Here is a 60,948-nt window from a genome sequence, read left to right as displayed (position 1 = left end):
TGTTACCCACTCTGGAGTGCAATGGCGCGATCTGGGCTCACCGCAACCTCCGCCTCCTGGGTTCAATCAATTCTCCTGCCTCAGCCTCCCGAGTAGCTGGAATTACAGGCGTGAGCTACCGCGCCCACTTGATTTTGGTTTTTTTTTTTTTTTTTTTTTTTGAGACGGAGTTTTGCTCTTGTTTACCCAGGCTGGAGTGCAATGGCGCGATCTCGGCTCACTGCAACCTCCGCCTCCTGGGTTCAGGCAATTCTCCTGCCTCAGCCTCCTGAGTAGCTGGGATTACAGGCACGCGCCACCATGCCCAGCTAATTTTTTTTTTGTATTAGTAGAGACGGGGTTTCACCATGTTGACCAGGATGGTCTCGAGACGGAATTTCGCTCTTGTTCCCCCTCCCACAGCCACTGCTATCCTAAGGGAAGAGCCAGCAAGCCTCCATTCTACTAGAATTTAAGGAGTTTTGTTTTTGTTTTTTAGACAGTCTCACCTTGTTGCCCAGGCTAGAGTGCTATGGTGCAATCTCAGCTTACTGCAGCCTTGACCTCCTGGGCTCCAGTGATGCTCCCACCTCAGCCTACCTAGTAGCTGGGACTACAGGCATGGGCCACCATTCAGGAAAATTTTTGTGTTTTCTGTAGAGTCTGGGTTTTGCCATGTTGCCCAGGCTGGTTTCAAACCCCTGGGCTCAAGGGATCCCCTCACCTTGGCTTCCCAAAGTGCTGGGATTATAGTTGGGAGCCACTGCGCCCAGCAAGAGGTTATTTTTTTGTGACTCGAGAGATCCTCCTGCTGTGCTTGGGATCCCAGGTGCCTGAGTCTCAAAGAAGATACATGGCATCCTCCTTCCTCTTGCCAGTTAAGGGAATGGGATCAAGGGAAGGAAAGTTAACATTCACTAAATGCCGACCACAGCAGGCTAAGTACTGTGCTGGATGCTTTATATTTTTTATCTTACACAGTATACAGTCAGCCAGGGGACGCTGTAGGATACACAAGCACAAACCCCACCAGGCTGAACTGCATGCCACTCGCAGCCTTGTTATTCTGAGTTGGTGCTTGAGGCACGCACAAGTCTGGGGAGCCCTCAACTAACTGAGATGGGTAGCCGAGATCACCTGCTGGACTAGGACTAGAAAGGAGGCAAAAGACAGGCCAGGTGCAGTGGCTCACACCTGTAATCCCAGTGCTTTGAGAGGCTGAGGCAGGCGGATAACCTGAGGTCAAGAGTTCAAGACCATCCTGGCCAACATGGTGAAACCCCGCTGCTGCTAAAAATACAAAAATTAGCCGGACGTGGTGGCACTTGCCTGTAATCCCAGCTACTCTGGAGGCTGAGGCACGAGGATTGCTTGAGCCCGGGAGGCAGCAGTTTCAGTTAGTGGAGATGGCACCATTGCACCCCACCCTGGATGACAAGAGCAAGACTCTGTCTCATAAAAGAAAAAAGAGGAGGCAAAAGAGTCCGGAATCAAGAGTAAGAGGGAGGCGGGTGGGATCTGTCCCCGTACTCTTTCTTCTTTTTTTTTTTTTGAGACCGAGTTTTGCTCTTGTTACCCAGGCTGGAGTGCAGTGGTGCGATATCGGCTCACCACAATCTCTGCCTCCTGGGTTCAAGCAATTCTCCTGCCTCAGCCTCCCGACTAGCTGGGACTACAGGCGTGCGCCACCACGCCCAGCTAATTTTTTTGTATTTTTAGTAGAGACGGGGTTTCACCATGTTGACCAGGATGGTCTCGATCTCTTGACCTCGTGATCCACCCGCCTCGGCCTCCCAAAGTGCTGGGATTATAGGCGTGAGCCACCGCGCCCGTCCCCCATACTCTTTCATACTCCTAGTTACAACCACCCTTCCTTCCCAGCAACAGCCGCCACTAGGAAGGAGAAGGAAAAGCCATTTAGCAACTGGGTCACAGCCTGGAATAACCTCATCCCTTTTTTCTAAGGGCCTTTAAAAAGGACACTGCCAGCTGCGGTGGCTTTACAAAGGGCACTGTGAGCCGCGGTGGCTCACGCCTGTAATCCTAGCACTTTGGGAGGCTGAGGCGGGCAGATCTCAAGGTCAGGAGTTCCAGACCAGCCTGGCCAACATAGTTAAATCCCATCTCCTCTACTAAAAATACAAAAAATTAGCTGGGCGTGGTGGCAGGCACCTGTAATACCAGCTCCTTGGGAGGCTAAGGCAAGAGAATTGCTTGAATCTGTGAGGCAGAGGTTGGAATGAGCCAAGATTGTGCCATTGCACTCCAGCTTCGGTGACAGTGTGAGACTCCATCTCAAAAAATGACACTGTCCAGGCACGGTGGCTCATGCCTGTAATCCCAGCACTTTGGGACGCCAAGGAGGGCAGATCACCTGAGGTCGGGAGTTTGAGACCAGCCTGACCAACATGGAGAAAACCCATCTCTACTAAAATACCAAATTAGCTGGGCGTGGTGGCGCATGTCTGTAATCCCAGCTGCTTGGGAGGCTGACGCAGGAGAATCACTTGAACCCGGGAGGCAGAGGTTGTGGTGACCCGAGGTCGTACTCCAGCCTGGGCAACAAGGGAGAAACTCCATTTCTAAATAAACAAACATAAAAAGGACACGGCCAGGCACCGTGGCTCATGCCTGTAATCTCAGCACTTCAGGAGGCCAAGGTGAGTGGATCACCAGGTCAGGAGTTCGAGAGCAGTCTGACCAATATGGTGAAGCCCCGTCTCTACTAAAAATACAAAAATTAGTCTGGCGTGGTGGCAGGCGGCTATAGTCCTAGCTACTTGGGAGGCCGAGGTAGGAGAATCACTTGAACCCAGGAGGTAGAGGTTGCAGTGAGCCAAGACTGTGCCATTGCACTCAAGCCTGGGCAACAGAGCGAGACTCTGTCTCAAATAAATAAATAGGACACTAATAGCCAGACATGGTGGCTCCACCATAATCCCAGCATTTTGGGAAGGTTAAGGAAGAGAATCACTTGAGCCCCAGAGTTCATGACCAGTCTGGGCAATATAGGGAGAACTCCATCTCTTAAGAAAAATTAGCTGGGTGTGGTGGCACATACCACTGGTCTCAGCTACTCAGGAGGCTGAGGTGGGAAGATTACTTGTGCCTGGGAGGTCAAGACTGCAGTGAGCCAAGTGAGCCATAATCACACTCCAGCCTGGGTGACAAAGCAAGACTCTGTCTTAAAAAAAATAAAATAAAAAGGTACTCTCCCTCTCTCTCATTAAACCACTTTTTTTTTTTTTTTTGAGATGTAGTTTTTCTCTTGTCACCCAGACTAGAGTGCAATGGCGTGATCTTGGCTCACTGCAATCTCCACCTCCTGGGTTCAGGTGATTCTCCTGCCTCAGCCTCCCAAGTAGCTGGGATTACAAGCGCCCACCATCACTCCCAGCTAATTTTTTGTATTTTTTATTAAATATGGGGTTTCTCCATGTTGGTCAGGCTGGTCTTGAACTCCTGACCTCAGGTGATCCACCCGCCTTAGCCTCCCAAAGTGCTGGGATTTCAGGCATGAGCCGCATCTGGCCTCATTTAGCCACTTTTACTGAGCACTAACGTTGGATGGCTGGGTGGAATGGGAGACAGAAAGAAGCATGTGATCTCGGGCCTCACCCGCATCTGCAGCGTATGAAATAGAAATCTAGAGACCCACTGGTCGAGACCAGTCATGGAGAAGGTCAGCCCTGTTCCCTTAGTCCCCAGGGCGCCCCCCCAGATGTGAGGGTCCCATAGGATGTAGTTTGAAAAACACAAACAGTGCAAGAGGGGCCAGGAGGCATCTGAAGTTTTGGTCAAACTGGAAACCAGCCTATGCCAGGTGGGTGATTCTGGTCCTGACCCAGCCTTCTCTTGCCCCTGAGATTCTCCTTGTAGGAGCAGAGGCAGCATTTTTTTTTTTTTTTTTTACCATCTGTCTTCAAAGTGGGGTCACCTTGATTGTTGGACCAGGTCACAACCACCACCTGGCCTTAAAAGAGGATCATATTTGTTTGGGGATGTCTCCTTGGCTGTGGTCTCTGCCCCAGGAGGGGAAAGTAGGCATTAGGATTCAATAAATGTATTAAGCGGCAACTAGGACCTTCCTGCTCTGCGACTGTTCTTTGGCCCCTCTAGCAGTTCTCACATTTTTAGATCAGCCCTCCCAGGGTCAGCAGGACAGGCAGCCCTGAAGGTGAAGGGCCTGGTGGCATCTGTCACCTGGCTGAGGGGCCATCAGATTAACTATTGTGCTCCCAATGATCTCCTAGGAGCTTTGCCTGACAAGGGGGATCTGATGCATGACCCAGCCATGGACGAGGAGCTGGAACGGCTGTTAAGTGTCAAGTGGGAAGATGCTGCCCCCTTGTGGGGGGCCAGACGGGTCGGACCCGTCTGTGCCCCATCTGGGGCCAAGAGCACTTGTCTATAACATCCTGCATTGGCCAGGGAAGGGTGTGGGAGCCAGCAAAGCCCTGAGATGTCCCTCCCTCTGAGTCTTTTGGGGGCTGCATCCCAGAGGTTCCCGTAGTCTTTAGAGTGAGCATGGAGGTCCTGCTCTCTGGACAGGAGGACTCTCGCTGCCCTCCAGGCTTCTTCCCTTCTTCAGGCTGGCCCAGGTCCCGAGCCTGGTCAACTCCGTCACAGCCAGTCCAGAGGCCAGTTGCCTACCTTCCCAGACCCCTCCCCGGGTTGGCTCCCCCTGGAGACCCCTCCATCATTCCCGAAAAGTGGACGGAGAGAGTGATGGCTCCACCGAAGAGACAGATGAGTCGGAGACTTGAGGAGTCTGAAGGGTCCTGCCTACAGCACCCTGTACCTGCTCCCACCCAGCCTCCTCTCCAGCACTTTGCCGTGCTGCCTTCTGTTGCTGACAAGGCGAATAACAGCCCCAAGACCAGCCAGAGGGGCTTTGATGAGCAGCCCAGCCAGTGGCCCAGAAGGTGAACCGCCTGCTCTCCCTGGCCCTGTCAGCCTGTGAACTCCACTCAAGCCCTAGGCTGACAGACTGTGCTGAAGCCACCTTTTCACTAGGAGGGGGACTCGGCCATAGCCTGTTAGTCCTGCTATCCTCTTAAGAGCAGTCTCTTCTGAGCCAGCCTCTGCCAGTCCCCTGATAAGGTTCATCTCTTTACAGCCACTCCATTAAGGGGAGAACCCACATAGCCACGCAGGGCCTTGCACCATCAAGGGTGACACCTGCAACACAAGTACCAGGAGGACATGGCTGCTGTGGCCTTCTACTGGAGAACAGCCACTAGCCTTGGTAGGACGGAGAAGGGTGGGCAAGGCAATTTCACTTGCAAAAACTGCTTCAAGTCCCCTTTGTGTCTAATAGCTAAACGTGAAATGAATGAAGTCCCTCATGTCTGCTAAGTTGTGAGTCTAAAGCTCCCAGGCTAGGGGGAGAAGGGAAAGGGGGAGTTTGGATTTTTGGTGCTTTTCTGGCAGGACTAGGAGGTAGGGGCCAGTGGCCCACTCTGGCGTGGGACCTGCCTCAGATAATGGGCAGAGGGGCCTAGCTTCTCCCAAGAGCAGCCTTCCAGAGGAGACGTGCTCACAGCTGGAACGGCCTTTAGGAAACAAGTTCAGAGGGTTCAAGGCCAGGTTCCCATAACTTTGAAAACTGTGGCCACAAAGGGTTAATACTGCACAGGCTTTGAGCCAGAGTTTCAGTCAACACTTGCCAAGCACCTGCTTGGGGTTAGGGCAGTGGCACGCACCTGTGAAAGACACAAGCCTGGGGTAGACACATCCCAGCCAGGACGGGAGGCAGGTAAGGACAAGTGGTCTTCAACTTCTTTGGATTGAGGTCTGGGGGCAGGCGGGGGAGGGCAGAAAGCCAAACCCACCCAGAGGCCCAAGCAGAACAGGGCTGCCTCCTCTGAAGGGGGATGTCACCAATGTGTAGGCATACACATTGCCCTGGCCTCATCCCTACCCAGAATGGATCATTACAGCAACTGCCTCCCAAACCCCTGCAGGGCTGAGGCCAGGAATGAGCATTGCAGCCCCTAAGAAGCTCCAGGGTGTGGTGGCTCATTGCCTGTAATCCCAGCACTTTGGGAGGCCAAGGTGGGCCGACTGCTTGAGCCTAGGAGTTCAAGCTCACCCTGGGCAACATACAGAGACCCTATCTCTACAAAACAAAAAAGTACCAAGGCATGGTAGCTTGCACCTGTAGTCCCAGTTACTTGGGAGGCTGAGGTGGGAGGATCACTTGACCCCAGGAGGTTGAGGCTGCACTGAGCCATGATCAAGCCACTGCACTCCAGCCTGAGTGACAGAATGAGACCCTTTCTTAAAAAAAAAGCTCAGGCTGTGTGATGAGCTCTCTAGGCCCACAGTGACCTACAGCCCGTAAGAGACGGTTCTCAAATCCTGGTGTCCTCAGACTGATCAACCTATTGACAATGCACATTACAAAGCTGTATGAGTCCCAAACCTGCACTCTGCAAATCCCTGGCTTAGGATTTCAGACTGTAGGTTTCCTTCTACCCATCCTTTCTAATCATCATCCATTTCCCAGCCCAGTGGTCTGTAACTACCGTAAGAGCTCTTCAGGTGGCAGAGACGTTTCAGAATCCCTGAGGGAAAGGAGTGGCCAAGCTAAGGGTTTACACACATATACACCTTTTCTTCCTGAATTTAAAGGGTCCCATTAAAGTCTGTGTTTATGTATGTACATAAATACTTTTTTTTTTTTTTTTTTTGAGAGTCTCACTTTGTCACCCAGGCTGGTGTGCAGTGGCATTATCTGGGCTCACTGCAACCTCCGCCTTCCAGGTTCAAGCGACTCTCATGCTTCAGCCTCCCAAGTAGCTGGGATTACAGGGGTGTGCCACCATGCCTGGCTGATTTTTGTACTTTTAGTAGAAACAGGGTTTCACTATGTTGGCCAGGCTGGTTTTGAATTCCTGGCCTCAAGGGATCCACCTGCCTTGCCCCCCAAAGTGCTGGGATGACAGGCATGAGCCATCATACCCAGCCTTAAATAAGCTCCACTGAACCCCATCCCCAGTCAAGCCTACTGCTGTGACAAGGGGTATGACTGCTGAGGTTGCTTGCCCGCCCCCAGCCAGTGAGTTAAAGGGCCAACTAATGCCAGCTCTTTCCTCTGCATGCCACAGGGTGGTGAGGTTAAGGCCGGACCTCACGGCAGCACAGAGCCAAGGAGCCAGGGGCCTTTGGCTTTCAGAGAAGAGAGAAGCAGGAGACCCTGGAGAGAGTGCCCTCAGCTTCGGTACTGATGCCCTACCATTACCAGTGGGAGCCCCAAGAGTGAGGCCAGGGGCCAGCCCTGTGCAGGGAGGCAGGATCCAGATGACACTGCTTCACTCAGACCAACAGGGAGCCAGGGCCTGCAGGGGCTTTATTTTGACACCACTTCGTTTCAATACAAACAGTCCAGAAAGAAAGTCATGTCCCTTTGGGGGTGGGGCAAGGGGGAAGAGTGGTCTATGTTGCTTGGGAGCCCAACCTACAACCCAAAGGTGGGGGCTGGGCCGAGACTGCCAGCGCAGCAGGGGAAGATGACACCAAGAATGGCACAGTGCATGGCTCAGCTCCCAGAGGGCGAGGCCCGCAAGCTCTCACTGGCGGGTGCTGTCCAGGCCCCCAAGCCCAGAATGATGCAGAGGAAGGAGCTGAGCCCCAGGAGCCTGCCTCTGCCCCTCACACCATCTGCTTCCCTGGCCAGCATCAGCTCACAGCATCCAGAGTTGACACACAGCAGACCAGACCCTCAGTGGCCACCAACCAGGGGAAGAAGGGACACAGAATGTCACAGAGGGTCCTGTGGCCCACAGTAGATGGTACAGAAGGACCCTGAGACTCCTGGAAGTCATCTTCCAAGTGCTTACTGTAGAAAGTGGTGGTGAGACGGGAAACCACTCAGGCCTCCAATCTGATCCTGAATGAAACCTTTAGGTATCAGGTAAAGTTCCCAGCCCTTAGTAAAGCCCAGACAAAGGTCCTTCCCCTCCCTCACCCTCTCCTGGCACCCAGAAGAGGCCACTGACAGCAGCAGCAACAAGTCCGCAGCCTCTTTCCCCAGAGGATGGGTCTACAGTGAACTCCTTCCAGGCCTCCCCCGGTTCTGGAGGATGGAGGCCCAAGCCCTTGAGCTAGAAGAACCCTAGAGCCAGCAAAACCTTCTACCTTCCACTTTCCCTACTTGTGGAAAGGCTGGACCCAGAATAAGCCATCCTGGGGGAACCCCTCTCCCAGTGTGGCAGGACAAGTGAGCAGCAGCTGTCGGGGCAGGACAGAAGGACAAGAGGCGAACACACGGTTTGTGTGTGGGGGGAAGAAGGGGCTCAGTCCACAGGCAGAGGACAAGGGCCGGTACTGACCATTCCCCTCACAGGTGGCCTCAAAGGCTACCCCACGCACACACCACACATACAAAGTAACAAATCCTCCCCAGCTTTCACAAGGCAAGCATCCACGACCTGGGATCTGTGGAGTTCTTGCTACTGTCACCACCGTACGCCTGAGTCACAGAGCTTGGATCAGTAGGAACCGTAGCGATCCTGGGGGTGAGGGAAGAGAATGAAACAACGTCAGAGGCTCTAAATTCCAGCAGCTTCCCAGCAAACCACTGCCCCAGCACGCACCCACGGCAAGTCTGCGGAGGTCCACGGTGAGAGCTGGGGCAGGGGCCACTCAGGCACCCAGCAAGGGAGAAGCCCTGCCTGACCTCAGAGAAGCTGGGAAGGGAAGAGAAAGAGTGGAACAGAACGAGGCTGGGGAAGAGCATGACAGACGCAGCAGCATCCTGGAGAGGCCTGGCCCTGGCGTGGAGCTGAAAGGAAGGAAGCTGCCCTCCAAGAAAAGAAAATGCCTCTCTCTAGACTCTTATTTTTTTTTGAGACAGAGTTTCACTCTTGTTGCCCAGGCTGGAGTGCAGTGGTCTCATCTTGGCTCACTGCAACCTCCACCTACGGGTTCAAGCAATTCTGCCTCAGCCTCCCGAGTAGCTGCGATTTCAGGTGCTCGCCACCACGCCCAGCTCATTTTGTATTTTTAGTAGAGATGGGATTTTCCCATGTTGTCAGGCTGGTCTCGCATTCCTGACCTCAGGTGATCCACCCATCTCAGCCTCCCGGTGCTGGGATTACAGGCGTGAGCCACTGCTCTCCTCCGAAAATGCTCTAAGGCTGAGAGGGGCTGAGCAGTAGTAATGTCTCCATGTGGTGGCGAAGGGTGAACCTCCCAGCACTCCTCATTAGGCCCCACCCCAGCCTCACCTGCAAGGAATTCATCACACCATTGGCCAGCACAGCCATTTTCCCAGCCACAGACTTGACACCGTGCTTAAACTGGGCAATGTCCACTGTAGGCAGCACGTTCCCCAGAGATACACTTCCTGTAAAAGCAAGGGCAGGGTGACCCCAAGCCCAGCAGCAAGCTCTTCCCAGTCACAGGAGGGCTCTCCCACTCTGCTCCCAGGCCTCGTTTGGTGCCTGCCACCCCACCGGGGCCCTACCTGCTCCGTGAGCTCCATCCATGTCCCCAAAGAGGTCTGAAGAGCTGATGGCACTGCTGCCTGAGAGCTGCTGCAGCCGAGACCTAGCCTCATACTGTGGTAAGGAAAAGGCCAGGCCTGGGGATCTTGGGGCCGAGAACCCAAGGACTCACACAGGCCAGGCCTGGTGCTATAAAGCCTAAAGCAGAGGCAGGGAGAAAGCTCATGCTTCTGCCCGCTGCCTCGGCCCCAGGGCAGACAACCCCACCTACCTCAGCATCCACCTCCCGCCCAAAGAACATGTCAGATGAGCTGGCTTTGGCTCCTGCGAATTTCTGACGCGCCTCACTAGACTCAAGGCCTGTGCTCCGGCTCTCCACCTCCCTCCGGTTTGTGGCCCTGAAGGGAAGATGGGGAACAGTTCAGGCCCCTCTCGTTACCATCAGGGGAGGCAGAGGACAGAGATCAGAGGAAGCTCCAGTGGCCTTTTGGAGACGGGTTACCGGATCCCATTCTGTCTGTGGCTCTGTGACTTGGGCCCTCTCCCCTGGTGAGAAGCCTCCCTTCTCCACACTGAGGCCAAGACCCAGAGAGCATAGAAACCTGCACTAGGCGGGGTGGACCACGGTCTGCAGTGGCCTAGGCTCCTGCCTCACAGCACTACAGCTTCACCAGCATTCAAGAGCCCACACAGCTGCCGCTACCTTATGCCTAGTGATGACTTGCCTGGTGCTACAATGAGCATGTGTCGGTCTGCCTGGCTTTAAACCACTCGTCATAACTATGACTAGCAAACTGCCCCCTTTACTCTCAAAAGCATCCTGGTGTGAAAAGGGAGATGGTCACTCTCATCTAGCGCTGACTTTGTGGACACTGGGCCAGGTATTTCCAGAGACCCTGTGAAGTAGTTACGTTCTCCTTTTATAAGTAGGTAACTCGCAGATAATTTGTCAACTAAACAGATCCCAGATTAAGATGGAGTAGGGTTTTTAAAAAATAAGTAAGAAGAGGGCTGGAGACATAAAACCCTTGAAAGGAAGTCAGGACTGAAGCATAAAATCAGGCCCCTCCTGCCAGAGAAATGGACCCCAAGCAAAAGAGCTGCCAGGCCCTCTGTGACGACAAAGCACAGCTCAAACCAAACCCCTGACTGCTGCAGTGTCTAATGAGGCAGGCACCAGCCACATGTGGCTATTTGCATTGATCAGAAATTAAATTACGTTAGAAATTCAGTTCCTCAGTTACACCAACCACCTTTTAAGGGCTCACAGCCACACAGTAGTGACTACCATACTGAACACCACAGATAGACAGGAAACATTTCCACCATCACAGAAAGTTCTACTAGACAGTGTTGCCTTAGACTTCTCTACCTTCAGCTTGTTTTAAAAAAAAAAAAAGGAAAAAGAAAAAAAAGACCACTCTACCATTCTGAAATAGGCTGGATGCTTGAGATTGTCACTTCTGGCTCCTTCTCTACCCTGTCCACACCCCAGGCAGCATCTGTATCCCAGCGGGAACCAAAGCTTTCTCCTAAGGAAAAGGGGTTGTCCTTGTACCTAGGGAGACAGTAGAGTTAGGCTCAGAGAAGCCCGACAAGGAACACAGCAGCCAAGTTTACAGCTCGACAACAGCCTTACTTGGGGGGTCCAGAGGCGAAAGTACCAACATCATCAAACAAGTCCAGCTGCGAGCGAGAAGATTTTGCACTCACTGGGGTTTCCTGCTCGATCACCTGCATCTCAGACAGCACGGAGTGAGAGACAGAGCTGTGCAGCAAAGCAGAGCCAGCCATGAGACCAGTGGATAAGCGTTAGCATCACCACACAAAAGACAACGCCCAGCTGCTGGGTTCTCCTTCACGGGGCATCACCCAGAGCCTTCTGTCCTTACCCAAGCACAGGGCTGGGCCAGACCCCAGCAGAAGGCCAGAAGCTGTGTGTGATGACCTGTGAAGCACACCTCAGAATTCTTTATATATCAGCTTTGTTTATTCAACATAGGAGTTACCTAGCCAATAACAGTTTGCCTGTTATAATTTTATTTTATTTGCTTATTTTTTTTGAGATAGATTCTCACTCTGTCACCCAGGCTGGAGTCCAGTGGCATGATCTCAGCTCACTGTAACCACTGCCTCCCAGGTTCAAGCAGTTCTCATGCTTCAGCCTCCTGAATAGCTGGGACTACAGGTGCACATTACCCCACTCAGCTAATTTTTTGTGTTTTTTCAGTAGAGACAGGGTTTGGCTGCATTGCCCAGGCTGGTCTCAAACTCCTGAGCTCAGACAATCCACTCGCCTTGGCCTCCCAAAATACTAGGATTACAGGCATCAGCCACCGTGCCCGGCCCATGTTTTAATTTTAATAACGTGCCCCCAATGCCAGTGTTCTCTGTCCTCAACTCCCTGCCTTGTGCACTACAAACCCCATCCTTCACTTAGACAGATGCACACAGCAAAGAAAAGAAGGAAAAAATGCCCCAGAAAAATGCCCCAGAACCAGGAAAATGACCATGACTACATCAAAGGATAAGTTCTTCATCATCCTACTATTTAAAAAAAAAAAAAAAGGCACCTCAAAGCACAAAGCTGGCCTTATGCACTAAGACCTAGAATTGCTGTCTGGTTTCTCAAAGAAAAAGTGTCTAGGGTTGATGCCTCTCTCTCCTCTGTCAGGCTCTGCAAGGACAGTTTAAGGATTAATTTGATTTAAATAAATTCCTTTAAAAATATCTATAACTTTTTTTGTAAGAACCCCAACGAATAAATATTTTGCAATAGGGCTTTAAATAGGGTGAGCTGGGTTTAAGTAAACAATTCTGTTGCACTGATGAAAAACTGTTCATATACCTCAACCCAGTTAGTCATCCTTAACCCAGCCAGTCACCCCTTAACCCAGTCACCCCTTAACCCAGCCAGTTACCCCCTAACCCAGTTACCCCTTAACCCAGCCAGTCACCCCCTAACCCAGGCACCCCTTAACTCAGTCAGTCACCCCTTAACCCAGTCACCCCTTAATCCAGTCATCCCTTAACCCAGCCAGTCACCCCTTAACCCAGTCAGTCACCCCTTAACCCAACCACCCCTTAACCCAGTCATCCCTCAACCCAGTCACCCCTTAACCCAGCCAGTCATCCCTCAACCCAGTCAGTCACCCCTTAACCCAGCCAGTCATCCCTCAACCCAGTCATCCCTATGTGACTGAAGCAGGAAAAGGAAGGAGTCCCAACATCCTTTCAAGTTAAAATTTTATACTTTGCCTGGGCAGTAGCTCACACCTGTAATCCCAGCACTATGGGAGGCCAAGATGGGCAGATCATTTGAAGCTAGCAGTTTGAGACCAGCCTGGCCAACATGGTGAAATCCGATCTCTACTAAAATATAAAAATTAGCTGGGCGTGGTGGCACGTGCCTGTAATCACAGCTACTTGGGAGGCTGAGGCAGGAGTATCTCTTGAACCCGGGAAGCAGAAGCTGCAGTGAGCCGAGATTGCACCACTGAAATCTGGCCTGGATGACAAAGACTTCGTCTCAAAAAAAAAAAAAAAAAGTTCTGCTGATTAACTATGGATTATGCTAGCAGCACACAGAATAAAAGGAAATAAAATACTACTGGCTCAGCCAGGTGCGGTGGCTCACGCCTGTAATCCCAACATTTTGGGAGGCCGAGGCAGGCAGATCACTTGAAGTCAGGAGTTCAAAACCAGCCTGGCCAACATAGCGAAACCCTGTCTCTACTAAAAATACGAAAATTAGCCAGGTGTGGTGGTGGGCACCTATAATTAGCTACTCAGGAGGCTGAGGCAGGAGAGTCGCTTGAACCAGGGAGGTGGAGGTTGCAGTGAGCCGAGATCATGCCATTGCTCTCCAGCCTGGGTGACAGAGCCTGACTTCATCTCAAAAACAAAAATAAAAACAAAAAAACCCATAGCAGCCAGGCATGGTGGCTCACACCTGCAATCCCAGCACTTTGGGAGGCCAAGGCAGGCAGATCACTTAAGCCCGGAGTTCAAGACCGGGCTGGGCAACATGGCAAAACCCTGTCTCTACAAAAAAATACAAAAATTAGCTGGGCATGGTGGCTCCTGGCTGTGGTCCCAGCTATTCAGGAGGCTGAGGCAGAAGGATCACCTGAGCCCAGGAAGGCAGAGGTTGCAGTGAGCCGAGATCACACCATTGCACTCCAGCCTATGCAACAGAGCAAGAACTTGTCTCAAAAGAAAGAGAAAACCACAGCAAACCCAGTGGTTCTCAAACAGGAAGGATTCCACCCACACTGAGGGCATCTGAAATGTGAGGGGATATTTTAGGGTATTACAGGTAGCACAAATGGCATCTCCAGACAGGAATTAAGGATGATACTAGATGCACTGCAATTCTCAGGGAGGTCTTGAAAAATAAACCGTCCCACAATTCAAAGTGCATTTAAGAAAAACCACCCTAGGCCAGGCGTGGTGGCTCACGCCTGTAATCCAAGCACTTTGGAGGCCAAGGTGGGCGGATCACCTGAGGTCGGGAGTTCAAGACCAGCCTGACCAACATGGTGAAACCTCGTTTTTAGAAAAATAAAGAAAGAAAGAAAAAGAAAAACCACCCTAGTCTCTGGAAGATACTGAAATAACACCTGATCCTGTGTTTCACTCACACACCTATTAACTCATTCAACTTACTGAGCACATATCTACTATGCCCAGCACTGCATTAGGTACTTTAAGACAATAAGCCAAGTCATCTACTCAGACTTGGAGAAACAATAAGCCTAGAATCCCATAATGCTGGGAAGGCCCCACAACGGTTCCCAGAAAACAATGGTACTTCCCTGCCACACCCGGAGCCGAGACTTACCTTCGAGATACCAAGCCCATGCCCAGCCTCTCTGCCTGCTCTCGCTTCTTCCCTTCCAGATTCTGTAGCTTCTTTTCCTCTTTCTTACGATCAATCTGGAGCTCCTGATAGGCCAGATGCATGGAGGCGACCCTTAGAGAGAACAAAGGTGTCAGCGGCCACCACCCATCCTGACCTGCCCAACCTACCCACCCCCAAGCCCCACATGAGCCTGAGGCTCCGGCAGCAAACACTTACATGGACTCCTCCGCCTGCTTCTTGGCATCGACTGCCTGCTGCTCTCGGAGCTTCTCTGCTACCTGGGCCTGCCGTTCAATCTCGTTGAAGCTCTGGCTGCTCACCTTCTGGGCCCCCAGGCCTTTCCTGGCACCCAGCTGGGAAGACAATCAGGTAAGGTGCTTTGCCAATCTCGCTATCCTCCAATCCCTCCCAGGCTCAGGCACTCTAGCCACACCCACAGGAAAAGGCCCTTCTTAAAGTTTAGGGTAAAAAATAGAAGCCCAACCAGCATGTCCAAGAGAACAGTCCTCTGCTGGAGCTGGGCGTGGGTGGCTCACACAGCCCTGGCAGAGGCCAAGCCTGAGGACAGCAATTAATGCTGACAGGGCCAAGTATGTGCCAAGTACTCCGTTAAGCACTAGATGTGCTCCATCTCACCAGCCCCTCCCAGCAGCCCTTGAAGATAGCAATCTTCAATTCGGAGAAGCACAGTGCCTTTACCAAAGTCATATAGCCGGTAAGTGGTAAGGTCAAGGGGCAAACCCAGGTAGCCTGCACCCAGCTCCTAACCCCTCTCCCCACCTACCCCTTTCTTAGCTGCTGCTGGCTTCTTCTTGCCAATGATGGAGCTTTTCAGTTCTGTGTGAGAAAGTGGGTGGGTATAAGCTAAGACAAAGGCAGCTCAGAGGCAGCAGCTCAGTCCACACCATGCAGCTTCATGGCAAGAGCCCCTAAGAACAAATTCAGGCAGGGGAAGGCAAAGCTGCCACCACCAGCTCCAACCAGCGGTGTCCAAGCCAAAGACGGACATGGCTGTGGGATTTGCTGGCGCCCAGCAGAGTGAGACAGAAACCTAGATGTGAAGCACCAGAGACACTCAAAGCCCCTGAATCAAAACAAAGACTGCAAGGCAGGGGCCAGATGGTGAGCACCAGGCTCAGCTCCTAAGGCAGGAAGCTGCGGGCAGGGGCCAGGGTCCCCAAGGAGCTGTCAGTTACCTCCAGCAGGAAACGCCCCTTTAGCTGACAGATACATGGACTCTGGAGGAGAAACAGACTTGTGGCTAACAAGAGGCCCACCCGAGAGCCTCCACGAGTTCCTAGGCCCAGCGGTCTCTATGAAGCCCTGCTTCACCAAGCTATGCCAGCCTTCTCATGGATCAGTCTGACAGTCACTCTGCTGCATTCCAGCTCCAACCCCCAAGAGTCAACAGAACAAACTGAGGTCAGCAAATGGACTGTTCACCCTGAACCAAAGCTTAAGGACACTAAGGGAAATGTAGAAATGTAGAAAAGAGTTAAAGTACAGGCTGGGGACTGGCTGAGAAGGGACGATGTCACCTGCAGCTATCAGCAGCTCAGAGCTGTCCCTCCACCTCAGGAAATGGGCCAGACAAGCCAGCCCTGCCTCACGGCCCAGGGATAGATGTCCAGTCTCAAGCTGAGGAGTGTAACCCCAGCACTTTTGGAGGCTAAGTGAGGTGGATCACAAGGTCAAGAGATCCAGAACATCCTGGTCAACATGGTGAAACAATGTCTTTACTAAAAATACAAAAACTTAGCTGGGCATCATGGCACGTGCCTGTAATCCAAGCTACTCAGGAGGCTGAGGCAGGAGAATTGCCTGAACCCAGGAGGCGGAGGTTGCGGTGAGCCGAGATCGCGCCATTGCACTCCAGCCTGGGTAACAAGAGCGAAATTCCGTCTCACTAAAAAAAAAAAAAAAAAAAAAAAAAAAATCTTCCGGGCGCGGTGGCTCATACTTGTAATTCCAGCTACTCGGAAGCCTGAGGCAGGCGAATTGCTTCAACCCAGGAGGCGGAGGTTGTGGTGAGCCGAGATCGCGCCATTGCACTCCAGCCTGGGTAACGAGCGAAAATCCATCTCAAAAAAAAAAAAAAAATTGCAGGAGAATTTCTTGAACGAAGGTGGTGGAGGTTGCGGTGAGCCGAGATTGCGCCATTGCACTTCAGTTTCGGTATCAAGAGCGAAACTCCGTGCCAAAAAAAAAAAAAAAAAAAAAAAAAAAAAAATCTTCCGGGCGCGATGGCTCACGCCTGTAATCCCAGCACTTTTAGAGGCTGAGGGGGATGGATCACGAGGTTAAGAGATCTAGAACATCCTGATCAACATGGTGAAACCCCCGTCTCTACTAAAAATGCAAAAAATTAGCTGGGCATGGTGGCGCGTGCCTGTAATCCCAGCTACTCAGGACGCTGAGGCAGGAGAATTGCCTGAACACAGGAGGCGGACGTTGCGGTGAGCCGAGATCGCGCCATTGCTCTCCAGCCTGGGTAACAAGAGCGAAACTCCGTCTCAAAAAAAAAAAAAAAAAAAAAAAAAAAAAAAATCTTCCAGCGCTGTGGCTCACGCCAGTAATCCTGAAACTTTGGGAGGCCGAAGTGGGTGGATCACCTAAGGTCAATAGTTAAAGATCAGCCTGGCTGTCATGTTGAAACCCCATCTTATTAAAAAAAAAAAAAAACTGCCAGGCGCGGTGGCTCACGCCTGTAATCCCAGCACTTTGGGAGGCCGAGGCGGGTGGATCACGAGGTCAAGAGATCGAGACCATCCTGGTCAACATGGTGAAACCCCGTCTCTACTAAAAAAAAAAAAATACAAAAAAATTAGCTGGGCATGGTGGTGCGTGCCTGTAATCCCAGCTACTCAGGAGGCTGAGGCAGGAGAATTGCCTGAACCCAGGAGGCGGACGTTGCGGTGAGCCGAGATCGTGCCATTGCACTCCAGCCTGGGTGACAATAGCAAAACTCCATTTCAAAAAAAAAAATTAAAAATATCTTCCGGGCGCGGTGGCTGACACCTGTAATTCCAGCTACACCTCAGGCTGAGGTAAGAGAATTACTTGAACCCAGGAGGCGGAGGTTGCCGTGAGCCGACATCGCGCCGTTGCACTCCAGCCTGGGTAACAAGAGCGAAAGTCCTTCTCCAAAAAAAAAAACAAAAAAAAAAAAAAAAAAAAAGAAAAGAAATCAGAGAGTTCAGTGTCCACACTTATAAAAAACGAGGTGCTAGATAAATCCCCCCTCACCCGCCTTTTCATGAGATAGAGTTTCCCTCTTGTCACCCAGGGTGGAGTGCAATGCTGCGATCTTGGCTCATTGCAACCTCTGCCTCCTTGGTTCAAGCGATTCTCCTGCCTCAGCCTCCCAGGTAGCTGGGTTTACAAGTGTCCACCACCGTGCCCAGCTAATTTATTTTTTAACTTTAACTTTAAATTTAAGTTTATTTGATTTTTAAAAACAAAAAAAATATGGAAAGCCTCAGGAATTTGCATATCATCCTTGCGCAGGGGCCATGCTAATCTGCTCTGTATCATTCCAAGCTTAGTGTATGTGCTGCCGAAGCGAGCACATCCCAGGTAATTTATTAATTTATTTTATTGTATTTTATTTTATTTTTACACAGAATGGGTTTCACTATGTTGGTCAGGCTAGTCTCGAACCTCTGCCCTCATGATCCGCCCTCCTCAGCCTTCCAAAGTGCTTGTATTACAGGCTTGGGCCACCCTTTCCACTTAATTTTTTTTTTTTTTTTAAAGATGAGGTTTCGCCGGGTGCGGTGGCTCACGCCTGTAATACCAGCACTTTGGGAGGCTGAGGTGGGTGGATCATGAGGTCAAGAGATTGAGACCATCCTGGTCAACAAGGTGAAAGCCAGTCTCTACTAAAAATACAAAAAATTAGCTGGGCATGGTGGCGCGTGCCTGTAATCCCAGCTACTCAGGAGGCTGAGGGCGGAGAACGGCCTGAACCCATGAAGCGGAGGTTGCGGTGAGCCGAGATCGCGCCATTGCACTCCAGCCTGGGTAAGAAGAGCGAAACTCCGTCTCAAAAAAAAAAAAAAAAAAAAAAAAACTTTCGGGAGTGGTGGCTCCAGCTACTCCCAAGTAATTCCAGCTACTTGGGAGACTTAGGCAGGAGAACTGCTTGAACCCAGGAGGTGGAAGTGGCGGTGACCCGAGATCGCGCCGTTGCACTCCAGCCTGGGTACCAAGAGGGAAACTCCGTTTCAAAAAAAAAAAAAAAAACTTCCGGGGCTGAGGCTCACACCAGTAATCCTAGCACTTTGGGAGGCCGAAGTGGGTGGATCACCTGAGGTCAATAGTTAAAGATCAGCCTGGCCGTCATGGTGAAACCCAGTCTTATTAAAAAAAAAAAAATCTGCCAGGCGCAGTGGCTCACGCCTGTAATCCCAGCACTTTTGAACGCTAAGGCGGGTGGATCACGAGGAAAGAGATCGAGACCAAACTGGTCAACATGGTGAAAGCCCGTCTGTACTAAAAATACAAAAAAGTAGCTGGGCATGGTGGCGCGTACCTGTAATCCCAGCTACTCAGGAGGCTGAGGCAGGAGAATTGCCTGAAACCAGGAGGCGGAGGTTGCGGTGAGCCGAGATCGCGTCATTGCACTCCAGCCTTGGTAGCAAGAGCGAAACACGGTCTCAAAAAAAAAAAAAAAAAAGAAAAAATCTTCCGGCCTCGGTGGCTCACGCCTGTAATTCCAGCTACTCGGGAGACTGAGGCAGGAGAATTGATTGAACCCAGGAGGCGGAGGTTGCGGTGAGCCGAGATCGCGCCATTGCACTCCAGCCTGGGTAACAAGAGAGAAACTTCGTCTCAAAAAAAAAACAAAAAAAAAGAAAAAATCTTTTTGGCTTTGTAGGCCATAAGGTCTCTGTTGCAATTATTCACCTCACCCATTGCATCTCAAAAACCATTACAGACAATAAGTAAATGGAAGAGCATGGCTGTGCTCCAATACAATTTTATTTGCAAAAATTGGCTGTGGGCCATATTTGGCCTGGGGGGCCGTAGTTTGTACATCCAGGTCTATATAATTAATTTGAGATTTGGTCCGGATAGGGTTGCTGCTGTTTCTTCTTCCTGCTGATATGCTTTTGAGGATTTCTGTGTTTATAACGTACCCAAGGAAAGTGACCAGGGAAGAAAAAGGTACTGTTCACACAGAGCACGTTTTCTGTTAAGACTCTGCTAATGCATTTGGCCAAGGACAAGGGCAAAGTTATAGCTAACATGAGACTGATGATACATGGAGTTCTAGCAACTTTTTCCTATAGTGTGCGTCCTTTACACTTACTCTTAGCTATTTTTGAAATTCACTGATGTTTCTTTTCTCTTAGTGAACTTGATGCCAATTATCTGTGCATGGTTTCTGTCACATATTATTCATTAATATGCCGGGAATATCTTTCCTAACACAAATACCCCCAAGGTGTCCTTAATTTCTTCTGAGAAGTAAGAGCTTGGAGTAATTAAGTGGAGTGGCCTTTTAGCTTACATGTTAACACTAACAGATGTTCAAATGTATGCTTAAGTGACAATAGCTGAAATAGTCTTGAGCTGTGGTAAGGAAGGGGAGATAATTGGGATGGCTCAGTTATGCCCCTTGTCAGTACCTCCACCTTAGATCCCATTTTTACCCATATTTAGACCCCCATATTTACATAAGAGAAAATAATGATCATTTAGGAAGAAGTAGATTATATAGTAAATGGTGATGGGAAAATTGAATTTGGAAAAACAAATTTGAAAAAGCAATTTGTAGAAAACCAGTTTAGAGCCTCACCTCATACCATACATCAAATGAATGCCAGATGATAGAAATAATTAAATGTAAGACACAGAAGCATAATAAAATTGAGGAGAACATTTGGTTGATTATTCAAATAATCTTTGACAAAAAAATTACTTTCCATCTACAAAAACAGAGGAAGAGGAGTCGAGATGGAAATAATTGATAGATTTATAAGTGTACATCAATTTATAGTTCATGTCTATAGTCAATCTATAATCAATGTATGAAGTTCAAGATTATCTCTACAGCAGAAAATATCAAAATCAAAAGGTCAACAGATTAAGAAAGTATTTGCTGGCTGGGTGCTCACACACGTAGTCCCAGCACTTTGGGAGGCCGAGGTAGGAGGATTCTTGAACCTAGGAGTTCCAGACCAGCCTGGGCAACATAGCAAGACCCCATCTCTACAAATACTTAAATGCTTAGCCAGGTGTGGTAGCACATGCCGGTGTCCCCAGCTACCTAGGAGGCTGAGGTGGGAGGACCACTTAAGCCTTTGTGGTTAAGGCTGCAGTAAACTGTGATCATGCCGCTGCACTCCAGCCTAGGTAACAGAGTGAGACCCTGTCTCGAAAAAAACAAGTATTTGCTAAGGGTAAGAAGGAATAATAGGCCAAGTATATAAAATACTCATGTGAACTTATCAGAGAAAGAAACAATATTTCAGTAACACATGGGAAAATGGACCATGACAGATAAGTCACAAATGAGGAAATGAACATGGTCAATAAATGTGAAAAATTGATCAACCTCACTAGTAATCAGAGAAATGAATGGTAAAACACGATATTAATTTTTATCTATCAAATTATCAAAAGTTAAAATATGTTTAATAGTCAGAACTGGCATGATTACAGTGAGACAGACACTTCTGGACAGTGCTGTTGAGCATCGTACATTTCAATAAATCAGTTTAGCCGCATGCATCCAGTGCATCATATATTCTCATCGTATATCCTAGTTGTTCACATCTAAAAATGTATTAGGAATCTATTTCAAGGAACTGATTGGAAATTCAGGCACAGATTTGTTTTTCCAAATGCCCAATATAATATTATTTTAAATTGGGGAACAAAACAAGGACATAGGTTGGCAAACTATGGCCTGCAGGACAAATAGGCTCTGCCACCTGTTTTTGTGCAGTCTGTGGGCTAAGAATGGTTTTTTACATTTTTAAATGGTTGAAAAAATTCAAAAACGAATATTTTATGACACATGAAAATTATATGAAAGTTTGATTGAAACATAACCACATCCATTTGTTTGCATAGTATCTCTGGCTACTTTCACACTTGAGCAACAGACTTGAACTGTAGGACAGACATCATAGGGCGCATTAGGCCTCAAATATTCGCTACCCCGTCCTTTTCAGAAATGTTTTACCAACTGCTGGTATAATAAATAGTGGTATGCTTATATGATGTGATACTTGTAGACACAAGAAAGATATGTGCAATTAATTTACAGTAACACAGGAAAATACTCATAACATCATGTCAAGTGGAAAAAATCTGGAACAGAGCCCTATATAGTAGAGTTTCCCAAGGAGTATTCTGTTGGATAATAATAGAATTTAATACATTGACAGAAATCTGAGATTAAAAAGTTATGCAGCATAGCTTTTACTATGCTATTTTGCAGAGTGACTCTCCAGGAGGGAGAATATAGTACATCATGTTCTCATCTTTTTTTGTCCCTAGAACCCAATGTTCCATAAAATGTAATTTTGTAAATGCAAGTTTTTACAGAATGGCCTCCATTATTCTATAGCATGCCTGATGTATACATGCATGCACACACACAGGGTGTAATAGAAAATGAGTCAAAATGTTGACTGTGTTGACTTCTCAGGGATAGGATTACAGATAATGTTTTGGGGGTTGTATTTTTCTGTATTTTCTGGAATAAGCAGGAATTAATCTTACAATTATTAGAAAAATATTAATAGAAAATATAAAGTGATACCTGTTAAAGGAAGAAGACTGTGGAATTAAAATAGAACCTGTGGGTAAATTAGAAATATTTCAAATGTGTAGTATATACATGCACAGTAAAACTTGAAGCCATTTCTATTTATCTGTTTATCCATTTATGTTTTCTCCTTTGTTCTTCTCTTTCTCTCTCTCTCTCTCGTCTGTATCTGTCTATCTATATATATATAATTTAAACAGCTATCTAAGATAACTTAGGACAGGTTTTTATATTCTAATAAAGAAGCTAATCTTATTATTTTGCCATCAAGTAAGTAAGAATCATTTCCTCTCTGTTACACACAAACTGGACTAGTTTTTTTTTTAGCCAAGCTTTTTATTTTGGAATAATTTTATATTTACAGAGAAGTTGCAAAGATAGTACAGAGAATTCTTGCACAACCTTCACCCAGGTTTCTCTAATGTTAAAATCTTATATGGCTGTAGTGCCTTTTCAGGACAAAAATTAACAGCACTATTTTACTGTTAATTAACCATAACATACAGTTTTTATGGGTTTCCACCAATTTCCCCACTGATGTCCTTTTTCTGTTCTGGGATCCAATCAAGGGAATCACATTACAATTTGTGAATTGGTTTCTTTTGATTCAGTGGAAAATTCTTACAGTGGACTCAGTCTCAATTTTGTCAATTATAAAGCACCAAATATAGGTGAAGTATTTGGCTATTCTGTATTAAGTTATTCAATTCCTGTTAGTGGACAGGGGGTTTCCAAGGGACACCTCTACTTACATTTTCAGGCTATATATCCATGGTATCTGCCCTGAATAAAAAACTTTAAAACTTGCAAAGCATTTAAAAAAATATTATCTCTGTCTGTCACCCTAATGACTCCACGAAGGAGGCAAGGCATATATAATCTTGAGTTTCCCATTTCACTGATTAAAAAATTGAAACCTGAAGACACGCACAACCTGTGCAGTCACACAGGATCTCGTGCTTAGAAAAGCCCTGTGTTTGGTTTAATGTTCTCTTTCAACCTTTTGAAATTCTTAATTATGAGCAAGGGGCCCTGCATTTTGATTTTGCACTGGGTTCCACAAATTATGAAGCTGGTTCTGCCTGGAGTGTTTGCCTTGCTCACACGGGTACATAGAATTTTTGCAGTTGGGCACGGCAAAAGAAACAGTCATTAGAGTGAATCGGCAACCAACAGAATGGGAAAAAATTTTTGCAGCTTACCCATCTGACAAAGGGCTGATATCCAGAATTTACAACAAACTAAAACAGAGTTACAAGAAAAAAACCAAACAAGCCTATTCAAAAGTGGGCGAAGGATATGAACAGATACTTTACAAAAGAAGACATACATGAGGCCAACAAACATATGAAAAAATGCTCATCATCACTGGTCATTAGAGAAATGCAAATCAAAACTACATTGAGATACCATCTCACGCCAGTTAGAATGGCGATCATTAAAAAATCTGCAGACAACAGATGCTGGAGAGGATGTGGAGAAATAGGAACACTTTTACACTGTTGGTGGGAGTGTAAATTAGTTCAACCATTGTGGAAGACAGTGTGGTGATTCCTCAAGGACCTAGAAATAGAAATTCCATTTGACCCAGCAATCCCATTACTGGGTATATATCCAAAGGATTATAAATCGTACTACTATAAGGACACATGCACACGAATGTTCATTGCAGCACAGTTTACAATAGCAAAACCTGGAACCAACCCAAATGCCCATCGATGATAGACTGGACAGGAAAAATGTGGCACATATACACCATGGAATATTATGCAGCCATCAAAAACGATGAGTTTGCGTCCTTTGTAGGGACATGGATGAACCTGGAAACCATCATTCTCAGGAAACTGACACAAGAACACAAAATCAAACACCACATGTTCTCACTCATAGGCGGGTGTTGAACAATGAGAACACATGGACACAGGGAGGGGAGCACCACACACTGGGGTCTGTTGGGGGGAAATAGGGGAATGACAATGGGGGGTGGGGAGTTGGGGAGAGGTAGCATGGGGAGAAATGCCAGATATAGGTGAAGGGGAGGAAGGCAGCAAATCACACTGCCACGTGTGCGCCTATGCAACAATCTTGCATGTTCTTCACATGTACCCCAAAACCTAAAATGCAATAAAAAAAGAAGAAGAAAAAAGAATTTGTGCAGTTGGGTGCATTTTGGTGCTTCCTGACTTGGAGTTTACTCTTATTTCTACTACACTGCAACATATTCCCATCAACCTTGAAACCTACAACTTGCATCCAGCCTTTTAATTTGTTGACTTAATTTTCAACAACTTGACTTTCCTGGCTCTGTCCCAATACCTCAGCATTTTCGCATGTAATTTTTGCCTAATCAGTCTGAAAACTTGCTTACCTGTGGGTTAGACAAACTGCTCTGCTTATTTATGTTCATAATAATATCCTAGCTGTGGCTGTCGCCTTAGCTGCTATGCATGTCATATTTATTAAATAGGTTTAAAATAAAACAAAAACTATTTTATTTTGTTTCTGAGCTTGGCTAATTCACTTATGCTGCTGTCAGGGATTAACTGAGAATGATAACTCCTTTCCTGAAGGGGTGATATTAACTTTTCTGCAGACATGGAAACATTTGACTGAGCAGTGTGATTTTAAAATCAGGGAGTACTGCTTGGTGGCCAAAGAGTCAAAGTAACGCTCAGTGGCCCAGATGGCAAATCCACATTATTCGTGCTGCCCCAGGAAGCCCTTGATAGGTTTTTTCCCACAGTTCTTTGAGAGAGATGAGGGCTTCAGCCAATGAGGAATTCACCCTTGGCTTTGTATCACTAATAGAAACAGTAGTTTTCTTCTGGGAGTAAAGATCTGAGCTGACCATTCTGCTTTAATTTTAGTCTTGTAAAGATCTGATTATATTGGCATTGGCTGTCCAGTAGTTGGATGTAGTCATGCTTGCATTTAGTTTACAGATTCAATCACAAGAATTTGGGTGGGGGTGGGGGAGAGAGAGAGAGAGAGAGATCCCAGAGATGGAGATGTTGGTATGGGGTGAGCATATTTTACATGTGGAAAGGGCATGAGTTTTGGCAGGCAAGAGGGTGGGATGTTGTGAATTCAACTGTGTCCTCTCTAAAGATATGTTGAAGTCCTAACCTTCAGAACCTGTGAATGTCACCTTATTTGGAAACAGTCTTTGCAGATGTAATTAAATTAGGAAGAAGTCATATTGGATTAGAGCGGGCCCTACTCCAATGACCTGTGTCTTTATAAGATAAAGGAAATTTGGACACAGACACAGGAGAGAGCCATGTGAAGACACAGGCAGAGATTGGGATGGCACATCTATAAACCAATGAATACCAAGAGTTGTTGGCAACCCTCAGAAGCTAGAAGAGGTGAGGCAGGGCCCTCTCCTAGAGCTTTCTGAAAAAGCCTGTCTCTGCTGATGTCTTGATCTCAGCCTTCCAGTTTCAGGAACTGAGAGAATGCATTTCTGTTCTTTTAAGCAATCTAGTTTGCAGCACTTTGTCATGGCAGCCCTAGGAAACTAATACATATTGTAAATGAGGAAAAGAAAGATTAGGTGGAAGTCTAAACAGCTCTAACCATCCTATAAAGTATGCATGTAAAAGACAGTGGATCCTTTAAAGTTTGTTTTTATTTTTATCTGATTATGATTAGTGTAAAAGTCTGGAAAATAAAAAGCAGTATGATCCCTTACACATATGATCCCTTCGCATATAGCATATTAGTATATACTTCCTACCTATTTTATTTTCTGTTCTATCTCTAAAAGCATATCAACTTACATATGCAATTTCAAAAGATTTCTGTTTAACTTCATATGCTAACATGAGCATTTGCAATGTTGTGAAATGTTCTTTGAAATATCTTTTATATAGACTGGACCGATTCTTTGTACAGATGTATCAGATTCTTCTGGAAGTATGTAACACAACTTATTTAGTTCTATGTTTTTAGACATTTAGGTAAAATGTCTTCAGTCATTTTTAAAACCAATTTTTTTTACAATAAACATTAGGCTATTTCAGAACATCAGTTTTTCACACCTATTTTCTTAGCATACAGCATGTCAAAAACCACACATTAAGCATAGTTTGAATTGTCCTGAAGTTATATTCTGAAGAGGTTGTAACACTTAAGAACTGACAATGTTAAAAAAGCAGAAGCATTATAACTCATAGACAGCACACAAGACTTTTACTTTATCTACAAAACGTGAGAATGTCAATGTTTTATTTACTACAAGGATAAGGAGGAAAACAGCAAAATAAATCTGATAATATGATTTACACTTTATTACAAGTGATTTTCCTAAAACTCACAACTTTCACATTTGGCTGCGTGAAACAGAGAGAGGAAAAAAAAAGGGAACTTTCACTAGTTGTAAGTAGGCCAACTCACATGATCCCTCCAAATGAGAGAGTTTAAATGAGAATGAGTACATTTCTTCTAGCTGGGAAAATATTTTCCTTAATCGAGTTTAAATAATTTACCCATAGTGATGAATAAGCCCTTGGGCTAGGCTCAGAAACCTCCTCTACCAGCCTGTTTCATGAGAATTAAAAAAAATTTATGGGACATACATGAAATATATATATATATATATATATATATTTGGTTGTAATAGTAGAGACAAGAATTTTTAAAAATCTGACTATTTCTCTTTCCGGTCTCTTTCTCCTAAATGCACCTTCTGAGTTTCTTAGGTATGCTTTACAAAGACTATTTTACTTAACGGATTAATGTGTTCATCAACTTTAGCACCCTATGTGTGTGTGAGAACGGGGCTATTTAAACTGCTTCCTCATTGCCTTCCCCTTCATTACCAGTAGTAAAGTTTACTTAGAAAACAATGAGGAAGAAGTTCCATAGCCCACAGGCACCTAGGAATGGGGAATTAATTCAGACTGAGAAAATATGGCTCTGGAAAGATACTAAAGTCGTATTGGAAATTTAAGAAGTCTAAACGAACCCTTTCTTCCCAGCTTCAGAATTAGATAAGGTGTGAGATGTCAGGGATGTGCAGGGACCCTTCAAAAACTGATATTTTCATCCATGTTCTTCCCCATTCCCTCCCCTGCCAGACAAAATATACGGAAATACAAGTGCTTGGTACTACATGCTTTTGTGGCTTAAAAGCCCGATAATAAGCACGCTGTATCCGTTGTTGAGGGGGATCACTTTTTAAATAAACATCACCAGAAGAATCTCTTCAAACGGAGAATGAAGTCACTCTCCCTCCCCAGAGGCTATGAGGGAAAAGGGAGACAGATATTTTCCCTACTTGCACGTGGGATCTCCCTTTCTCTGCCTTGGGAGGCAGCTGAAAGAAAAGGCAACGCTCAGTCCTCCATGGCAAAGTCTTTGGTCTTCTCCTCCTGGTCTCCCACTTTGTAGCGCAGCAGCACGCGCAGGCGACGGGGGTTGTCCCGGGAGGGCAGCAGCGTGATCTCTCCCGATACGCCCGTGTCTTGCTCCACTTGCACCGGCTCGTTCAGGTAGAGGAGCGCCTGTTTCCAGTGCGTGGCCGGGTGGAAAGGCGAAGTGGACAGCACCAGGGGTTTCTCCGACTCCCCTCCAGGGAAGGTCACTTGGAACCATATGGCAAAGCCGTGCAGGGGCGCCGAGCCATAGCAGCTGCAGCGGAAGCGCCCGCGCACTCCGGCCTCCAGCTCCTGCTCCAGGCCAGCGCGGGAGAGCTCTAGCTGAGCAAAGCGCTGCGGCCGGGCCAGCACGTCCTCGCCGGACAGTCCCTGCACCACGATCTCCGAGTGGCCCATGGGGCAGCGCGTGGCGAAGCCCTCCAGGCAGCTCCTGTCCACACCACAGTGCTGCTTCACCTGGCTCCAGAAGCCCAGGCGCCATTCCAGCATCTGGTCGCTGATGGGGGCTATGAAGAGCTCGGCGGAGGCCGGCAGGAGAAGACCGGCTTCCTTCAGCCGCTTGGTTCGCGCGTGGAGGACGGAGCTCGGCATGGACTCGTGCAGGAGTCTGTAGCCCATCCACTCGCTCACGACGGCATCCACCTGCTCCGGCAGCTCCACAGTCTCCACCGGTCCCAGCAGGACGTGCACCCGGTCCTCCAGCCCGTTGAACCGCACCGCCTCCCGGGCCTGTTGCCAGATGGTGCTGGCCTCTACCGCGTACACGCGCCGGGCGCCGGCCTGGGCACAGACGATGCTCAGAATGCCGGTGCCCGCTCCCACGTCCCGTACCGTCTTGCCTCGCCGTCCTGCCCAGTTCCGCAGGATGCCCAGGCGGTAGGCATGGTGCAGACACGGTCTGCGATCATCTCCTCGTGGACCGAAACGTCCGAGTAGCACTCGTAGTACAGCTGGTCCCGCTCCGCTTAGTCCTCCGGGGTCGCTCCAGGGCCGCCTCCCGCTCAGCGCCATCTTCCTCTTCAGTTCCCTCCCCTCCTTTGCCGCCGCCACCCCCGACTCAAGCTTTCTTTTCTTGGGCTTCGACATCTTGGCCGTCCCGGCCCTAAAATCAATTTTTGACCAGGTTGCTGATTTTTCCCCTAATGATAGATTCCCCAAATGGCTTTAGATTAGAAGTAAACACACACCTGCACACACACATACACTTAGTAGCTTCCAAACCAACAGAGAAGAAACTTTTCAGCAAATGATGATATGAACGCTTGCCACAGCCGGTCTAGGGCTTATTAGTTAGCAATGCTCCAGGGACTCTGGGAAATTTCCCTCATTCTTGTTGCACAGAGCTATGTCTAGAAGAACAATACTTAGATCAGGCTGATCGGGCAGACTGCAGACATTGGGCATGATGAATGGAGCTGTGTCCATGCCTGAGCGTTCTGTGTTATTCCTTGCCCAGTAACCAGATGTAAATCATATGACTCCAGGATAGATGAGGGGGATCCCATGAGGCACTTCCTCACGCACACCTAGACTGGCCCTCTTGCTGAACTTGTCTTGTCTGTGCATGTAGGAACAAGGCACAAAACATGTCTAAAACATCAGTTTCTAACTTGTAAGAAAATGGCTAACAAACAATTCACAATATTACTTCAAGCTATAAAATACCTAGGATTATATCAGTAAGAGTAAGGAACTTAACATTTTATTGAAGGACACAAAACAATACCTAAATAAATGAAGAAACACACCATGTACTATTGGGAAGACTTAGTATTATATAAACATAATTATTTGCCAAAAACATATGTAAACGCAAAATAATTCCTATCAGAATCCAAATGAAGACATTTTTAGAATGACAAAAAATATCGTAAAATTTAGGCTGAAGAAATGAGAATTGCCAAAAAAATTTATGTTTCAGAAGAATAATCGGGGTAAGGATCTTGTGTTCTCAGATAAAACTTATCATAATTCTATGGTAATGAAAACAAAATATCAATGGCATAAGAAATATTAACCAGGAAATGGGACATACAAAGAACCTCAGCACATATCCAATAGTGTAGAAGTTAATCTTGGAAAAGCTGGCATTATAATTCAATAGGAAAATAAATTATTATATGTTGTTGGTATAAATTTGCTGTCCATTTGGAAGGAAACTAATATAAATGCCTACCTTATACCACTTATAAAAATATCTACCTGGTGAATTAATAAATCTCAATATAAAATGAAATATTTATGAATATTAGAAGAAAATTTGGGGGAATATTTCTGTAAACTTGTGGGTGAGTAGAGATTAGGAATCAAGTTGTGAAACTTAGAGGGAATCAAGAAAATAATCAATAGATATACAAATTTAAAAATGTTTCTTAATCAGAAATGTATAATAAAACAAGCAAAAGACAAGAAATAAACTGGGCCAAATATGTGCAGTCATATGACAGGTAAAATGTTAATATCTTCAATTTATAAGGAACCCACAGAAATATATTGGAAAAACGACACAATAAAAAAGAATGTTCATTTTTATAGAAAGTGAAATGCAAATGGTTAATAAAGTAATGAAAGGCAGCTTAATCTCCTTAACATTCAAGGGAATGTGGATTTGAGATATAATCTTAACTTGTCCAATTGCAAAAACTGAAAGATTGATAACATTCAGTACTGGTAACAATCTGGGGAAGCAGACATTTGTGTATTGCTGGTGGGAAGGTAAATGTAAAAGTTTTATGGAAAGTTATCTTTTAATTGTCAAAATTTTAAAAATGGATATGTCTTTGATCCAGCTACCCAGCTTTGGGAATGTATCCTATTAAATTAAACACACCATAACATAAGTTATATATATATCCAGGCAGCTTTCTCTTACAGCTGTAAACTTGGATACAACGTGAATGTTCCATAATAGAAAAATGGCTGTTTTAACTGTACAAATTCTTAGTGTGAATTATTACTAGAAAAGTTATGTATATTGACCTGGACAGATGGAGTGATATGTTACCAAGTGAAGGGAGAAAACTATCTTCTGGGGAAAATGTAGAGTATAATATAAGTTTTGTAGAAAAAAATAGACCCTCTTTCCCACATGTAAGTGTTTGTTTGCCAGCATGATGAGAGATGTAGCAGGATACACCTTAAATTATTATTGGCTATTTTGGAAGGTTTGACTAAATTAGAGGGTAAATTATCTGTGTAAGGAATTTAGCACTGTATCTATTACAGTCAACATTTTAAATGGAATATGTCATAAATTGTGCTTCAAATACAAATTTATAAGCATTTATTTTAATATAAAATAGCATTACATTTGTTAAAAAAGAAAAACCTGATTATGTCAATTTTTGGGTGCTTTCCTGTCTTTCTCTCTGTATATATATACATTATGTATTTGTATCATATATATATATATATATCTTAACTATTCATTTTTCATGGTATTTTAAAATCTCTTGTATTACACATTTCTTTAGTATGATAGTTTTTAATGGCTGGTATTTAAATTGAAGTGTTGTGATGTTTTAAACTATTCCTCTGTTAGGCATACATTATTTTTAGTTTTCTTTTACTTTGATTATTGCTGCATAAACAACTTTATGCTTACTATTTGTTTTCTCCTGATTAATTTAAAAATGTACTCCTTAGTGTATAAATACTGTTCAAAATCTATAGGAATGTTTACTGGTCTTGTTACACACTGCCTTAGCTATAAAATTTTACATCAGCTATTTGAATTGAGATTCACTGTAATCCTTTTTTATCTGTGGGCAAACTTTCTAAAGGCAGATCCGAAAATAATTTACAAAGTGCTGCTTTTCGCTCCGTTTTACTGATAACCCATGATAAGTACATGTTGCCACTTGTTCATCACAACCACAAAATTCAGATATACCAAAGTGCCCAAAACAGCAGAAAGGATCTTTTAAGATGAGTTTGACAGAATTATTGAAAATAATAACAGTAATTTACATTTATCTGGTACTCTTCCTCAACAGGATGATTCTGTTTTCTTTTTTAGTATAGTGGACTGATACATGATTTCTTATGCTGTTTTTCTACTACCTTTTCTGTAGACATCATTTAAGGAACAGTTCTCACTTGTCTGAGTTACAATAGCTTATCTCTCAGTGGAAATCTGAGAAAATAACTAGACCTTTTGTCACTGACTTTCCCATTAATCCCATTTTCTCCTTCGGATGTATCCCTTTATAGTAGGCTCTCTTTGGTATTTAGGGGGAGATTCCACAAACGCCTGTAAGTTTTGAGAGTCCCCTCACTCTCTTCTCTATGGACACCCCTGGGTTTGAGGATTCAGGTACTGCACTCTAATGCTTTTGTCTTTTATAGATACTCAATTTTACCCATGAGTCATGAATCTGCATTGCTTGGCTGTTTTCTGTTACCTTTGGGGCTTATTAAGGGTTGACCTTGTTCTCTCAAGATAGAATTCTCACCATGGATATCTAATACAACTACAGATATTTTCACTCTCGCTTTTTAAGCAATCATAGCCCACCCAGTCAAAATATTTTGTATTTTCAAGTTTTGTTGGCCATGAACTACCAAAGAAGTTGGTCAGGAGCTTTAACTGATCATTTTCATTTAATTATGCCATATTTTTAGGAAGAAGTGGCCATAGGCTTTCATGTTTTGTTACTTCTCAAACAACATTAAAATATTGTCAGTGTATTACCTGCCACACTCCCTCCCTGTGTTCTGATAGAGAACATAAGACACTTGTGGTGGTAAATACATCTGTTTTAAACTCAAATAACAGATAGTACCTTTTGAACTCAACAGAAGTAGACAAGAAATGGAATGCAAACTTACTCACATAATTAGAAACTATTTAACTGAGGTTTTGCATATTTAGGTTTTGCAGATTGCTTCATAAATGATACACCTTAAATTGAAATGCTCTAAGATATTTATCATTTCAATTTCTGCTAATTTCTTTTTCTACACTAATTGGAAGTTTTTGTTCTTTAATCATTAGCTATCTTCCTCCCCCTCACTAAACAACCTCTTCAGTAATTGGCAACGTGATTGGTATTATGGAAGTAAGTTAAATAGATGTAGCTCCTACCTCTGTGACTTGCATTTTAAAAGTAGCATTTCACAGGGCTACCACAGTTAAAGAAAAATAAAAACATACGGAACAATGTCATAAAAAAAATGTTATACCAGCTGTTCCTACCACACCTTTTTCTTTTTTGTTTTTAGTGAAGTGTAATTATATGCAGTAAAATGTTCTAATCTTATGTGTACAATTTGATTAGTTTTGACAATAAGACCACCCACATAACCAACACTCCAGTCAAGATATAGAATCTTCCATCACTCCAGAAAGTTTATTTGTAACCCTTCTAAATTAATTATCCTTTCTGCCAGGCGACCACTATTCTGATTTCTATCACCATAGATTAATTTTGTCTGTTCTAGAACTTCATATTCATGGAATCACTGGGCATATACTCTTTGGTATCTGATTTCTTTCAGTCAGTATAATGAGATTCATCCATGTTGTTGCATGTATTAATAGTTCATTCATCTTTTTTTACTGTATAGTATTTCATAGTGTAGATATAGATATACTGCAATTTGTTTTCCATTCTCCTATTGATGGGTAACTGGCATGTCTGTAATTTTTGGCTACTATGAATAAAACTGCAATAAACACTCTTAATTGAGTGTTTTTGAGGACATACTTTTTTATTGCATTTTAGGTTTTGGGGTACATGTGAAGAACATGCAAGATTGTTGCATAGGTGCATACATGGCAGTGTGATTTGCTGCCTTCCTCCCCTTCACCTATATCTGGCATTTCTCCCCATGCTACCTCTCCCCAACTCCCCACCCCCCACTGTCATTCCCCTATTTCACCCCAACAGAGCCCAGTGTATAGTGCTTCTCTCCCTGTGTCCATGTGTTCTCATTGTTCAACACCTGCCTATGAGTGAGAACATGCAGTGTTTGATTTTGTGTTCTTGTGTCAGTTTGCTGAGAATGATGGTTTCCAGGTTCATCCATGTCCCTACAAAGGACACAAACTGATCGTTTTTGATGGCTGCATAGTATTCCATGGTGTATATGTGCCACATTTTTCCTGTCCAGTCTATCATCGATGGGCATTTGGGTTGGTTCCAGGTCTTTGCTATTGTAAACAGTGCTGCAATGAACAATCTTGTGCATTTGTCCTTATAGTTGAAAGATTTATAATCCTTTGGATATATACCCAGTAATGGGATTGCTGGGTCAAATGGAATTTCTATTTCTAGGTCCTTGAGGAATTGCCACATTGTCTTCCACAATGGTTGAACTAATTTACACTCCCACCAACAGTGTATCAAACTCCACAGCTTCTGCACAGCAAAAGAAACAGTCATTAGAGTGAATCGGCAACCAACAGAATGGGAAAAAATTTTTGCAGCTTACCCATCTGACAAAGGGCTGATATCCAGAATTTACAATGAACTAAAACAGAGTTACAAGAAAAAAACAAACAAGCCCATTCAAAAGTGGGTGAAGGATATGAACAGATACTTTACAAAAGAAGACATACATGAGGCCAACAAACATATGAAAAAATGCTCATCATCACTGGTCATTAGAGAAATGCAAATCAAAACTACATTGAGATACCATCTCACGCCAGTTAGAACGGCGATCATTAAAAAATCTAGAGACAACAGATGCTGGAGAGGATGTGGAGAAATAGGGACATACGTTTTTATTTGTTCAGTCCTTGGGAATTGCTGGATCACACCGTAATTTTATGTTCAATTGTTTTAAGAAACTGGCATATGGATCTATCATATTACATTCCCATCAGCAATATATGAGAGTTCCTACTGCTATGAATCCTTACCAATGTTTGTTTGGTGTTGTTAGTTTTTAAATTTTAAATTTAAATTCAAAATTTAGTGAATATGTAGTGACTATGTCATGGTGTCTCACTGGTTTTCATTTGCATTTATGTGATGACTAATGATGTTCGAGCATCTTTTCATGCATTTATTGGCTGTTCATACGTATTCTTTTTTTGACATGTCTGTTCAAGCCTTTTGTTCATTTTTTATTGAATTGTTTTTCTTGAAATTGATTTGCAGGAGTTCTTTACACATTCTGGATACAAGTTGAATGTATGTATTGTTATTTTTTTTCTCTAAAACTGCCTTAAATTTTCATTTTCTCGATGGTATCTTTTGATGAGTAGAAGTATCCAATTTGTGTGGAGTTTCCATTTATTACTTTTATCTTTTAAGGGTAGGGCTTTTTGCACTCAGTTCAAATAATCTTTACCTTTTTTCTATTAGCTTTATTGTTTAGCTTTTAGATTCAGGTCTACAATTCATCTTGAGATAATATGTGTGTATGGAACACAGTTAAAGTTCATCATTTTTAATATGGTTATCGTCTCAGTCCGTTCAGGCTGCGAGAACAAAACAGCATACACTGAGTGGCTTATAAACAACAGAGCTTTATTTCACATCGTTTTAGAGACTGGGAGGTCCAAGATCAAGACACCAGCAGACTAAATGGCTGGTGAGGGACCCGCTTCCTCGCAGATGGCTCCTTCGTGCTTTAACGTCACACCTTTCATCATTTAACATAGAGGTATCTCTCTAGGGTCTCTTTGATGAAGGTCCTAATCCCATTTATGAGAATTTCACCATCATGACCTAATCACCTCCCAAAAGATCTACCTTTTAATACCATTATCTTGGGGGTTGGGATTTTAGCACATGAATTTTGAGAGGACACAAACATCAAGGTCATAACAGACACCCACTTGTTCCAGGGTCATTTGTTGAAAGTACTTTCTCCACTCAGTTGCTCTGGAAATTTTGTCAGAAATGATTTGATCATGGTAGGTGCCTTTTTCTTCTCTCTCTGCTATTTTGGTGATACAGCTGTAGATAACATGCCAATACCACATTGTGTTGATTGCTGTAACTTTAGAGTAAGTCTTGGAGTCAGGTATATAAGTCCTCTAGCTTGGCTTTTCAGGAATTTTGGGTCTTTGTATTTCTGTATACTGAGTTCTTCATCAATGCATGTGGTGTAGCTTTCCATTTATTCAGGTGTTGCTTAATTTTTCTCAGTAATGTTTTATCATTTTCATGCTATGGATGCCTTATACCTTTTATTACATTTATTCCTAGGTACTTCAAGTTTTTAATGCTATTGTAAATCTACCATACTTTTTAAGACTGCATTTTCTCCATTTCTTGAGATAAGCTTGGAATGTTTCATTATTTCAAAAACATTGCTATCACATCAGGCAGATAAAACTCTTTGGTCCCCATTGCTATGGTCATTTGCCTATTTTGGTTTGTTTTGAAGTAATGTAGTATAGTGAGGTGTAACAGACTTTGGGGCCCTTTGGTTCCAAGTTTGAATTCCTGTCCTGCCACTTGTTAGCTGTGTAAATTAGCCAAGTCACTTAAACTCTATAAGCCTTAATGTCTCTGTCAGTAGATTGGGAATGATCATACTGATCTTGTCTAGTTGGTATGAGCATTATCCAACAGAACACAATGTTTCTAGCACTTGAGTAACAATGTGTGGATAACACTCTCCCTTAAAAATTTAAAGCAATTTCATTTTGGGATAGGTAATACATAAAGTCATAAAATATTTGAAAATATTAAAGGGCAAATGCTGAAGAATCTCTTTCCTATTTCTGACCCTCATTTGCCCAGTTCTCCTCCTCAGAGGCCACCATTTTTACCATCCCAAAATTAAATTGCTTTAATTTTTTTAAGGGATATATGCAAAGCTATGCTATCTACATGAAAATATATATTGATTTATAGTCCTTTTGAGAGGCTCAAGTATTAGCATACTGTTAATATTGTTTAGCACCTTGTAATTTATAAACATTTACTGTATCTTTGAAGGAGATCATACAGACTTCTTTAAAAGAAAATTCCCATGGGCATTTTTTAACTTTTTTTTTTAGCATTATAATGTTATCTAGGTGATGGGATTCATAAGTCTGAGACTTTTTCTTCCCCTGCCCAATAAAGAAAGTATCAACTTAGTATCTGCCTTTGTAAAACAATTCTGATTCTCCAATGTGGGTACCTTGTCTCCCAACCCTTATCAGAGTGAATCATGGAGAAAAATGTTCTCAGAGTAGGAGAAGCTATGTGTTCAGCGTTTACTTCAGGAGTCTAGAATAGTGATGGTGAGGGATGAGACTAGCGGAAAAACTTTAGGAGAAAGGGCTAAGTGCAGAGGAAACGGGAGAAGAGGTGATTGTGGAAGATTTTGGAGATGAACTCATGAATAGAAGGGAGAAATGTCTTCTGAGGTGGTAAAGTGAGAACTTCACCAGTTTTGATATATTAGCGAATATGCGAAGCCAAGAAATTAAAAAGTAAGTGTAGAGAAGTTCTTTGTGGATATCTTTTAAGTTTTTTAAGAACCTTGGGAAAACAGGAATGAATGTTTAGATGGGGATTCTTTGAGTCTGGTACATTCTGAAGCTGAATCACATAGGATGTTGCTTTCATAGGATTACACTTAAGCATATACAAATAAAAGTAGATGTAGACAAACACAAATAGATATAGGCCAATACAATTTAAATTAATAATTTTAAATAAACTGTATGGATGAAGTTTTCCTGAATCAATTTACTGATGTTATATATAGTAGTTAAAAGACATATTGGAATGACATATTTTACTTGATTTGATTCTTCACATTTAAAGCATAATAGACCATCATTTAGGTCATTATAGTTATTGTCATTATTTTTCCAATTTAGTAATAAACTTAATTCATTGTTTTGATGTGATAATAAATACGGGTTGAACCTCAAAATACAATACTGAAAAATGGAAAAGGATTGGTTTCATCTGGATGCTATAGCTTGTGCCTGTAATCCCTGCACTTTGGGAGGCTGAGGCAGGTGGATCACTTGAGGCCAGGAACTGGATATCAGCCTGGCCAACCTGGAGAAACCTCATCTCTATTAAAAATACAAAAAACGGCCGAGACGGGTGGATCACGAGGTCAAGAGATCGAGACCGTTCTGGTCAACATGGTGAAACCCCGTCTCTACTAATACAAAAAATTAGCTGGGCATGGTGGCGCGTGCCTGTAATCCCAGCTACTCAGGAGGCTGAGGCAGGAGAATTGCCTGAACCCAGGAGGCGGAGGTTGCGGTGAGCCGTGATCGTGCCATTGCACTCCAGCCTGGGTAACGAGCGAAACTCCGCCTCAAAAAAAAAAAAAAAAAAAATACAAAAAACTAGCTGGGCATGGTGGTGCATGCCTGTAGTTCCAGGTACTTGGGAGGCAGAAGAATTGCTTGAACCTGGGAGCCAGAGGTTGCAGTGAGCCAAGGTTGTGCCATTGTACTCCAGCCTGGGTGACAGGACAAGACTCCATCTCAAAAAAATAAATAAATAAATAAATAAATAAAGGAAAAGAATTGGTTTAACAAAAAAAATTTATTAAGTATTTTATTTCACTTAATACTAAATGTTGCAAATTGGTATGAACAAAAAGGAAACTCAAGCAACGTATCGTTACTAAGCATGAATCTGTGAACACTGACAGCTTTGACCAGATTACTGAGTGTTATGTGATATTTCAACTCTCCCATCGTTTTTCTCTTTTAAATTGCTTCAGAATTTTTTGTTTCTACAGTGCCCTGTGAGACTGTTTATCCTTTATTGAGAAAGTCCAATGAATCCTTTACTGTTTTCATGTTAACTCATGACTATTAATGTCATACTTTGTTCCATTACACTATGAAAATTTTATTATGTTAAATAAAGTCGTAGTTTCTAAAAACAAGCACTCTAGAAATGAATGTCTAATTCTATGAACACATCTTTCAGGGACAAATTATTACCACAATATAAAGGTTTGCCATTCTCCTTAATACAAGAATTAAGGGTGACTTCAAAAGGTAGATGTGGGCTGATTGCTGTCATTGGAACATTAAGGGCATGCCAACACAGAGGAAGCCAGACGTGCTTATCAACACACTGTGAGCTAAACACTGTTACTCTGGGAGATTGCTTGGAGGCCAAAGTGATCGTAAAAAACAAAAGATCTGAAAATAAGAGATAGTTTCTTGTTTAAAGAGGACATTGATGATCTAAAATGTGGCACATTAAAACTTTATAGATTATTATTTTAAATAAAAACACAAAAATTAATTTTTCCAGGCTTTGCAGACCTTTTATAATGTGTCCAAGGGTGTCCTAAGATACCAGTTTGAGAACCTCAGACACAATGTTTTTAAAGCATCTAGTTTTCTGCTTGGTACCTAGTAAGCACATATCAATTAATTCTGTTATAGTTTGAATATAGGTGTTTTCTTAGTCATTTGTTGAATGCCTGCTCATGCCTAGTAATGGGAGGGGGTTATAGAATGTTCAGGAAGACATATCAGGCACTGAATTTGGGTTCAATAAAATGCAAAGGGAGTAATTTTAGGACCATGTATTTATTTATTCATATATTTACTATACAGTAGGCACTGTGGTAAGTGTTGGATATAAGATAACTAAACATGAAAATACAATTATGAATTATGATACATCCAATGAAAGAAATGATCAGAATATAATGATAGAGAAAACCACTTAGATTTATGTTAGAGAAGGCCTCTTTGAGGAGGGAGTATTTTACCCAGCACAAAATAGTATTTTGCAGATTAAAAGAAGTGCTCAGAGAGACCCAAAGTAAGAGATTTTTCATAGTAAACAAGGTCAAGCTGGAAAGCTTCAGAGGAGCTAATTTCTGAAACAGGCCTTTGAGTGTTAGAGGTGGTTTTGTGGAAAACAGTAGGAGAGAAGAAATAAGTGTGTAGTTCAGTAAGCTTAGGAAATGGTAGCTAAAAGGCAGAAAGAGTTGTTTAGCATATAAATATTAGGGAATGCAGTTGGAAAGTTGGTTCATGCCTATAATTCCAGCACTTTGAGAGGCCAAACTGAGAAGATCGCTTGAGGCCAGGAGTTTAAGACTAGCCTGGGTGACATAGCAAGATCCCATCTCTAGAAAAAAATTTTTTAAATCCTTAAAGTAAGCAAAAGATGGAGATAGCTTACTAGGCAAAGGTTTATGATAGAATATCAGATAGTGCTTCATTCATAGAGGGGGTTTATTCAGATGGATGAAAACTTCCCAAACCAATAAAAAGGCCTAATGATATTTTTCTTTCTCCCTGAAAGTTTTATTGTTAGCAATGCTTTAAAAAATGTACTCAAGTCCCACTGTAACATATTGATGTTATGTGTTCTGTAGGACTTATTTATAGACGAGACATTATTTTATAAGATCATTTTTGAACATCAGTATGGAAATAAATTCCTTTGGGTGGAGACCAAGATACGCCTCATGGGATGCCAGCTTCTGAATACATTATCATGATGGTCACATATTTGAGAGAAAAATGATTCTTTATGCATACATTTTTACATGGGGCTACTATTTTGTGGATCATATGTTTCATTTGTGAAAATGAGAATAACTGAATAACTATACATAGCAATTAAAATACATTGACCTCTTGAAAATATCAACTCAAGTAGTATTTATAATCTTTCCCAAATTACAAACATCATTCATTATTAATTCAGTTATAAAACTAAATGTAACTGAAATGGTGAAATAGCCCATGAGTCTCATAAAATCAGTTTTTATAAGTCTGTTATCTTAGGGACAACTGTAATGACCCAATAAACTCAATGTGGAGGATTTTCTTGAGGTGCATATATCATTTGCATCATTTTATCTTTTAGGTTCTTCTCACCTGCTTAGCTGCTACTGAATAAAGAGAGTATATGTGGCACCTAGAGTTCTACATATCATAGACACTAGGAGTATGATTTTTCATTCAAGAGCATTTTGCTCTCCTGATGGGTCTAATATATTTTCCCCTCCAGATGTAGTTAATATTCTTATAAGTTGTGACTCTGTACCCTGAAATATGAACTGCTGATGTTGGTAACTGCATTCAGGATATCTAAAAGGTATTATATGAATAGTTAATTAATTACAATGCAGTGACCTCTTTGCAATGAAAAACCATGATGTGGTTCAGTGATGAAAAACTACAAGCTGGAGAAATGAGATTTCAACAAGATGTCTGGTGAACTTGGAACTTTCCATAGTACCACAGAACTTTTTGATTCCAGGCATGTCCAAAGCCAAAGCTAATGTGCCTGAAACTTTGGGGCAGTGCTGATGGGGACAGGCACATGGCTAAAGAACCTACAGGTTTGCTTCAGTTAAACTTTGCAAAGCCACATCTTCAACCCAGTCACCCTGAAAAGGAGACAGAGCCAGAAAAAAAAGTGACCTAAAAATTGGGTGTGATTTTAATGGATATCTAAAAAGCTACACTTAATAGCTTCTATTTGTCAAAATTTCACAATTGTCATATCCATTTCATTTCTCATATGAGTGAAGTGTTACAGAATTTATTTTTCCAAACAGGTAGAGGAATTTTGGGATGAAGGCAGTATACCCCATTCTTTGGGTAATTTATTATAAAAATCTTCCAGTGGGGTCTTTATAGAGACTGTGGTTTTCTTTTTGATCTGTAAGTGAGGGTTTGAACAGAATGGTTAGCATCAGATGATTTATCATCCTTAAAAAGTTGACTCTTCCCAAGACCTTTGGACGACTATATCATTTATCACTTACTCTAAAATGAAGTGAAGATACTGATAAATTGCTTACCCTGGCTTCGGAGAGTGAGTTCTGCTTTTCAGGTGGAAAAACAGCTTCCTTGAAATAACTGCATGGATTCCTTTACCTCATTGACTAAACCGTTTTTAGGTTGTTTGCTCTCCAAATTCTTGCTCCATCCATCTTAGAGTTTTGAAATGTAGAATTACTCTTATGGCACGCTTACTGTCATGAAACCACTCGACAAAAATGCAAAGTCAATCTTTTTTTAAAAATGTAACTTTAGAAGCTATGGGTAACTTGATGCAGTCAAACTGTAGGGGATATGAAAGAATTAGATAGCAGTGATTCTACCTGCTGGGTGTCTTGGCCAAGCAACCTTTTCTTGATAAAGGAAGTATTTTGTCTAAGCCTTTCAATGTCATGCCACTTGTAGTGGAATGCATGGGACATCAGTGGGGTAAAATACTTCTAAATAATGTCATGGATTCTTGAAGACAACACAAAATCTAGAAAAAATATTGCTTTTGTCAGCCAAAGCCATGAACATTACTACTTCCCCTCCCAACTGAACAGCGTGTAAAAGAAGGAATAAACCAGTTTTCAGTCAGGGGTAAGAAACAGAGTTCCTTTTACTTTTTATGTATTATTCAAAATGTATTCATTGGCAAAATTTATTCATTAGCAAAGAGTTTAACTCCTTGTCCTCTCCCCTGCTCTAGGTAGACTTAGCTAGGCTCATTCTAACCAAAACATAATCAGGCTTCCATAAGCATAGAAAAGGAAGAAAGGGATATTGAGTCAATGTCCTAATGCAGCAGATTTTACTGCAGTATTTCATACACCAGGATGTGGAGCCTCAGGCTGTAGTAGGGAAATTATGAAAAGCTCAATATTATGGGAGAGGAGTGTCCTTGTTCTGTGGATATGAATACAAGGAGATAAATAGAAGAGTAGGTTGGAGCCAGGATTGCAAATAACACCATGTGGCATGCCTGCCTGTCTCCTCTCTGCCTAAAGCCCATAGAACTCTTTATGCAGAAGAAAGACATTCTTTCATAGGAAGGATGAATTGGAGTGGGGAGAAATAAAGGGCAGGGTCATTGTACTCTAGGTAAAGAGATCATTCAATCTTCAAATAATCAATTAACTTTTTCCAGTTGGTGCTTAAAGCTGTTTGGGAGTTTTATGATATCAAAATATCTTCTATCTCCAAAGACAAAAATATCATTATGATATCAAAATATTTTCTATCTCCAAAGACAAAAATATAGTTCTTATATCTCAACTTCTTTTAGTAAAATGGGATGGTTTTGGCAACAGGATTTGATTTTTAGGACAGTGCACATTTTCCTAAAAGTGACCATGATTTTTAGTTTAGCATTAAATAAAATTTTGTAAAGTTATAACCGATGACCTCATCTTGTGATCTCATGACGCTTGACTAGGATTTATTCATTTATCCATCTGTCCATTTATTCATTCATGAAACATTCTTTTGAGCAGTGGTCAGACACTGTGCAGGGCAATGTGAGTGAGGCATAGAGCCTTCCTCAAGGTGCACACAATACAGACAGGAATATGTAAACACAACATCGCAAAGTCATGTTATAAATAAAGTTGTGGCAGCCAGAGGGAGGGATTCTTTTGAAAATATTGCGGGAAATAATAGGAGAACTTATGTGCAAAAACACTCTACTTCCCAAAATTATAAAATAGCTTAAATGAAGAGTCCTAATAGGTCAACCATCCAAAAATATCTTCATATATGAAACACATATGTAAAATAAACTCACCCTTAAGCCAGAGGTTTGCAAATGACGACTCATTGACCAAAGCTGGCCCATCACCTGTTTTTGTAGATAAACTTCTATTGAAACACAGCCATGCTCATTTGTTCACATATTGTCTGTGGCTGCTTTTGCACAACAGCAGAGTTGAGTAGTAGCAGAGACCACACGGCACACGAAGGCTAAAATATTTACTACCCAGCCTTTTATAGAAAATGTTTGCCCGACCTCAGCTCTAGACAGACATGACCCCGTCCTCTTCTAGGCTTTTGTGAACCTCCATCCCTCTGTATGATAAGTATAGGTGCCCCTGTTTGTGTCCTTCACCAGAGTTTTCCTTATTTCTTCAGTGTTTAGGCCAGTGTGTGGCTGGAGTTCTGGCTTGAAAGGCTAGTGACTGCTCTTAACAGAGTACACTTGGCACAGACTGGAAAAGGAGAAAAAGTCACTTGTGTGAACCATCCTAAAGGTCTACTAGTGATGATGTCACCTGTTTCCTATGACCCTCCAGCCAGCTTTCTTTACATCTGGACCATTTGGTGGATTCAGAGGCTTAATGAGAAATATGAACTTTAATTTATATGAATATTTTTGCTTGGTTATTCTTAGATGCCTGGCCCATTTTTTTTTCTAGCCCTTGATGCTGTCTGATATGGTTGAGCACACCTGTTTCTCCTTGGAAGGGCAGCACCATTGCTGAGAAAGCACCTAGGAGAACAGAGTGGAAATCACCTTTATACTTCTCGGAATCTAGTAGATAATATTTTGATTTGCCTGCTCAGCACACACTTGGGGAGCCATGTGGTCCTTGATTCTGAGTATGATCACATGGCCCAGGGCTGAACTAGGAGAGCCTTGTGCAGGACTCTGGGGGATTGCTTAGGAAAAATGCTTTCTTCTCCACTATGCTTATTAAAGTGGTTAAAAAGATCTGAAACTGCCAGAGGCCATCTTTGCCACCATGTCAGGAAAGACCAGTTACAGGGAGGCAGAGCCCTGTGATCTCACCTGCCAATATTTGGGCAGTGGATTCAGCAGCATAGCCATTTGTACCTCTAGTATGTCTGAGAAGTACAGAGAAAAGAAATGGGAAAACAAAAACGGGACAGAGAAAGACAGGGTGGAAGAAAGATTCCTATTCACTGTGAGACTCAGGTGAATTTATTTGGGGGAAGAAAATAATAATACCCAGCTTGCAGGTTTAGGGGAAATGGTTAAGTCCCTAAGGTGGAAGCTGTACACCTATTGTTATTTGATGGTTCGGCACCTGAAGAGGTAATGAGACCTAAGCTTAAGGTTTTAAATCATCCCTGAAGCATCCCATTATTCTAGAGTTGATTTTCTCCTTCTGTAAAATGAGGGGTTCACACTGGATCATCTGTTAAGGCATCATCCAGTTCTGGTCTTCACAGAAAGCTTCTTCTCTTGGTAAACTCCAGTGTACGCATGAATAATTGAGGTGCAATGACCACAGATGCCCGCCAGAGACCACTGCAGAACATGGTTGATTCCTTCCTGCATCCGCCTTCATCAGGAACATCAGCAGTTAACATGACGGAATGTTTAGCAACTGTATCTGTCACAACATTAGGCTTGCAAGTGGGAGAACCATGCACAGGCGCCACTGCACGTCCCTGGGCAGGTCACACACTACATCTTTGCTTTCCTTGTAACTCAGAGGCAACTGTACCTTTCACTTTCTTGCTTCCCGGTCATCTACCATGTAAAATCAATAATAGTCATTACAAAATTTTCCTTCTAAGTACAATTTCTCTAGGCATTTCCATCTTTGAGGAGCAATATTGTGGTTAATTATTGAAAACTAAAAATCTCGAGCCTCTAGGGAAAAGACGAACACAAGCATTTCAGCAGAAGTTTGACCTGTTTCTCTTTCCTTCTCTGGTCTGCTATGTGCTACCTGTCATCTCAAAATCACCACTACCAAGGAGGTACCTTGCTGTGCTGAAGACCTCGGGGTTCTGCTCAGAGACTGTACTGTTTACACTGTAGGTCGGTGGTCCACTATAGCTAGTAATTTCACTGGTCGTTTGAGTTCTCACCTTAGACATAAGGATCTGGGAAAGGTTGTGAGTATATGAGTCTTGAGTATCTTTGTACTTGATGATGCTCTTCTCTCCAGTGAAAACTAATTTTGCTTTTAGGTAGAAATATTTATTCTAGCCTTGGCAATAGAGCAATACTCCCATTCTCTCTCCCTCTTTCTCTTCCTTTTTCTTCCTCTTCTTCATTCTTTTTTTTTCTTTCTCTTTTTCTTTCTTCCTTTTTATTCTTCAAAATAATAATAATAATAAAATTAAAAAAAGAAATACTTAATAAAAATAGAATTACTTAATAAAAATCTTCTCTAATGATCAAATTTCTAGTGTATATTATCAAAGTTCACTGGAGGATTTTTAATGGTTAGTCACAGCTAAGTGAATTTACTTTCTGCACAAAACAGCTGGATTCAACTTGGTTTATAGATAGGTTTAGTTTTTTTATAGTTATACAGTTTGATTTTATATTAAAAAGTACACATTTTGAAATGTGACCATGTTGACATAAATCTTGTTTCTTTTTCTGGGATACATGTGCAGAACGTGCAGGTTTATTACATAGGTATACATGTGTCATGGTGGTCTGCTGCATCCATCAACCCATCACCTACATTCGGTATTTCTCCTAATGCTATCCCTCCCCTAGCCCCCCACCCCCTGGCAGGCCCCAGTGTGTGATGTTTCCCTCCCCATGTCCATGTGTTCTCATTGTTCACCTCCCAGGAATCTCCCACTTACTGAAGAGAAAGAGAGACCTCGAGGAGATAGCTCACTTTCAAACTGAACCCTAAGGTAGAAAAACAAGCCTGAAATCCTGCAAAAAGCTGCAAGATACTGAAGAATAGTCTCGCATCTGAGTTAATAAGACTTAATAAGGGTTCAGTTATTAAGTTTCTATTAAGGGATAGACAGCAAGAGTCAGTACTATAACTTAGGGTCTTATGATTAACTACCAAAGTAAGTTTTAAAAGCCACTAAAATATATTAACCTTTTGAAAGACATATTTTATTGTAACTTGTTTGAGCCAATGGTACCTGGACTTAACCTAGATTGATGGATGATGATGAACTGCAGTGAACAATTGAAGGGCCCCTACTATTAACTCTGCATTCACAATAGGCTTGCCACTTCCCCCAGAATTTCCAGGAGCTTCCCTCTATTTTCTGAAGTGACACTAACTACCATATCCCGTTTTATCCTCATGAAAAAAGTTAACAAGGGCCCACACTCTTTAACATGCTAACGAGCTACTTCATGGCTTATTGCATTAGTTATTTATTGCTGTGTAGCAGTAGATACATATCCATACATATTGCTGTGTAGCAAATGATTCTGAAACTTAGCAGCTGAAAACAACAGACATTTGTTATTTCACATGGTTTCTGAAGATTAGGAATCCAATCGCGGCTTAGCTGGGTGGATCTGGCTTAGAGTCACTCACAAGACTGCAGTTAAGCCATTGGCCAGGGCTGCTTTCTTCTCAAGGTTTGACTGGGCCTGTAGAATCTGCTTCTATGTTTATTCACGTAGTTCCTTGCTGACTGTTGACTATGGGGACCTCTCCTTAGGGCTGTTCAAAACACGGGAGCTTGCTTTTCTCAGAGTGAGTGTTCTAAAATAGAGGGAAGTGAGAAAGTGGCCAACATAGATGCCACAGTTGTAACCTAATCTCGAGAGTGCCACGCCATCAATTCTGTCGTTTGCTTTTGGTCACACAGACTGACCCCAGTACAGTTAATTGGGATGGGACTACACAAGGGCATGAATACCAGGAGTCAGGGATCATCTTGGAGGCTGGTTATTACATACCTTCTTTCCTGTCTGGCCAGACGTCTTTTCCAGAACCCTCCACTCTCTGGCCTTTTTGTTTCTTTAATGTGCCGTGCTCACCCTAGCCACAGTGCCTTAACACATATGGTGCCCTTTGCCTATCAAATTCCATTCCCTTCCTTACCTGCTTAGTTGCTACTCCCCGTCAGCTCTCAGCTCAACCATCTATTTCCCAGAGAAGCCTTCTCCGACTCTTCCTCCATACTCCTCCTTTGCTTTTAACATTGTTGCAATTTTGCATTGGCTGTTTATTTAATTAGTGTTTCCCTCTACTTACTCTGGGTTGTAAACTCCAAGTTTACATTAGTTTTTGCCTATCAATCTATTCCTGGCTCGGTGGCTAATGCAAGATAGGTATGTTGAATGGATAAATGAAGAAATGAAGAAAGTAGAGGTCAGCATATGGGGAAGGTATGTGAGAGGGAGTCCAGGTGTGTAAAGATAGTGTGTGTGAGCTGAAATTATATGAGGGTAGAAGCAGCCATTTTTCCTTCCTCCAGTGTTCTCTGTTCCTCTCCTTTTATTTATACCCAACCACCCTCTTCCTTTTCTCCTTCCATGTCTCTTTCTTTTGCTTATCTGTCCCACTTTGCCCTGTCTCTCTCATCTTCTCACTGATAGTAATTGGAAAAGGGGAATCACATGTTGGAACAATTAGGTGCAAGTTATTCAACCTGGATAAAATTAGATCTCACTTATAAGTGAGATCATGATGTATTTGGTTTACTGTTTCTGTTTTTTTTTTATTATTATTATTAGAAATGGGGTTTCACCATGTTGGCCAGGCTGGTCTTGAACATGTGATCTTGTGATCTTCCCACCTTGGCCTCCCAAAGTACTGGGATTACAGGCATGAGCCACTGCGCCCGGCTTTTTTTTGGTATTTTTAGTAGAGATGGGGCTTCGCCATGTTGGCCAGGCTGGTCTTAAACTTATCCTGACCTCAGGTGATTCACCCGCCCTGGCCCCCCAAGGTGCTGGGATTACAGGTGTGAGCCACCGTGCCCAGCCCATCCCCTTTTTCTATATCTTCCCACAGGCTCTATCATTAATTCAGTGAAATTATGTCGAGCACCTACTAGATGTCCCATGCCCTGACATATCAGCAGGCGTCCCAAGGTGAACAAGATGAGTATGGCCTCTACCCTCACAGAGTTCACTGAGAGATAGCTGCTAAGTAGGTAAATCATTAAACAGGGAAACAACATGACATGTGCTTTGAGGGATAAGTGCAGGCTGGTGGAAGTGTGAAAGACATGGGGACCCAACCGAGTCTGATGTGTGAGCTGGGATCTGCCGGCCAAAGAAGGAGGGGTGGCTGGGTGGAAGGTTCAGGCAGAGGGAGCTGTCAGGGTGAACGCAGGTAGACAGGAAGGAACCTGGCCTGGGAGAAAGGCTAGTATCACCGGAGCTTCGACAGGGAGGCAGCACAGCTCTAGAATAGGCTGGGGAAGGCCGCAGGGGTCTCATTTTGCAAGGTGCTGGAAGGCATGTCAAGAAATTTGGTCTTTGGCCAAGAGTAAGGCGTGTGCCACAGTCATGTAATGACATGGGTCACATTTGCTGTCTGCCAGCAGAAGACACGACTCCAGTGCAGGGGAGCGTGCAGGGACAGTTTCTCGGGGGTGGAGGCATCTGTAGACCTCCCAGGGCAGGTGTGAGGGTCAGGAACGTCCCTAGGTCCTGAGACTACAGTTTCTCCACATTTAGATCAGACGTTCTCTTCCAGGGAGAGAAACTAGGAGAGGCTGGTGGAAGCCAGGACCGTCTGGTCATGACGAGTCCTCACTTCTGCAGCCCTCCTGGCCAGTCCCTCAGCAGGTCCACCCTATGAGCCCGCAAAGGAGGCAGGCAGGCATGAGCCCCATGTTCAAGATAGGGAAACTGAGGCCCAGTGAGGGCAGTGACTCCCCCGAGGGCACACAGCGGAATGCAGGCAGAGGCAGAGTGGCCCTGGACGTCCTGATTCCAGTCCTGGACCCGCGGCGCATCACAGGCCTGGACTCAGTCCTTGCCACTGCCACTCCCCGTGTCCTCTTCGTGGAGGTTCTTCAGGCAGCCTGGATCCCCGGCCTCTTCCTCAGATGCCAGCTGCCTGGAGTCTCCTGCAGGGATTCTATTTGGGACACCTCCGTCAGCCTCCGTCGTCTCCTTCAGGTTCCATTTGAAGAAGCCAACCTTGTACAGCACTGTGAAAATCATCAGCAGCAGCAGCCCCCCGATGCCGCTCAGCACATAGAGGCAGAGCACCTGCTTCTCATACACGACCTCAACCTTCATGACGACCTGGGCCAGGGAGGCGTTGCTGCCATACAGGTGGAAACGCCTGCTGCTGTTGAAGGAGATGGAGAGGGAGCTGCAGAGGCTGAACGTGGAGGAGGCCTCGATCTCTCCCACCAGCTCTAGGGTTCCGATCACTTGGACAAGGATCTCCTGCTTGAAGGCAACAGGGCAGCGGAACAGGGCTCCGGGGAGATAAGGCTCAGTTGCACGGGGCAGCCTCTCCAGCTCCTCATAGTGGCAGGGCGCAGGAGGTTCCATCTGCACGCTCCACTGGTGTGTGATGGGCCCCTCGCTGGGAGGCTGTGGCACCCCAATCATCTCTTGACCTCGGGATCCTTCCGCCTCGGGATTTCCATGAGAGAGGCATGCGTGTGAACTGACAGGGCTTTCCTCATCCATGTCCTGGCTGATGTCTGTGGCTCAGTGTCCCTCATCGGCTGCCTGAATTTTTTCTTTTTTTTCTTAACCTGAGGTTCCCTTCCCATGTTGCTCAGTTGCTCAGGCTGGTCTCAAACTTATGACGTATTTCTGTAAGGTCTGTTCTCGCCGAGTGTAAGATGAAGAAACTGAGGCCAGCACGAAAAAAATCCAATGCGAAGGGTTTTATTCAGGCTCCCGGACGAGGTTCTGCGGTCCGACAGGAGGGGCCAGAGAAGTCTCAGGACTCCGCTCAGATGTGGGCTTTTATAGGGAGTGGAGGCGTTTGACTGGTTGTGCCTAAGGTGAGTGGGACAAAATGGCGGGGAGTGGGGCCCAGATAGGACAAAATGGCAGGGAGTGGGGCCCAGATAGGACAAAATGGCAGGGAGTGGGGCCCAGATAGGACAAAATGGCAGGGAGTGGGGCCCAGATAGGACAAAATGGCAGGGAGTGGGGCCCGGATAGGACAAAATGGCAGGGAGTGGGGCCCAGATAGGATAAAATGGCAGGCAGGGAGTGGGGCCCGGATAGGACAAAATGGCAGGGAGTGGGGCCCAGATAGGATAAAATGGCTGGCAGGGAGTGGGGCCCAGATAGGATAAAATGGCAGGCAGGGAGTGGGGCCCGGATAGGACAAAATGGTATCAGGTAGGTCCCGGCAGGGCTTTTTTCCCCTGGCTCCTGGGGGTGGGGGTGTGTGTGAGCTCCCAGCAAGGGAAGGGGGTGTGTCCGAGCTCTCCTTGAGGGAGGGGGGAGCGTCCGAGCTCCAGGCAAGGGAAGGAGGTGTGTCTGAGCTCTCGGCCGTCGCAACCAGCCTTACAATTTCAACTTTATTATTGTTATTTTTATTGATGCTTTTATCTTCAAGAGGTATATGGCAGAAGCTGCTGCTACTTAGCTGTGTAGGGAAAATCTGTTCTCAGGACAAATTTTCATGATCCGTGAAACTTTTCCCTTCAAACGAGCATCTCTTGTAGATGGCAACGATTTTAAAAATAATTTTTTCTACTCTTCTCAGTATTTATTATTCAGTAATACTAACATGTTAACAAGTCTCTTTCTCCCCAGAAACTCTATCACCTATGGTTTAACCAGACCTCCTAATTTCAATATATGAACAGGTCACTGTCTCCAATCCAAATAAAGCCCTCTGTACAGATCCTCTATTTACCATCAGGCTGCAAGGCTTTGTGTTTTTGACAAATTGTGTCTCAGGCAGGCCAGTCATTTCAGAGGTTCAAGCAATAACACAGCAGCGGCGACTTGAAAGCGTAACCCATCATTGGGAGTTCGATTTTGGAGCCGCGCTCTGCTCAGATATCTCCACAAGGTGCAGCCTCACCCAACAAGTCCGGCCAGCAGCTCGGCCGGCAAACTCCACAATACTTCACCAAGCGGTAGGAAAACAGGCCTGATTTTCAGTTCCAGCAGCCCTGCTTCACAGCCATGTGACCTGAGATAATTTACTTCTTTTAAAAGTGAAGACGGAACCGTCCCTGTATAGGAGGAGTATGGGGCTACCCGGATGAGATCATTTTTACCAAAGTATTTTGTAGGCTCTAAAGGAGCGACCATATACCTAAGCTCTGTTCACATATTCACAGTCAACCTAAGATTAACCATCGCAGAACTGAAAAGTGACGCAGGACGTGCTATTAGGCTGGGAAGAGGTGAGCTGGTGAGCCCAGGACGCGGCTGGCAGCCCCTCGCCGCCCTTTGCAGGCGCTCGCCCGGAGGTGTGGCCACCTGACCGACAGGTGGTAGTGCTCTTCGCTCTCCTGGTCCGTCAGGGACACCAGCTCCTTGAGCAGCAGCTGGTACTTGAGCACTCTCTGAACCGGCTTGATGAGGTAGGACTCCGGCGTGGAGGAATGCTGCTTGGTGGGGTTCTGGGCGTCCAGAAGAGCCTTGAAGGCTTTGTCAGTTTTAGCTCGCTCCAGAGCCCACACTGCCTGTTCACACACAGCCAGGCTGGGGGAAGACAGGAGCGAATTAACACAGAATTAACAGAAGTGAATTAACACAGAAATACTCCTGGTAGAAGTGACAAGAGATGAGGTTTAACACGTGAATGGAATTAGAGCACAAGAGTTCGCCGTGTCTTCCTCCGATGCATATTGTTCCTACCTTTGTGTCTGTGTGTACTTAAAGTTTAGCTCCCACTTGTAAGTGAGACCATGATGAATTTCGTTTTCTGTTTCTGTGTTAATTCACTTCACATCTCATTCTCATGTCAGAACAAAAGAATGAGATGTGAAGTGAGCTGCACAATAGGAGTAAATGTTTTTATTTTTATTATTTTTTAAAATTGTACTTTGGGCTCTAGTGTACATGTGCGCGTCCTGCAGGGTTGTTGCATAGGTACATACATGCCCGAATCAGGCACTTGTCCAGATGTTGGTGTTAATGTTTTTTGTAACATACTACTGGGCAAGAACAGGAAACCTGCTTTTACAGAAGTGGGGTAATTGGGACAGAGCATCCTGGTATGTTCATTGAATCATATACTCATTTAACTCACATTCAGGAAGAGGATTTTACCTTTTGGAGAACGGACTCGGTGTTCTCCAAAAGGTAAAATCCTTTTACCTTTTTATAACACCAAGAATGGGGATATAGAGACTTCAGGACTCAGGATTCCTGACGTCAAGGAGCTCACTGACATTAAGGAGCTCATTGTCTAGCACCTTAGTACTCAAAGTATCAAGGTACTCAAAGTAGCAAGGTACTCAAAGTACCAAGGTGCTCAAAGTATCAAGGTACTCAAAGCATCAAGGTCCTATACAACGAGCTCCTTAACGTCAGTGAGCTGACATCAATGCAGCATCAATGTCATCTGGGAGGTTGTTTGAATGGTAGGCTTGTCGGCCCCACCCAGATGTACTGAATCAGGATTTTCTTTTTTTTTCTTCTCCCTTTTTTTTTTGAGACAGGGTCTCACTCTGTCACCCAGTCTTGAGTGCAGTGGCATGATCATGGCTCACTGCAGCCTCAAAAGCCTGGGGTCAAGCCTTCCTCCCACTTCAGCCTCCTGAGTAGCTGAGACTAAATGCCATCATGCCTGGCTAATTTTTGTATTTTTTTGTAGAGATGAAGTTTTGCTATGTTTCCCAGGCTGTTCTCAAACTTCTGGGCTCAAGTGATCCTTCTCCCTCGGCCTACCAAAGTAGTGGGGTTACAGGCTTGAGCCACCGGTCTGCCTCCAGGATTTTCATTTCAACCAGAGGCCCAGGTGATCTGTGTGTTCATTAAAGTTTAGGAAGCACCTGGCTAGAAAACACAGGCAAGTGAAAAGCTGAGGACAACAGATAAAGAAGCGTCAGAACAGTTGTAATCACAGGGTGCTGGGGGATCTCATTGTGACACCATCTGACCCTGGTCTGCTGATGGCAGTTGATGGTGGCAGGGAGGTCAGGAAATGGAAAAGGAATGAGAATTTGAAAAGGGAAGGGTTCTGTAGTGAGGAGTGGCATGCAGAGAAAGTAGAATATATAAAGGCCTGTTGGTGCTCAGAAGCATGGCCCTTTCAGGTGCAAGGTATTCAATCTGGATCGAACTGGTATCTGAGGTGAGAAGTGACAAGTCCAGGTTCAACACGTGGATGGAATTAGAGCACAACCTCCTAACAAGGCCCAGCATAATTTTATTTTTTTTCTTCCAACTTTTAGGCTTAGGGGGTACCTGTGCAGGTTTGTAGCATGGGTAAATTGTGTGTAACTGGGGTTTGTCCACCAAATGATTTCATCACCCAAGTAGTGAGGATAGTACCTGATAGGTAGTTTTTCAATCCTCACTCTCCTCCCACTCTCCACCCTCAAGTAAGCGCCGATGTATGTTGTCCCTATCTTTGTGTCTGTGTGTACTTAATATTTAGCTCCCACTTATAAGTGAGAATATGATGTATTTGGTTTCCCGTTTCTGTGTTAATTCACTTAGGATGATGGCTGCATGCATGGTGCTGCAAAGGACATGATTTTGACATGTAAAGTATTGGAGGGTCACTGATTATTCTAGTTTGTATTGGTGGAAGGTCATTGTGAAAGGAATAGGAGCAGAGCTAATGACACTGTAATAATATTTATTGAGTATGTATTATATACCAGGTGCCGTACCAAACATGTAAAATTCTTTATTTTATGTAACCTTCCAGGAAACCCATGAGGAAGATACAATGATATCTTCTAGGGGTTCAAAGGATGGTACTGCTGTCCATTATGCACATGGAAAGGACAGGGAGAAGGTACCCTTGATGATTCTGCAGAATCAAATTGGGCTAAAGTTGCTTTGTCCTTGGAGTTTGAGTGTCCACATTACTCTCATATCTCAAGGTCAACAGCCTTTGGAGAAGTGGGGCAATGAGAGCCAACAGATTTGTTGTCCTCCTTTGTTTACTGCTTTCTGTTAAAATTCCATTTTGTTTGAAGAACATTCTCTTTTGCCTCAATGACATGGGTTATGCATCATCAGCCAGTTTAGCACAGAGACCCCAGGCAATTGCAGGTGCTCTGTGGGTTACCTTTAAAGCAAATTCCCTGAATAAACAGTTGAGTAAAAAACACTAGGTGCCCATTCTCACAAGCCATAAAGTCAAACCTGACTTTTGTGTCCTGGTGAGAGCCATTTTTACTAGGATTGGCAGTAGCCAGAATTAGGAGGCAGGGTACATTTTTCTTAGGGCTCCCCTCTGCCTTCCTTTCTTGGAAAACTGTCAGATTTAGTTGGATTTCTCTTCCTCATCAAAACATACCTGCCCTGTGTCCATTTTTTCAGGTTCTTCTCCTTCCTCAAGAAAATGTTCATGATGTATTAATTAACTGGATATTAATCCTTTAGAATGAGTTACCCTGTTAGTAACACCGTATGTCCCCGGACAACAGATGCCTTGTCATTAGAGTGATGCTAATGTGAAACATGGAAAACAAGATCAGAGAAAATGTTCTTCTTTGGAACGCCTTCTCTCCCTTTCCCATAACCCCTCTGGTCTGTTACATCAATGAAGATGGAAAAGGAGAGACAAAGTCTCTGCCTAACTGTTTTCAATTGTTATTTCTCATGGTTTTGCTTGTTTTTTGGCCAACACTGACTCTCCTGCAGGGTCATCTGTGTGACATACATCCCGATGGTTGGGCCCTTTCCACGGGGCACCGATGTGTTCTTTATGTGCACCATTGAGGGCCGCTTTACTGCACAGCTCCCTGATGTGGCAACATGAGCCCAGCACATTCTCTTCCATTTTCCCTTTAGCTACAGACACTTGCTACTGGCTCCCCTCTTGCAGAAGGCAGCCTTCTGGGGTTGGCCATATTCCCTTGACCAGCAAAATGGAGGACAGCAGGGGGGCTAGCCAGCCCCTTTCCTCCTTCCTGGCATCTCCCTCCTGTTTTCTCTCCTTTGCTTGGGTAAACCAAAGACAGAAAAGCACATCTGCCTGAGCACATGTCCAACTAGTATTCAGATTCCAGTCTCTTCTCCTTCCATTCTTCTTGTAGGCACGTGCAACCAGTGGTCCTCTTTGTGCCTGTCCCTCATTTAGACTCAGAATTGGTGAGGATCTCCATGGAGGAAGTGAGGAAAAAGCTATTGTGTGCTCTGACCCGGTTATCACCTTCCCCCTTCCCTCAACTCCTACCCTTCTGCAATCTTCTCATTGTCAGGGACAGTGGGAGAGAAATTGAAGAGAGAGGGCAGCAAAAACAGTTCACGTCCCTTTTAGGAAGCTCTGTGAGGAGGCCTCTGGTTCCAAGTATTTGTGTCTTTCTTTAGAAGAGAGTGTAGTTAGCATTTTGGCCCTAGTGTCAATTTCTGGCCACGGAAAAACTCTTACTCAAGTTCCAAGTATATAAGCATCACACAAAAGCTAGAAATAGTTAAACAATTGATGATTTGTGTAAAAAAAAATAAAGTTATTTATGTCAAAGTCTGACTTTAACAATGATAAACTGTAAAAATGTTTGTAATGTGTATGCCAAAGATTGTGATTCTTAGCATATAAAAACCGTTGTAAATCAATAAGAAAAAGGGGAACATTTCAATGGAAAAATATGAACAAAGGATACTGACAGCAGGTAAGAGGAAAAAATTATAAAATTGAAAATAAAAAAATACTTAATTCCTACCAATTACCAAAGAGAGGAAAAATCCGGTAACTTTGCAATGCATTCTTGCTTAGCAAACAGCAAAGCATTTAGTATGGCCGAAGGTCAAGAAACAGATACTTTCATATACTGTCAATTGATGCATAAATTGACATAACCCTTTCAGAGAATAATTTGATAATAAATATCAAAGCTTTAAAAGTTTGCATCCTTTTGGGGTCTGCAATTCTATTTTTATGATAAAAGAGGAAGCAGGGCCGGGCGCGGTGGCTCACGCCTGTAATCCCAGCACTTTGGAAGGCCAAGGCGGGTGGATCACGAGGTCAAGAGATCGAGACCATCCTGGTCAACATGGTGAAACCCCATCTCTACTAAAAATACAAAAAATTAGCTGGGCATGGTGGTGCGTGCCTGTAATCCCAGCTACTCAGGAGGCTGAGACAGAAGAATTGCCTGAATCCAGGAGGCGGAGGTTGCAGTGAGCCGAGATTGCGCCATTGCACTCCAGCCTGGGTAACAAGAGCGAAACTCCGTCTCAAAAAATAAAAAAGAGGAAGCAAATGAATTTGAATCTATCTGAAGAAATGGCTACAAGCGTGTTCACTGTAGTACCTTTTTTGTGAAAACTTGGAAACCACTGAAATATCCAGCAAAAGGTGATTGATTAAATAAATAATAAAATACTATGCAACTACTAAATATAATGGTGTATGAAAATACATAGTGACATGGGAAGGTGTTCAAAAGTTGCTTGTAAACCAGTATTATGACAATATCACATTTTATCAAACAACTTTATATATGCATATGCATTGAAGAAAGAAGGAAACAATTTACTTCAAAATATTAACTGAGGTATTGAGGGGTGGGGAGTGAAGGGAGAGAGAAGGAGGGAGGCAATTTTTCTTCTTTCTCTTTTGTATTCTCTATACTTTCTACCATGCATATGTACTTCATTTGTGCCAAGAAAATAAGCACTAAGAATTATAGAAATATTATATTAAAAGGAATTATTGGTAGAAAAAATGATGTGAAACTATGGATGAGTTTAGTACACAAATGCATGCTACAGCATCCAGTACACTAAGAGAGATGGGTTCATATCACAACTTGAGCCACCACAGAAACAATTTGGGCCACTTTTTATCAACTCCCTTAACATTGCTCAATTACTTATACCAAAATGGCATCCTCTGGAGGGGAGAAATGCTGCATCCTCCCATGACCCTCACATAGAAGGGCAAGCCAACCAAATATTGCCTCTTTTATAAGGGCTTTAATTCCATTCATGAGGAAGGAGCCCTCACCTCATAATCACCTCTTATAGACCCCACCTCTTAATAACATCACATTGACAACACCTGAATTTTGGAGGGAACACATTCAAACCATAGCAGAGTAGCTATCCTTTTTGGCAGGTAGTCAGCATGCAGAGATTCCGTGTTATCAATATAGTTGCATTCGGATGCTTTCAAATAAACAGAGACAGGGGCGATGTTGACTTCCTGTTGTGAAACTCGAATATTCGCTTGAAAAGAAATCTATTTGGATTCTACATGGTGGTAGGCACACCCACCCAGTGGTCACCTATAGGCTAGGGTAATGCTTTCCTTAAAAAGTGCTGGGTTGGCTTCCAACACATCGTCAATCTGGGAGATTATTGATGCTGTATCTTTTCTCAAAGTCCAACTTTTCTCCTTTCCCTCCCTTGTCACCTCCTCAGCCTTATCATCCCTTCCTTTTCTTTTTTCCCTTCCCATTTCTTTTCTGCCCTCTATCATTTTTCATCTTCCACAAGCTTTCAGGTTTGTTCTCCTAGTCAGCATGTGGCACCCTGTGCCTTTACACACAGAAGGTAGGTTTTAATTACATGAGAAGACAAAAGGATATTGAGCAAAGATTAACTGCCTGGGCAGTGCAGTTTAAGTAAGGAAACAAGCACATTAATTACAAAGATGAAACTGTTTTCTTTCATTTTGTTTTAACTGCCTGATAAGGGCTCACTGGGAAGTGACCAGCATCTGATGCGACAGAAAACCACTGTTTCCACCCAGGGGAAATGATTTCTGATACTCTCTCTTCCTTTTCTTTTGCAGCTTTACTCTGGTGAGTTTGTAGGACAGACCTGAGACTGACAATATTCTTGGGGTTATCTGATGCTTTTTTTCTGGCATTTTTCACTGATGAGCCACACTCATTCTTCAAGGAGCTTTTACACCACTTTAACTTGGAAAAGTCAGAAAAAGCTACCCTTTTCCTTGATCCAGCTGGTAATACCCTTGAAGGAAGCAGCTAAATGTTCCATGCTCCTTAATTGCCACCAATTGAGCTGCACCTTGAGGAGACTAAAACCTTTCTATGTGTCTTTTAGAGTTCTCTAAGGATGAAAGGAATACCGCCTATGCTAAAAAATATATATCTTTAAATTTGTTACACAGTCAAGCAGATGTTAAAGTGAGAGTAGCTCCACGCTGTGACTCTTAGTTATCATGCATTGGGATTTATAAATGAAAACACACAGCATTCATATTTAATTGCTTCAAAAAGATCAAATATGCTCATGTGGTTTGGTGTCAGATCTTTACAGCTGAGGTCATAGATAACAAGTCAAACATGAATTTTCTTTTCCGTAAGTATGCTGAAAAAGAATCCTTCAGAACTGTTTGTATCTCACCATACAGCCTTGGCGGTCTCTGTTTAGCCAAAGGGCTCCATTTGTGAAAAAGTGTCAACAAGGAACTATGGGGCTACATCTTTTGCATGCAGAGTTGTCCAGTTCATCAGTAGGTTTTCTGTTGCTTTTTCTGATGATACTGAGCGGAACGGATCATAAATAATATTTGAAGAGGAGTTTTATAAAAAGACATGAGGTGGTTTGTTCTAGGTGAGAAGAATTATTCATGGCCAGTGACCATGCTTATGCCATCTAAAAAGCAGAAGTCAACCAGTTTAAAAAAAAAAAACAGTTTTATTGGGGTATAATTTGCATACCATAAAATTCACCTATCTGAATGGGTGAATCCTGCTTTAAAGGGTAACATGAAACATTGAAAACCTTAAAGATTGTTCAGTTTGATGAAATGTGCCTTACCTAGATAAAATCTGTTTTATTCTAGTCATCAGTTAGAAGACTTGTTGGACCTGGTTTCACATAATATACCTCTCCAGGCCTCAGTTTTCTTCTTCTGTAAAAGTGGGAGCGTGTCTACCTAATAGGGCTATTGTAAACATAAAGTTGAGAGGGCGCATCTAAAGTACATTTAGTACAGAGCTGGGTACATGATACAAATTCTGTAAATTACTGCCCCCACCCCCTAGATGTCAGTGTTCTGTTTGTGGCTTAGCCAGAAAAAGTTAACTCATTTTGTAAAACTGATTTTCAGAGAAAGTGGTTGTGGAGATTGCAGGGAAAACCATACACTTCTGAAATACTTTGGACAATTAGTATAGTCTTTTCTGTGTACTTTTGTTGAGGAAGGAAGGGTGAGGGCAGTGAGCTGCAGTGTGTGTCTAGAAATCATCACCAATGCATAAGGACTGGGGTCATTCTTCTATCCCATCTGTGAGGCCCCATACATGGGCCCAGAGGAGCTGGCTCTGCCTCTGTAGAGTGACCTTGGGGCCTGTGACCAAATGGCCAGATAACTTCATAAGAGATCTAGAGTTCATCTAGCGGAGTTTTCAACTTCTGCAAAGGAGTATGGTCCTGGGAGATAAGAATTACATGAAAAGAATCAAGTTTGAACATTTTCTGAGTTAGAGGGAAAGTGTATGCATGTACCTGATGAGCCAAAAATATGCAAAATTAAATGAGGTAAATGACCTCAGCGGGGGTGACAAAATCTAATCTGGCTTGAAAATGTGACTTACATCAGAAGAATAGGATGTGCCCATCCATCTGAAAGTTTTGAAGTTGCTGTTAGAAGAATAAATATAGCCTGACTAGTTCCATCAGCATCATAGTAAAACATTCAGTCATGTCCTGGCCAATGCCAAAAATTACACGGGAAGCAAATCTCCAAACTGTGTGGCATAACATAAACTTCTTTAGTGGATTAGTAGCCTCTAACTCCAGGAAAATTTAGGATTAAGGGTAGAAGTGTTTCAGATAATCAGAATAGTAATATTATCATATTTTTGTCTTAAAGCATTAGTAAATATTTAGATTTTAAAGTATTTGTAATGTTTAAGAAATGTAATCCCTTTAGAGTGTTGGGACAGCCTTTTAATTCAAATTTTAAACTATGTCATTGAGTAATTAATTTAGATTTGTGATATTAAATTGAAATCTTGCTAAGTTTATACGCTGGTTTAGAATATTTAATATGCTTAAGTATTGTTCTGTTTATAAGCTTAATTTATTAGATTTGTAAGCATGACTTAAGTACTTGAAAGGTTTGTTTGATAATTGTAGTTTTCAAAAAGGAGAAGAAATTGAATCTATAAATTTATAAATTGAGTTAAAAATGCTTAAAGGCATTTATTTAGATTTTACATTGAACCAACATTATTTAAGGTCTTTTAAAAAGGGTTTTAAAAGCTTTACTAGTTTTTACTAAGTTTTACTAGCTTTGTACATTGGACAAAATTTTAAGCCTTTAAAAACTTAAATAATTAGATATTTGAATTTCTAATTTTAATAAATTGAATGTTGATTTTCAAAACACACATAGAATATTCTTCTCTAGACACAGAAACCACTTTTAAGGACATGCATGCAAACATGCACATACGATGTCTACAAAAATAGGTGACTAGATGAAGATAAAGAGTGTTGACAGAAGGAGTCATTTTTCTTTTATTCCATGCTGTGTGGCAGTGAGGAGGTAGGGAAAAAGTCTTCCCCATGCCCCACCCACCCCAGGAATAAATTAAAGATATCTGCAAATTCTTTGAAACTAGATTCGGGAGGTGGGGTTCCTGTCTCTTCCCTTGGGTCTGGGCAGGTTCTGTGACTGCCTAAACAACATTTAGCAAGGCTGATCGTGCAGCTACTCAGGTCCCAGCAATGCCTCTGCTGGGTGTACATCCCAGGAGAACTCACTTGTGTGTATACAAGGAGACATGCTGGAGAGTGCTCATAGTTACAGAACCAACCAACAGTGGCATCCACAGCAGAATGGAGACGTAATTCATGGTATATGCGTGCATTGGAGTGCTCTGCATAGTGGAAAAGAAATGAACTGGAGTTACATATATCAACATGGACACCTCTCACAGACATAAAACTAAGAAAATAGCAAAATGTAGAATAGTGTTTCTCAACCTTTTTTTCATTATCACCCACCAAAGAGCCTTTTTTAGACTTTTTTTCTAATCCTTCCCATGAAATTTTAATAGCTAAGAGATAT

The 60,948-nt window shown here is 43.6% G+C and overlaps 1 protein-coding gene, 1 non-coding gene and 1 pseudogene across 2 annotated transcripts; all 3 read right to left on the bottom strand.

Annotated features, from left to right (window-relative positions):
• Positions 1 to 8,474: 8,474 nt before the first annotated feature.
• LOC105710586 (ADP-ribosylation factor GTPase-activating protein 2) lies at positions 8,475 to 20,103 on the bottom strand. Its single transcript, XM_064361783.1, has 11 exons — positions 20,099 to 20,103; positions 15,492 to 15,556; positions 15,080 to 15,132; positions 14,512 to 14,648; positions 14,275 to 14,406; positions 11,071 to 11,199; positions 10,858 to 10,989; positions 9,703 to 9,829; positions 9,452 to 9,545; positions 9,213 to 9,331; positions 8,475 to 8,495 (listed from the first exon to the last, which is right to left on the bottom strand). Exons 1-11 carry the CDS (start codon positions 20,101 to 20,103, stop codon positions 8,475 to 8,477), a joined length of 1,014 nt encoding a protein of 337 aa, XP_064217853.1.
• On the bottom strand, positions 17,758 to 17,864 carry LOC135268817 (U6 spliceosomal RNA). The gene has a single exon (XR_010337154.1). It is a non-coding gene; the product is annotated as a U6 spliceosomal RNA (small nuclear RNA).
• Positions 20,104 to 27,417: 7,314 nt separating the features above from the next.
• Positions 27,418 to 28,545, bottom strand: LOC105710585 (protein arginine N-methyltransferase 6-like; annotated as a pseudogene).
• Positions 28,546 to 60,948: the final 32,403 nt, after the last annotated feature.

This window comes from Aotus nancymaae, unplaced genomic scaffold (genome assembly GCF_030222135.1).
Source record: "Aotus nancymaae isolate 86718 unplaced genomic scaffold, 86718_ANA_hifiasm-v0.15.2.pri h1tg000043l, whole genome shotgun sequence".
Classification (NCBI taxonomy): domain Eukaryota; kingdom Metazoa; phylum Chordata; class Mammalia; order Primates; family Aotidae; genus Aotus; species Aotus nancymaae.
This window is presented reverse-complemented; position numbering and strand designations above follow the sequence as displayed.

Coding starts and splice junctions, on each gene's coding strand:
- LOC105710586 (XM_064361783.1), bottom strand. Junction 9,830..10,857: donor ATCCAGCCTATTTCAGAATG/GTAGAGTGGTCT, acceptor TCTTCCCTTCAG/GGCCACAAACCGGAGGGAGG. Junction 9,546..9,702: donor GGCGGGAGGTGGATGCTGAG/GTAGGTGGGGTT, acceptor TCCTTACCACAG/TATGAGGCTAGGTCTCGGCT.